This window comes from Brienomyrus brachyistius, chromosome 7, assembly GCF_023856365.1.
Source record: "Brienomyrus brachyistius isolate T26 chromosome 7, BBRACH_0.4, whole genome shotgun sequence".
NCBI lineage: Eukaryota > Metazoa > Chordata > Actinopteri > Osteoglossiformes > Mormyridae > Brienomyrus > Brienomyrus brachyistius.
The window spans coordinates 2468830-2533304 of record NC_064539.1 but is presented as its reverse complement, the minus strand read 5'-3'; the positions used below and the strand labels follow the sequence as shown (position 1 = coordinate 2533304).

The 64475-nt window shown below is 41.1% G+C and overlaps 1 long non-coding RNA gene across 1 annotated transcript; it reads right to left on the bottom strand.

Moving 5' to 3' along the window:
* Positions 1-6797: 6797 nt before the first annotated feature.
* Positions 6798-31224, bottom strand: LOC125746160 (uncharacterized). The gene is made up of 3 exons (XR_007398867.1): positions 31115-31224; positions 21840-21906; positions 6798-8809 (listed from the first exon to the last, which is right to left on the bottom strand). It is a non-coding gene; the product is annotated as an uncharacterized LOC125746160 (long non-coding RNA).
* Between the last annotated feature and the right edge of the window lie 33251 nt (positions 31225-64475).

Here is a 64475-nt window from a genome sequence, read left to right as displayed (position 1 = left end):
GTATGTGTGCATTTGTGTGTATGCATTTGTGTTTTGAATGGATGAAATTGTCTCTCCTGAATTCATGGATGGATATTCAGAGTTAATGTAATGTGTCACGCCCGGCTCGTACGATCCTCGTGTGTGCCACGCCCCCCTGATTATCCACGTGTGCTTCCCTGATTGTACCCAGCTGTACCCTGTTGTTTGGTTTATTTCAGTCCGTGTCTTACCTCAGTTCCTCGTCTGTCATTGATGTTAAGTCGATGTTCGTGCTTTTGTCCCGTCCTGCCCTGCCCGTCCTTATTAAACCCCCAGTTTAGCCCGATTTGTGGCTCCTTGCCTGCTTTCTGCCTGTCTGCGCTTTACCCATGCTCACCGATCGTGACATAATGGCTGTAGTCTACTATTTGCTAAGGGCAAATTACAAATGTACAATGCTATTTAGAGTTTTGCGTGCCGTAGAAGCATATACAAAATGTAGATAAGCTTCCCAGAAAATGGGCTTTAATACTTCTGCCTGCCCAAGACATCTGTAAACTATTGCAAGAAGACTATTCTCCAAGGCTCCTGCTCCATTTAGCATGCATGTAAATTTCACATTAATTTATATTTCTGTGGATGACGTCCAAACCAACTGTGCAAAGACTGAAGAACATATTCAGTAATGCACAAATCTGCCAGTTAGAAGAGGATTGTAGTTTTGCTGTATTTGAATATGGACGGCATGAGAATTTGTGTCCAAAATGCAGAAATAATACAATGTGGAGAAAGGATTGCACGGCAGTCACGGCTAGAAAATACAAATATTGCAACCAATTGCCTAGGAATTAACATTCACAGTGCAAGAGGAGAAATTTTAAATTATATATATAATTATATTATGTAACTGCTTCTGCTTGTTCTCAAAGGAAGAGGACAAATAAGGTACACACAGTGCAGACATGCAATCACTTTTTTTATTCTTGCAAAAACAATAGGCTGTGCATATTTCTCCAAGAAGTCCAGTAAAGACACAACAAAACGCAGAACAACCCTTATGGCTGAAAAAAACACACATAGGAAAACAAAACATTCCCCCTGCATATGCAAATGTATGTAACTGTGATCATGGTTTTCTATTTCGTTACATTTTACTGTTCCATTATTTATGGTAAAAATACTCTGTCTCTCATACTATGCATCTCTGAGTACCTTTTTGATGTTGTAATGTATTACTTTACACAGTTTTTTTTTTCAAAGTAAAGTTATAATACTGTTCCACATTCATATGAATTATTTGCTTATTAGGTACATTAAAATCAGATGTATTCTTGTTAATTCCCAGAAAACCGCTTGCTTTCTTGGTATGTAAATCTAAGGAAAGAGCAGGAATCAGTCTGTATGTCTATCCATTAAGAGCCCTTAGCTATTATTGATATAGAAACAGTGGAGGAAAGGTTACTTATCCATCGAAACGGTTGAAACGAAAGTCCTGTGAAGGCGCGTCAAGCAACTGCTGCTTTTTCTCACTGTAACAGCCTCCCGCCTCCAGGATACTGGAGTGAGACATTTCTCATTGCAGCAGCGCACAATTAAAACGAACGCTGTAATGTTAACAGGCTACAGGTAACAAAGGCGATAGCAGCGCAGTGACCTAGAAAGAGCTCTGTTTCTAGGAAAGATCTGTCAGCTACAATAAAAATTCTTGCTGGAAAAGGAATGTTAGGGATTTGGAAGGTGTCTGAGGGGAAATTCATTTGTGTTGCAGGCTCCTCTGGTTGAAGCGCTGTCTTTAGTGAAGCTATAGCCATTATCGTGCAATGGTACGAATATGAAGAGTAAAATGTAAGGCTAAAAGGAAAGCTGAAAGTGCAGGACAGCATTCTGTGGTTTACTATGAAAAGCATAAAATAAACCTACTTCAATTTAGAAGAGGAAACATGTAGTCCCCAAAAACCCATATAAAAAATCCAATAAACAGCATTACTTTTGACAAGCATTTCTGCAATATGCCATCATCAGTCAATCAGTCTATAAGTAATCTTCAGAAAATTACAGATTCAGAGTCATATAAACCTGCAATTACTGTTTTATCTTCAGTCACCTCACGCTGATAACAACATAAAGACTATGGAAATAAAGCACAGGTTTAAATACAGAAAAAATAAGAGCAATGCAATGGTGATCAGAAATAAAAATGAACAGAGAGAAAATATCAACTTTTCCTCAGATAATCAATCAATCAATCAATCAATCAATCAAACGGACAGACAGACAGACAGACAGACAGACAGACAGACAGACAGACAGACAGACAGACAGATAGATAGATAGATAGATAGATAGATAGATAGATAGATAGATAGATAGATAGATAGATAGATAGATAGATAGATGAAAAAGCCACATCCTACATATCAGTTTACCTTAAATTTCCTACCCCAGATATAGTCGACAGAGGAGAGGATGGATTACATTTCTTAAATTTCCAAAGTGTAATTGCGAACAGTATCTCCCTATAGGTGGTTACAGCCTGTTATTCTGCTGCTGTAAATAACTGTATGCATCCATTTAAAGCTTATGAAGTAATTGTGTGTCGCTGGCTGCTCTTGCTGGCGTTGGCATCCCCCGACCGTTCCGCAATGAACTTTCCAGCATTAAGCAGGGGGAACTGAGCTGTGAAGGTCCACGTCCACCTCCAGAGCAGAAGTCTTTGGACCAGACACAGTGTTAGAAGCAGCTCATTTTGCCCATTAGAGTGTATTTTTCCTCCAGAATCCAAGAAATATACTGTCCTATCAACATGCATCACAGCCACCCTAGCATTAGATGTGAAGTTTATGGAAATATGATTGTTTCATACTTATTTATCACACTTAAGAGAATTTAAGACAATAGTTCTTATGTCAGCATGTGATTAATAAAATTACCGCTGCACTGTTTCGTTTTCTGGTGAGTGCGTGAAAGTCGATATTTGACTGATAACTATAACTCGCAAAGGTCATTTAAGCACCATCCTGTCTGCTCTGTACCTTTCCAGGGGACCAAGGATGAATGTTTAATTAGAAATAAGTCGAGTCAAGTCAGGTCAAGTGGGCCTTATTGTCATTCAATTCGCTTGCAGGTAGAAAGCAGCACAAAATAATGCTACCCCAGGGCCATGGTGTAACATACAGACAGCGGGTGATAAGAAAAGGGATTTCACAGGACGTAAAGTGCACAAAACACAGGACAGTGTGAAATGGGGGCTGCACGTAAGGTTTATATTCATAGTGCGATGTGTATTTCAGCTATAAATAATACAGGAACATTTTAACAGGGTCAAATAAACACAATTACTAACTAACAATATAAATATCACACCAAAAGTAAGAGATGCTTTTCTTTAAAATCAACCATAACAAAAGATAGATCATACATGCACAGAGTGCTGTGCTCACATTGATGGCAGAACAACCCTGATGATGTGCAGAGTGTTGGCAGCCAAAACAAATTGGAAGAGAAATGTCTGCTTCTCACGTCTGTGTGTGAAGGTTTTCCGGCCTCCCTGCGCACACACTTTGCTTTGGACATGTATGCAATCATGCAGGAATGAAAACACCCCATTGTCTCTTGCACCTCCCTCATAAGAGTGGCCACCAACACAGGCACCACCCGATCAGCAGGGGCTGAAGATGCTTCATACAAGGTGCAAAAAATCACTACGTGACAGAGGACCTCCAGGCCAACCTGACCAACCAAACCCACTCACTCACCCTCTCACTAACCCATCTAAATGCTGAGAACTGCTTTTAATTTTGATTCTTTAATGACTCAGTTGGGACAATATTTACTATTATCTTAACTCCAAGTATATAGATAACATATCTCCCCTGGGTGGGGGAGGGGGGGTTCGTAGGTCATGTGACAGGTTTTCCTTGTTTTGATTCTCTCCCACTGCATCTTAATCATGACTAAAAGTAACTACCAGCAATGATTTCTTCCTCTGCCTACCTATCCAGAAGCTGAAAAGTGTCCTTTACTGCTTATTTCTTCAGCAGAGTCACCAATTAAACCGCGAATCATTAGGATAAAAGCCTTAACAAAGGCAGGGAAAACAGAGCTCCCATGATGACCTTTTTTTAAATGGGGAGGGGTATTATACATTCAGCCAGATGGCCAGTCCACCGCTGCACACACGTCTATACTTGTTTCCTAGTCCCTAAGGTCTAAAATTTGCAAACAGCACTGGCACCCCGTCAACATACCTCAAAGTAGTTACACCTAATTAATGGTATTAAAAAATATATCTATGTTTTTTTTGTGCAGGAAAGCAAAATGTGTCAGTTTTGAAGGGGTACCCAGAAAAACATATTGACATCTGGAAAGTATTTAATATTTCTTTGGTTCCACTGTTCAGCTGTAAACACATAGCATTATTAATAACGATACACCTCAGAATGCCTGTGTTAAGTATTGTAAATGGCAGACTTGCTCTTTGTTGCATACACCCTATTGCAATTTTATTAGATGTTATTATTATTAGAGAACCAATTTGGCACGTGCAATCTGATTTAGAGTGCTTTTTAAAACACTAGTTAGTTTTATAAATGTCGTTACACTCAGTCCCAGGAGTAAGTTGTCTTGTAATCCTTCAGCTGCAGACAGTTGCTTTCAGTCAGCTTGTTTTGTACGTAGACATGAATTAATGCGTTATTTAAAAATATAATTATTATCATTATGAATAATTAGCATCAAAACGGCAAAAGCAGGTTAAAACAATTGCATATTTCTACAGCCTAGAAAAGTAGAAAGCAGAAATGTCGATATTGCCTTAATAAACTTTGTGCGTTTTTTATATGTTTCCAGATATGCAGGTTTCTGAACTGTCTATTAGTGTATTTTTGTAAAGGCATTCTTTCGCTGCTCCTGGCCGCGCCGCGTACGGCTGTGAGATAAGCGGGCACCCACCGCCTTCCGCTGCTACACAAACACAGACGGGCGCAAGAACGCGGCTCCTGTCCAAAGACTCAAAGCAGAAAAGGCGATGTCTGGCGATCGCTAATCTGGATAAAGGAAAAATGTGAGGGAGAAAAAAAACCCTTAAATAAATGTGAATGGAAAGAGAGACCTCTTTTGGTGTCACAACATTATCGAAATTCATTAGAATTCATTATCGAAAAAAGTCAGATAAACGCGTTTAACTGATTGAGTTTTCTGTGATCTCAACGTAATGTAGCTGCAATCGTTTAGCTAGTTTATGACATAACAAAACTTCAGAATAGGCCTATTAAAATTAAGTAAATGCACTTTAAATAAATCTATGCAATAACCTGAAAAGCATAACATACCCGAGAAAAGGAACCTGCGATAATGTTCCACTGGAAAATCTGTTGAAAATGAACTGACTTTTCTCCAATTTTTGTTATGTGGACTAATAATTTAAAGTTGCATTCATAACGTTACCAATGGTATATAATGCTCATCAAATGTTAACTGTTAACTGTCATCTTGAGAACCAAGGAAATTGGGCACGTTAGCCCTTAATGGCCAGGGTCTTAAATATATCTGTTTTCCAACAATGATGGGATTTAAACCAGTGAACTTCCAATCACAGGCGCAGAGGTCTAACCCATGGATACACACACCGCCTGTGAAAAAGATTAGATAGACAGATAGATAGATAGACAGATAGATAGACAAATAGATAGACAGACAGACAGACAGACAGACAGATAGACAGATAGATAGATAGAGCATATTTAAAAATAGCATATAGAGTGTTTATACTTTTTATGTAGCCTATCGGTAATGTGAAAAGATCTATGAATAGGGTACCATTTTCTGTCAGAACTGATTGTCAGACATGCGGAGAATTATTAAATATGCATGAATTTATGTCTCAACAAGGTTGCATGAACCTGAGAACTGAGAAGTGTGACACACAAAAATAGCCTGATGGTATCGCACAGACGTTTATGATGTGTTCATACCGATCTGCCTGGTATCAGCTAGTGGTTATACGACGGGAATGATGCCGGCAGCATAGCGTTATACAGAACAGCTTATACACACAGACAGTTTACTGTTATGTATGTTTTCATGTTGTGTATGTTATTTAGCAAAGTGCTCCAAGTATTTCCAAATAATATTTAACAAATGAAAATTAAACATCTGGAGTGTTTTGTGACATTTAGGCCTATAATCAGGGTTGCCAACTCTCACGCATCTGGCATGACACTCACGCTTTCAGACTCTCACACTCATGCAAGAAATCTTACAGCAAATGTGTTATTCCATTATAAACCTATAATTAGCTACAACCCCAAAGCAGAAAAACCTGGGACGGTATGTAAAATGAAAATCAAACTGAAAACATCCATCCATCCATCCATCCATTTTCCAAACCGCTTATCCTACTGGGTCGCGGGGGCTCCAGAGCCTATCCCGGAATCAATGGGCACGAGGCAGGGAACAACCCAGGATGGGGGGCCAGCCCATCGCAGGGCACACTCACACACCATTCATTCACACATGCACTCCTACGGGCAATTTTAGCAACTCCAATTAGCCTCAGCATGTTTTTGGACTGTGGGGGGAATCCGGAGTACCCGGAGGAAACCCCACGACGACATGGGGAGAACATGCAAACTCCACACACATGTGACTCAGGCGGAGACTGGAACCCGGGTCCCAGAGGTATGAGGCAACAGTGCTAACCACTGCACCACCATGCCGCCCCCAAACTGAAAACAGTACTTTGTTAAATTATCTTTGACCTGTATTACATTGAAAACAATACAACAGCACATTATTTAATGTGTTCCTCGTGAATTTTATTGTTTTTCTCAAAATAAACACGTATTCCAATTTTGGTTCTTGCAACACATTTCAAAAAAAGTTGGGACAGTAAAGCATTCACCACTTTGTAATGTTGCCATTCCTTTTCACAACACTTAAAAGACTTTATTTTGTCCCATTCTTCCTGCAAACAAGACTTAAGGTGGGCAACAGTACAGGGTTTTCGTTGATGCATATTGTGCTTCAAAATACGCCACACATTCTGTATTGGAGACAGGTCGGGACTGCAGGCAAGCCAGTCAAGTACCCGTACCCTCTTCATCTGTAGCCAGGACTTTGTAATGTGTGCAGAATGTGGTTTTGCATTGTCTTGTTGAAATATGCATGGGCGTCCCAGGAAGATGTCTTCTTGAAGGCAGCATTTTGTGCTCCAAAATCTCTATGTACTTTTCAGCATTAATGGTGCCATCACAGAAGTACAAGTTACCTTTGCAAAGGGCACTGACACAACCCCATACCATGACAGACCCTGGCTTTTGGACTTATTGCTGGTAACAGTCTGGGTGATCCTTTTCTTCTTTGGTCCTTAACACATGGCATCCATTTCTCACAAAAAATACCTGAAATACTGATTCATCTGACCACAGTACACGTTTCCACTGTGTGATGGATCAACCCAGATGCCTCCGAGCCCAGAGAAGTCGACGGTGCTTCTGGACATTGTTAATATAGAGCTTCCTTTTGGCACAATAGAGTTTTAACTGGCATTTGTGGATGTAACTATGTATTGTGGTACTTGACAAAGGTTTGCCAAAGTAGTCCTGTGGTAATATCGCTTATAGACAAATGATGATTCTTGATGCAGTGCCGCCTGAGGGATCGGAGATCACGGTTGTTCAGCTTAGGCTTGCACCCTTTTCTTTTACGCACTGAAATTCCTCCAGATTCCTTGAATCTTTTAATTATGTTATGCACTGTTGAAGGTGAAATATCCAAATCTCTTCCCATCTTTCTTTGAGGAACTGTGATACCGGCTGAATGAAGGGAACAGGGATCCAGACGTGCATGCAACTGAAGCTTTTATTGGCAGCACGAGAGCAAAAGGACAAATGGGGCAAGTCAAGGAGAATGGTCGAGGTCCAAGAGCTGAGGTCCAAAGCCGAAAGGTCCGTCCGACGTAGAAACACAGGACACGAAAACACGGGGAGAGAGGAACAGGAGAAGCCGGTCTCAGCAGGAGAGGTAGGTTAGGTTCGGGAGCGAGTCTGGGGAGAGGAAGAGGAACAGGTAAGGTAAGTACACCAGGTAGACGGAACAGGTAGGAAGCAATAGGTAGACGTAAGACGAAAGAGTGCTCGGTAAGGCTCATTCGCATGGCTCAATACTTCGCACCGATCTGCTGGTGCTCAGTGCTTAAGACTGTTCCTCCTTCAAGCGTAATGCGGAACCCCCGGTGGATTCCGCCTGTATGGGCATGGCTGACGAGGAGCACTCAGCGGGCTCCGCCTGCATGGGCGTGACAGTAACATTGTTTTTAAACATTTCAAAAATTTTCTCAAGGATTTGTTGGCAAACTGGCAATCCTCGGCCCATCTTTGCTCCTAAAGGATAAAGACCTTTCGGGGATGCTGCTTTTGTACCAAATCATAATTACAATCACTTGTTGACATCACCTGCTTCAAATCCCATCATTAATTAACCAATTTATCTCATTACTAACCCCAAATTGCTCCTGTCCCAACTTTTTTTGAAATGTGTTGCAAGAACCAAAATTGGAATACGTGTTTATTTTGAGAAAAACAATAAAATTCACAAGGAACACATTAAATAATGTGCTGTTGTATTGTTTTCAATGTAACATAGGTAAAAGATAATTTAACAAAGTACTGTTTTCAGTTTGATTTTCATTTTAAATACCATCCCAACCTTTTCTGATTTGGGGTAGTTTGCAAACTACATTTGTACATTTACAAGGTAATAAAAGTGTTACATACATGTGAATGCGTGGGTAGACTTGCCTATATTGACAATCTCACTCCCGCCAGCTGTCCAAAGTTGGCAATCCTGCCTATAACACATACACACATGAATGTGTGTAATACAAACACATATGACTAAACAGCATGACTAAATTTATATGCTAATATACCATGACTAACTAACATTTAACACCCAGTGAAAATAACACTAATGATTTTGCTATTTAGTCATGCTATATTAGCATATGAACTGGTGATTTGCATATCATGGACTATTTTGTCACTGAACTATATGAAATATCTTGTGTCCCAAAGCCCTTTCGTTTACTGCTGCACAAAATCAATACCAAGATAAAATGGTGGCAAATCCTTAACTATTAGCATTGTTTTTGTAATGGTTCACATTTTGATACCCTTGATAGTCCCAGGGCTGGCTGCATGTGTCAGATCCAGTAGCAAATAACTATCCTTTCTGTGCCAAAATAGCTTTAAGCAGCCCTGTTACCTGAGCGAAAATGCACAAAGTACTGTATTTAAAAAGCCACTTTGCTAACATGCTCCTTTGTCCCTGATACAGCCACTGTAGCACCTGCCTGACTTTTCGGGCGGATGGGAGGTGTTTGGTGGTAAGGTGGGAGGGGTACTATATCATGGACCTTAGTTGACAAAATATTGTCCTAGCAATTATGCGCACATAACGTATTAATTATGTAATTTGGGCAATGAGCCCCTTCCGTGGTACAACAGCAAAATATCTGATCTGTTCAATGCCTTCCCCACACCCACTGCTTTGAGCGTGGGGGTTGATTACTCTAAAACTTCCTGTGCACACCAAAACAAATCGCTTTGGTTTCCTCCAGGACTGGAGACAGAGCCAGGCGATCACCTTCAGAGCAGTGTTTCAGGTTTGGCCAAGGGCAGGGCCGTAGCCAGTATTTGAAAAATAGTGAGGTCCGGGGGTGCGGGGGGGGGGATTGGGTATCGTCAATCACATCATTGGTACCTTCGCCTTCATAAGCTTTATTATTAATTATTTATTATTAATATGTTTTATTGTAAATTAAAACTTAACCAGGGAGGATTCTGGAGAAGGTGACTGCCTGGAAAAATCTGAAAAAAATCTGTTGTTGTAAGTGTGTATAAGAGAAGGAACGCCCCATTGGAGAAGCTTGATGACTTTGTCAGAAAGTGCTCCCAAATGACTGAAGCATTGATTAACAAAGAAGCAGAACCTTTCACCAGTTTAAGACTTCATGTCTTTAACTTCCACATCCATGACCTTCCTGCACAGCCAAGTATGGCATCATGAGGCCTATTGCCCAAGGTCATAACCACAGATGACCATCCTATGATATTTTACAAAAACCGACCACTCTACTGACCATTTCTGACTTCTGAACATTCACATTTTACAAATCCCTTTTGCAGTACTGCTGAGTAATATGGTGTTACTCTTAGGCTTGGATATGTTCCAAAACCTTTTAAAATGGCTGTTATTAGACCCGTCCTAAAGAAACCAAATCTTGAACCCAGCGTTTTAGGAAACTATAGACCTATCTCAAATCTTCCTTTCATTTCAAAGATCATGGAAAAGGTTGTAGTTCGTCAGTTGGCCTCTTTCCTACAAAAAAATAATACCAATGAATTATATCAGTCTGGCTTTAGACCAAACCATAGCACAGAAACTGCTCTAGTCAAGGTAATGAATGATTTACTTGTGGCTTCTGACCGTGGCTGTGTATCTCTGTTGGTATTGCTAGATTTAACTGCAGCGTTCGATACCGTGGACCATAATATCCTCTTGGACTGGTTAGAAGGTGTAGTTGGCATTACAGGGACAGCACTTTCTTGGTTCCGCTCATATTTAACTGATCGCTATCAGTATGCCCATGTGAACAATGAATCATCCAAGGCCACAAAAGTTGAATATGGTGTCCCACAGGGATCAGTCCTGGGCCCGCTACTGTTTACCCTATACATGCTACCTCTTGGTAACATTATTAGAAATCATGGTATTGGGTTTCATTGTTATGCAGATGATACACAGTTGTACATATCTGTTAACCTTGATGATACATCACTGCTATCTCAATTAAAAGACTGTCTATTAGATATTTTTGCTGGATGGCAAAAAAATTTCCTTATGTTAAACACAGAAAAAACAGAAGTTCTGGTAATTGGTCCCAAGGCTGCAAGAAATAAGTTTCACCACCTCAATGTTAGTAGCCTTCCTACACAACCTAACACGGTGGTTAGAAATCTTGGCGTTCTTGTTGATTCAGATCTATGTTTTGATGCTCACATAAGAAGTATTACTAGAACTGCGTTTTATCATCTATGGAACATAGCCAAGCTTCGTAAGATGCTCTCATTTAATGATGCAGAAAAACTAATACATGCCTTCGTAAGCTCCAGACTGGATTACTGTAATGCCCTCCTATCCTATGGTGTTACATATGAATATAATTTATTTGCTGCCATACTGAATTCTGCCTAACTCAGTTCCTATTGATGAATCGTTGTACATCATATCCCATAACAAAATAATTAAAAATGATGTAGATGTTGCAAAAGGCAAAGCTACATGTGCAGGGATGGACATAACTGATACGGAAGTACGCATTCACCTTTAAAAACGATACATGCGATAATCGATTGTTTGTAAAATCGCAAATGCATACGTATTTTATGTACATTTGCGCTGTTATGACAAGAAAATACCTTGCATTTTAACCTGTATACTGCAAATGAAGTAGAGTTGGCATATAAAGATTAAAATGCATTATATTTTGTTTTAATATCAGCGCAAATGCACATAAAATAAGCATGGCAGGGTAGACACTCCCAAAATAAAAGGAATGCTTTGTTACTCTCACAGGCCTCAGGACAGGAGCATATGGGGAGGCTGCTTGTAAACCCTGTGAGCTGTTCGCCTCCCGCTTCCTGGGTACAGGGGAATGCACACTCCTGTAAAACACAGACAGCAGACTTGCCAAGCTTCATATTACGTCACGTTTGCTAAGATCAAAATCAGATCCCTACAAATAAATATAGAAATATGTGCTACGCTTAGAATTACTCAGCAGTACTGCAAAGTGTGCATATTTCCTGACCATGTGTTGAATTTTTGATTCAGATATTTTCCCAGGTTTGTTGACATGCATCTCAGGAACAGCCCCGATAGCCACCGTGGCCAATCAGAGCTGAACCGAGCACCGTTTTATGAGGACTTTGAGATTAATTTGCTCTCAGCACTAACAAAGTGAAAGGTGCTATGAAAAAATACCTCTAGCTCTTCAGTTCATAAGGTTGAGGTTATACAAAAAGATCATTTTGATCCATTTCACAGGCCCATAGCTGCAAACGACAGCTGCAATTCCCAATGATGCATCAATGCAGTATGCACAACGTACTAAAATGCACATTGCATTTCGTCATGGCAAAGAGCCGCTCCCTAACCAGGGTAAGTGTTGTGGAGGCGTTACTGAGTCAGACAATATATCGTGAGTCCGTACGTAGACTCACAACAAGTAACAATGCCGTGACTGGAGAACCCAGGACAGACAGGAAAATAGAAACACTGTTAGCAAGGAGTACATGAGGGGCAGGTGTGGGCCATAACAATAAATTCATAACAATAGATGAGAAACAACTGGTACAGATGCTAACAAAAGGGCACAGGATCGCCAGCAGTGACATCTGCTGGCAAAACAGGAACAGGGCAGGGCTGACAGAGATGGATCATGACAGTACCCTGCATTTGGTACAGCCCACCAATGGTTGTTCTGCACATGATTAACATGACTCAGGCAATGGGTGTTCATCAAAATGCATACTTAACCATTCTTGTGTTACCCATTTAACATCATCCATTACCGAAGTACAGTTTCAATACTCAAGGACAAAACTATGAAGGATGGTCAAAATACCTATAGATCTTTCTTACCCAGCCCCAGATATCAAGGATGCATTGACTGCATCCTCACCAACAAGAACAAACCCATGATTCATTGCATCCCAAGTTTGTTCTGGGGAGGCAAGTTAGCAAGACTGCTCTTGCTAAGAACACAAGTATGATCCTTGTGTTCTTGATATTGATGAACACCCAATTTAAAAAGGCAGCTTCTCTTAGCACTCTTAGACCCCCAGCACAGAAGCACTGTCAGAAGACACCTGGCAATAAAAGATTAACCTGGCAAGAGAAGATTAATTATTGGAAAACTACACATTCAAGAAATGCAACAGATAAGTACAATACCTTGAAATAAACAAAACAAATTAACTGTACTGTATGTATGTGTGTTATAGAGGTATATCATAGAAATGTTTTATGGATATTAAAGAAGTGACCATCTGAGTAATTCCTGCCTTGGGATAAGCTCTGGACCCCAGCAAAGGCCAACTGCGTTCCCTATGTGTATCCAGGTGCCCAAATTATCGCACAGAAGTAGTGGCTAGATGAATGGTAATGATTATCACCAGTGCGTTAAACTGGGACAGCATCCATCTACTGATACAGTAAGTAAACATCCCATTGAATGAAATCTTGATGAAAATTAAGCATCTATTAACATTTAAGATGTACTAATTTTGTGAATTAGTAAATAAGTACTAAATTAGTTCTGCTCTTAGTATATGACTGTATAAGACTGAACCTGTTCATACCTGAATAGTTATACTGTTTCATACTAAATTATGATCATTCCCACTCCTCAGGACTGTGTACAAAACAGTTCTGGTCAGAAATAGCGGCCCACAGACTTTGGCACCGAAACACTATATCTCATGTAAAGGCTCATTCTAACAGCCAAATGTGTACGTTTTTCTCAGCAGCCAAACCAAGACATACTTAATGTGAAAACTTTATTCCCAGGATCATTTACTTGGAATGAACAGTTTTAACCCTCAGAAAAATATTTTTACACTTTCAAAATGGAGTTTGCATGCATCCCCTTGAATTCGTGAAGCCGTTTGATGATTTAGATCATATTGCACAGCAACACATTCAGCCTGAAGGTTTTTTTTTTATCTTGACTAACATCTACTCAAAATAAGAACAGAAACCATGGCACTAAATATCAGCCTATCAGCAATTTCAGACAGTACACCATTGGAAGGTTTATCTGAAAACATGTTTAACATAAGATTGACAGAAGCCTAAATGTGTACAAATAGTGTTTAAACTGCATTCATAGGTAGGGTTTGAAGGGAAGTTCACCGCACTGAACACCACACTGTACTCCATACTAAACAAGATTCAAGATTTTGTCACATGTACAGTTATACACGTACAACATGCAGTGAAATGTAGCTCTGAATCACTCCTGAGACTCCATAGATTTAAATAAAATAGATAAAACCAGATTTGAGAGACTAAACTAAAACTAAAAATGAAGTCTAACAACTAAATAGCAAATAAGTTATATGAACACTCAAGTAATTAGGATTTAAAGTGGCATTGTGCTTGTCCAGTGCGGGTACTAGTGAAAGTGAGGCATGTCTTGGTTGAGGAGCCAGATGACCTGAGGGTAAAAGCTCCTTCTGAGTCTCTCCATTCTTGTCATGAAGCTGCAGAACCATTTGCCTAAGTTCAGCAGACGGAACAGACCATTGCAGGGGTGGGAGGGGTCTTTAATGATTTTGATCATGCAGTGCCTGGTGTAGATGTCCTACAGATCAGACCTACAACAGTGCTCTGCTGCTTTGATCACTCTCTGCAGGGCCTTTGCGGTCGTGGATGGAGCAGTTACCAAACCACGCTATGATGCGCATGATCAGGATGCTCTCAACAGCACCTGTGCAGAAGGTCCTGAGGATCGTAGAAGAAACCTTAATTTGCTAATAATGAAGTCAACCATATAATGTGAGATAATCTGGGTATACGGCATCAAAGCACTGGCTGTACGTGGGTTCCAGAGGACCGGCGATCTTCACCATGCAACAGGTTCTCATTATTTTCCCTCCTCTGATGAAAAAAGAAGATCCAGTAATTAAAAGTGAAATTCAGCAGCTACAAATTTAATGTGGCTTTCGGCATGGACTCAACTAAAGTATGAAGTGTATAACTCATTCTGGTTACAGTGGGTTAAGGTGCCATGACTATGGTCAGAAGGTGGTTCATTCAAATCCAAGGGTCACCAGAATTAATGCCCGTAACTCCCAATTGCTCCAGAGCAGAGGTCACCAACCTTTTTGAAACTGAGAGCTACTTCACGGGTACTGAGCCATATGAAAGGCTACCAGTTTGAAACTTATCTAAACTTCCATCCATCCATCCATTTTCCAAACCGCTTATCCTACTGGGTCGCGGGGGGTCCGGAGCCTATCCCGGAAGCAATGGGCATGAGGCAGGGAACAACCCAGGATGGGTGGCCAGCCCATCGCAGGGCACACTCACACACCATTCACTCACACACGCATACCTACGGACAATTTAGCAACTCCAATTAGCTTCAGCATGTTTTTGGACTGTGGGAGGAAACCGGAGTACCCGGAGGAAACCCCACGATGACATGGGGAGAACATGCAAACTCCACACAGATGTGACCCAGGCGGAGACTCGAACCCGGGTCCCAGAGGTGTGAGGCAACAGTGCTTATCTAAACTTCATGCTTTAAATGCTTTTTTTTAGATATTGTCATTTTCAAGTCTATATAAATGCAAATGTGATTAAAGAAGAATAGTGTCACGCCCAGCTCGTACGATCCTCGTGTGTGCCATGCCCCCCTGATTATCCACGTGTGCTTCCCTGATCGTACCCAGCTGTGTCTAGTTATTTTGATATGTCCTGTCTATTTAAGTCCAAGTCTTGCCTGTGTCCCTTGTCCGTCATTGATGTTTGTCAATGCCCGTGTTCCGTTTTGCCCTACCTGTTCCGGTTCCTTTAATAAATCCCCGTTTTCCCCGACTATCGGCTGTGTGCCTGCTTCCTGCCCGCTCGCTTTCCACGGCGATCATGACAAATAGCAACAGGATAAAATAAAATTTTAGATGCTGCTCACTGGTGAATTGTGCTATTTTTAGAACAGGTCCGCGGGCGACTCATGTGGTCCTTGGGGGCATCATGTTGGTGACCCCTGTTCCAGAGCCTGTCTGACCTGTATATTACTTTAAATAAAAGCATCTGGTAAATAAATGCACATGTATCAGCCATTAAAAGTGAACGCACATACAAAGCAGCATTCACCAAGAAATCGAGATTTTCATGTTCTCAAGGAAAAGCCAGATTTTGCTTTTAAAAAGTGGGAGAATAGCAGGAAGCCATGTAAACTGTGTCTCAAAATAAACCCAGCTGGTTTTAGGCCCTGCAGCTGGGCGGGGGGGGGGGGGGGGGGTTGTGGAGTTGCTGGCACACTGCTGGTATTTTCTTGGCGTGACGACCAAAGATCATATGTTGATTTTCCATGGCGTGTCCGGTGTGTACACCTTCCCTGGTCCTTCCCAGAAACGGACGAAATACCAGCCAGCAAAAAGTCCTGAATACACAGTGATCATCCCTCTTATACATAAATCATCTTCATATTCCCTCTGTTTGGGGATATGTAGGGGATTTTATAAATTCATGAAAACATAAAACAGAAACAAAAATCCCTGGGTCAGTGTTTCCCATATGTGAGCACATGAGCACCGGTCTTCGAAGATTTTAAAGGAATGCAGCCTTACTCTTCTGTTAGTTTTGGGGCATCAACATGAAGCACATTTTGCCTCCCCCGTCCATTATTTCCATTGAGGAACAAAGAAAACTGCAACATTACGATGCCTATTACCGTTTATGGATGATGTAAGTATTTTAAAAAAACGCATATTAAGTACGTGAATTCACATCCATTCAAAGCTATATACTTCTTGATATGTACTTGAATGCTTGCTTTTTATTAGAGCTTTGTGTAAAAATAAGCACTTACAGTTAATATGTGTGGTGGGATATTGCTGAGTGAAAAAGACGGTGAGGGTCATGCTGCTGTTAGAAAGATCCCTGGAAGCAAAGGCAGTATGGGCAACTGGATCAACGTTTGGGCCAGGAGATGGGCTTCCATCGATAGCTTGGGGTTTTCAGGGAGCCTGAGCCAGCTGTGAGTTCATGTAGGCCAAATAAGAGAGTAGGATCCCCAGCTAGTACTTAACTGATGGTCCAATTTGATTGGTTTTCATTTCAAAGGCAGGGCTTAAGATTTGGAAATGTCTGCCTTGTGGGTCTCCAGTGTCACACCTTACCAATGCCCCCTCAAAAAACCTCAGTGCTCGTGGTACCACCTAGTGGACTGCCGGCAACACCGTAAGCCTGAAGCCGATCACATTGCTGTCGCACGCTCGCCGCTGGTTCAATCAGAAGGTCCCAGGGGACAGAACCCTGGCTCCACAAGGTTGTGTGACATCATTATTGCACTCCCCTAATGGAGGGCTCGCCTGTCAAGGGACTTGTGAATTATTGAAGAGAGCCTGGGCACCTTATTACCCAGCGTGCGGTACGGAAATGCCCCCAGTGCATTAGTATAATATCAGTGGAAACAAGCTGTTATTGACAAGATAGATCGATATGGCCGTTTCAGGCTGGCAAGAAGTGCAGGAGACAGCGGCTGGCTTTAAGACATGGAGAATGGCGGCCACCACTGAATGCTGCCTCTAAAGCCGCTCTCAATTCCCATTGCGAGCACGTTGGTCATTAATGTCGTTAGTAATTTCTTCCTCAAATGATCTGGCATGTCATGGTAAAGATATGATCCATACATTCGTTTGCTGTTAATACATTTCACTCGTTTGCATATTAATATTCTCGATGGATGTCCCGGGTAAATAAAGGCCCTCATTAGCTGAGGGGCCAGAACCTGACAAATGGCCCCATCTGTAGCACTGATACGCAGAGAGATGCGAGACCCCGGGCAATGATTTGACCTCCACACGACCCCATCTGCAGCACGGACATGCAGAAAGATGTGGGACCCCCGATAATACGTGGGGCGTCTACGTTACGTAAGTGTGAAAAAACGGAATTACGAATAGTGGTGGAGGAAGGTGCTTTAAATGCTTGCACAGGTGCTATGAGCCAGAACAGAAAGAGCAGTCCATCGAAGAAGGAAATCCTAAAGGTGAGAATGTTCTGGTATATTCAGGCTGACCTGAAAGCACATTAATATTAAATAATTTGAATTCAAAATTATGTTACTCCATTGAATGACTAAATGGCGACTAAATGGACTGTTAATAAGTAACAGCTGCTGGAATCTAATATCTGAATGACACACAGGTATGAAATATCACTGCCATTAGCACTATGACTACTAAAAATATTCACAGCACCAGTACTCTGACTGGAATAAATATAGTTAGCTTATGAGGTAGTTAACCTCATAAACAACAACACTACAATTCTGCAATATAACTACTTAAGAGCTTTACCAAAATGTACAATTATCTTACAATAAGCAACATGTATTTTTAATGGTAATATCTATTTTGTGTCTATAAAGGAAACTGTAATAAGTATGTCAAATGGAAAGTCATAGCTTGTTTTTTTAGACATATCCTGATGCCTGTCCCTGTAATTTTACTGCAGCAGTTGCAGTAAACCAGTTGGGTTCAAATGCATCACCACATTATCCATCCATTTTCCAAACCGCTTATCCTACTGGGTCGTGGGGGGTCCGGAGCCTATCCCAGAAGCAATGGGCATGAGGCAGGAAACAACCCAGGATGGGGGGCCAGCCCATCACAGGGCACACTCACACACCATGCACTCACACATGCACACCTACGGACAATTTAGCAACTCCAATTAGCCTCAGCATGTTTTTGGACTGTGGGGGGAAACCGGAGTACCCGGAGGAAACCCCACAACGACATGGGGAGAATATGCAAACTCCACAACCTCGAACCCGGGTCCCAGAGGTGTGAGGCAACAGTGCTAACCGCTGCACCACCATGCCGCGTGTCACATTATAACAGCTGTAATTATAATGGATGGCATTCTCCCATAGCAGATGCACCTATGGACACACTTCACAGAGACCTCCACTCAGTCCCATTAGTTACAGCCTTTAATGGCTTCCTGGCTCTGGGGCCGCCAGTCGTTTTTGCATGCGACCCATTAATCACGGTTTAACTGACGATGTTCAAGGCAGGGATGTGGGGGGGCTTAAGTGTCTCACAGCCTGAATGGATACTGAGGGCTACCTCTGAGAGGCCCTCCAACCATGTATCCATGGCTGTTCATTGATCATGTTGGATCCATTTCACTCTTCCCTTTTTCAACACAGTACAAGAAAGGAAACCCATAATCATTCATATCTAATGTTTAAATGAACACATGCTCATCTTCACATGGGTGAAATTGCTTGCTACATTTGTATAGTTATTTAACAGATACTTTTATCTAAAGGCATACACCTTGTTCTAGAAGTCCAACAGTGAAATCACTCTGTTGACCCTGGGATTTGGACCGGCAACCTTCTGATCACAGAGTCCCAATCAACTGAGCCTCATACTGCCTCCTATATTCATGCAGAATGGTTGGAAATGGTCCAGTAATGTCTTTATATCATTTACTGCATGGCCGTCTCAGTCACTGAATATCTGGCCTGCAAAGCGGTTATGGACCTTTCTGGAGTGCAGCCTAGCATCACACTAAAAGGAAAGGCAACTGGAGCGAGCAGACTCTGCAACACTGCGAAAAGTTTGCCTCTCTATATCAAAGTATTTTCACAAAACAAGCCTCGCAAAACATCAAAGCGGTAATACTCTCCAATCCCTTGGGGAGAGCTAAGCATATAAAGCAACTCCCTGATGATAGCTGAAGACTATCACTGTCAGTGCAAGAGGGCAGCGTGTCCTGCCCCGAATCCCGAAATTAACTACAACCTAAACAAATGACATCATCCACATAGGCCTACAAATTTCTCCAATAAATCTTCAACAGTATTTGTTTAGAAAACAGCGATGGATCTTTAGTGCAGGCCAAAGTAACAACAATGTTCATAAATAAAAGTTCAGAATATCAAAACACTAAGGAGACTGAGTCATTTCCACCCATAGTTGGGCTCTTAGAGGGATCTGGACTTCCAGGAACTGAGATCAACACCACCACCACCCCAAAGCGGACATAAAACTATTGTTTATATAGCAGTGACATTTTCCATGAAACACATACACTCTAATTCAGCACCCGCGTCCGGATTCAAAAGATATGAGAAGATGCTTTGTCATCCACATACTGTAAGCACATTGGGAATTCTTTAGTTTTGATGTATATACACAGGTGAGAGTGAAGTTTGGGGTCCAATTGCAAGGTCACCCGGCATCCCTGGAGCCAAGGGCATCATCGTGTTTTCACTATTATGGGGGCAGGGACAGATCCATTAAATCAAATCTGTGCTCTGACATAATCCTGTATGACCTTGCATGCATACCCATGTATAGGCTGCCTGTCCATTTCAACACTGACTGTATGTATGTATGTTTATGCATATGCAACTGAAATCGTCACTACATGTTTATCTCCCTTGGTCAATGGGTTAGATGGGACCCGAATTCTCCTGACACGTTTCTTCATATTTTTAAAAAGAAAATATTAGGTGGGACAATATTTGTTGGGATTTGACCCACCCATCCCCCCATGCATAACGCCTACGATTATATAATTTCACGGGATTAAAGGCTTTGCTGAAAGGCCCAAAAGTCATGTGGCTTTTCCAGTAAGCATGGGATTTAAACCAGTGAACTTCCAATCACAGTGCACAGGTCTAACCCATGGATACATACACCGCCTATGAAGGATGGATGGATGGATAGATGGATAGATAATGCATCTGTAATAGGAGACTAATGTGCTTGTACAATGGCAAAAAAGTATTATTGCTGGATAAAAATTATTTTAAACTAAGTACATAAGAATCCAAGATTACACCAATATTTAGAACACATCACAGGCAAAACCAGCTCATAAAAAAATCATTTTCTGACCCCAAAATCCCCTGCAAGCATTAAAATGCTTGTTCGGAGGTCTACCACAGGGCAGCGAGCAGACAAAAGCACAAAAAAAAAGAAAATGGGAATTAGGCATTTAAAACAATGCTGACAAACAAAACAGCTGAAAGAATCAACTTTAAAGCCATCAAACTACAATATAGCTCCAGAGAAGCATATTGCAGACTCCGCCCCCAAACAGAATCCTGTACCACCCCGCCCCTGAGACTCTACCCAATCATCTTAACAGAAGGTTAATTACTTGAGTTGTTAACAGTCAATGAGCAATTGATCAATTGTAATAACAACACAAGAGGTTGTCTAATCCCAGGCTTTGCCATCTACAATCATCCTCTGAACTCAAAACTAGTGCTGTAGTTCTTAAGACCAATCTTGGTCTCGAGAACTACTTGAGACCAGTTTTTTTGTTGTTTTGGTCTTGTCTTGGTCTCGGACATAGCGGACTCGATGGGATGGGGAAAAAAAGAGAAAACAGCGCATCCTCACAGAACAGTATCATTATTTATTACGCGCCTCAATTCAAATGCAATCAGTCAGATGCATCCATTTTAAAAATGTTACATTGTATACGTTTTCTCAACGGACACTGCCAGCGCTTCATAGTCCACACACATCATACATATCGCATCATAGCGAAGTCGGCAAAGAAATGTCCAAAAATGTCCACGAAGTCGGCACTAATTAACTTTGGCTTTACAGAGCACAATGAGTATATTTGCAAAATGTCCCAGAAAAAGAAACATTCTGCTGTATGCCAATTTTGTCTAACCACCTTGACAGAAACTGCTGTGGAGGTATATTGTTTAACTATTACAGTGGTGTCATTTGGCATAATAAATCACCATTGATTTTATATAGCATTTGTCTATGGGCATTGTGTTGAGCAAGCATTCGTTCTATGTTATATGGTAAGTAATTTTAGTGATGTTGATATCGAAGTGTAAAGATTACAGTGGGACAATTCCAGTTTATTTATTAATGGATACAACATAGTCTACAGTACAGTTATAATTCAAATAAATTAGGTATTTTACATTCATTAGAAAGAACGGTTTTGGAGGTGCGAATCAATCTGGAGGCTAATTCTCTTCAATTCAAATCAAGGGATCATTACATACTGTAGCCATATTCATAGCTTACCTGAGGCCTCTGTCCCTGGTATAAGAGACTTAATATGGTACATCCCATCTCTTTCCCTTGATGAGGTCTGAAAAAAAGAGTTATAGAAGAGGATTGATAAGAATACTATTTTCCATCAGGCCTCGTAACTATGACAAATGAGGGAGATTTTAAATGAGAGACATATGGACAATATAATTGATAACAAGATAAATGAAATTCATGTTATCTTGTTAACAAGTAAAGACACTTTACAGCAATGTCTTTTTTCTCTACGTCTATTCTAGCCCTAGTCTGTTTTCGGTCTTGGTCTCGACCAGCTTTGGTCTTGATCTCGCCTTAGTGTGTCTTGGTCTTGATCTTGGTCTTCGTACCCTCAAGTCTTGGCAGTGTCTTGGTCTTATTACCCTCTGGTCTCAGCAATGTCCTGGTCTCCGTTTAGGCAGTCTTGACTACTCAAAACATCCATCGAGTAGCATTTTGGCAGTTTAACAATATTTTCATTGTTAAACTCAGTGTGGTGAAGAGCAGTGCAATTAAAGTGAAACATCATATATCCTGTTCCTGTATCTCTTTAGATAATTTATACTTATTTGTATATGTGAAAATCCATCCATCCATCCATCATCTTCCACTTATCCGAGGTGGGGTCGCGGGGGCAGCAGTCTCAGCAGGGAAACCCAGACTTCCCTCTCCCTCTTTTGTTCACTACCCATAGCTCATGACTATAGGTGAGGGTAGGAATGTAGATCAACTTGTAAATTGAGAGCTTTGCCTTTTGGCTCAGCTCTTTCTTCACCACAACAGACTGATGTAGCGCCTGCAGCACAGTTGACGCCGCACCGATCCGCTTGTCGATCTCCCGTTCCAACGTCCCTCACTAGTGAACAAAACCCCGAGATACTTAAACTCCTCCATTTTGGGAAGGACCCCCTCCCCGACCTGGAGAGAGCATTCCACCCTTTTTCGGCTGAGGACCAAGGTCTCGGAATTGGAGGTGCTGGTTCTCATCCTAGCCGCTTCACACTCGGCTGCGAACTGCTCCAGTGAGAGCCGAAGGTCACGGTCCGATGAGGCCAGCAGAACCACATCATCTGCAAAAAGCCGAGACCTAATCCAGAGGTCACCAAACTGGACACCCTAGAAATTCTGTCCATAAAAGCTATGAACAGAATCGGTGACAAAGGGAAGCCCTAGCGGAGTCCAACCCTCACCGAGAACGAGTCCGGCTTACTGCCAACAATGCAGACCAAGCTCTGGCACCGGCCGTACAGGGACCAAACAGCCCTTATAAGGAAGCCCGGCACCCCATACTCCCGGAGCACTCCCCACAGGACTCCCCAAGGGACACGGTCAAATGCCTTCTCTAAGTCCACAAAACACATGCAGACTGGTTGGGCAGACTCCCATCAACCCTCCAAGACCCTGCTGAGAGTATACAGCTGGTTCACTATTCCACGGCCAGGGCGAAAACCACACTGCTCCTCCTGAATCCGAGGATCGACTATCCAACGGACCCTCCTCTCCAGCACCCCCGAATAGACCTTATCAGGGAGGCTGAGTAGTGTGATCCCTCTATAGTTGGAACACACCCTCTGGTCTCCCTTCTTGAAGAGGAGGACCACCACCCCGGTCTGCATATCCCAATGTTCATGTAATGCCGCAGATGCGTGTCAACCAAGACAGCCCCGCAACCTCCAGAGCCTTGAGGAACTCCGGGCGGATCTCATCCACCCCCGGGGCCGGGCCACCAAGGAGCTTTTTAACCACCTCAGTGACCTCTGCCCCAGAGATAGGAGAGTCCACCCCCAAGTCCCCAGACTTTGCTTCCTCATTGGAAGGCGTGTCGGTGGGATTGAGGTCTTCGAATTATTCCTTCCACCACAACATCCTGAGCTGAGGTCGGCAGCGCACCATCCCCACTATAAACAGTGTTGAGGCTACACCGCTTTCCCGCCCTAAGACGCCGGATGGTGGACCAGAATCTCCTCGAAGCCGTCCAGAAGTCGTTCTCCATGGCCTCGCCAAACTCCTCCCATATCCTCTCCTCACCCAAGTGTCCAAGCATGCGGCTGCAAGTCCGATGACATGACTACAATGTCGATCATCGAACTGCGGCCTAGAGTGTCCTGGTGCCAAGTGCACATATGGACACCCTTATGCTTGAACATAAGTTCATTATGGACAATCTGTGACAACACAGAAGTCCAATAACAAAACACCGCTTGGGTTCAAATCGGGGGGGCCATTCGTCCCAATCACACCACTCCAGGTTTCACTGTCATTGCCCACGTGAGCATTGAAGTCCCCCAGCAGAACAAGAGAGTCCCCAGGAAATAACATACACTAAAACGATAAGCTTTTCCTAGACATTCTAATATTTATATAAAAAGCAGGATTTGAAGGAAAGAGGCATATCTGGATGGGGTGCTGTGAAGGTGGGGGATTGTGACATCTGCAGGATGTACCACTTACTCTGTGACGTTTAGCCACTATAAATGAACCAGCGGCAGTGGGAAGAAGTCCAGCCTCAGAATGACTGCTTAAGCAGCTTCCTCGAACCCCAAACCAGGGCGCACGGCCTCATAGTCATATTGGGCTCTTTAACTAACCTCCTCTTCTGCTCAAAATGTCAGAAGGAAATTTGACACTGCATGTCTAATAGTGGGGGGTAGCCTATCATAGGCAGCACAGGGGTTAAGGTAGGAGGGCATCCTGGAAGCAGTGCCAGTCCATCACAAGACACGCCCACACACACACAGACGCCAGTTCTCCTAACTGTAATCTTGCAGGAATCCTGGACTGCATGCTGGAGAGCATGCACACTCTGCAGAAAATGCGCATTCCAATAATTGTCAGTGTTGTTTATGTGCCACTTTATTTCGATTGAACCTCCTGAGCAGGTGCTTTTGATCCCAGCAACTCAATAATGAGGGTATCTGGTTACTGATGCACCTCTCACAGAGCACAACTTATTACCAGTGCAGTAATGGTGCAGGAAAGTGGGGATCGACGCAACTTTGGTAACTCATTGGATATACGTATATATGAATATATATGGGGCGGCATGGTGATGCAGTGTTTAGCACTGTTGCCTCACACCTCTGCGTCCAGGTTCGAGTCTCCGCCTGGGTCACATGTGTGTGGAGTTTGCATGTTCTCCCCATGTCGTCGTGGGGTTTCCTCCGGGTACTCCGGTTTCCCCCCACAGTCCAAAAGCATGCTGAGGCTAATTGGAGTTGCTAAATTGCCCGTAGGTGTGCATGTGTGAGTGAATGGTGTGTGAGTGTGCCCTGCGATGGGTTTGCCCCCCATCCTGGGTTGTTCCCTGCCTCGTGCCCATTGCTTTCAGGATAGGCTGGACCCCCCGCAACCGGTTTTGATAAGTGCTTTGGAAAATGGATGGATATATATATATATATATATATATATATATATATATATATATATATATATATGGTTATAATTTATGGAATACATATATATGTGTGTGTGTGGGTGACCATGACTACTGAGCTCAGAAATGCTAAATTTCAGTTAATGTGTCACAGCAAAGGTCTCTCTGGTTTACAGATCCTGAAAGATGAAATGCCTGTACTTGTTTATTGCCTGGCTGATTGTCTGATTGATTGATTGATTGACTGAACCATTTGGTTGATTAACTGCTTGATCAATTCTCCTAGTAGCTTACTTTATTGAAAATTGATTGAAAGACTCAATGGCCATTTACTGATAATATATCACAAAATAACACAGATGCTGTACTGATATTTCTTCGGATTTAATTACATGGTATACGTATTCTTAAAAGTCATTACGACTCATCTTTGACCTGTCGCAATCTGATCTGGCGGATGGTGGTTGACTTAGTTACAGTAATTGTATTAATGTGAACTGGAAGGATACAACAGTTATCAGGAGCTGTGTATGACTCAGCAGCTTAGGATGCAATTGGATAGTCACTGGTTCAAATTCTAGGGTCAGCAGAGTGATGTCACCACTGGGCTTGTGAGCAAGATCCTCACTCCCAACTACTCCAGGGACTGGCTGACCCTGCACAAGAAATATGTTTCTTTGGATTAAAGCATCTGTTAAATAAAAAGGAATCGAGTAATGGTGAATATGAGGACATTTACTGCAATATACTGACACAAACTGAGCAGACTTTGGTCATGATCCCAGGTGGATTCTTGGAACAGAATACCCTAAATTCTGGAATATCTGAAGATGACTGCAAAGATAATAAGACTGCATCATGGACTGTATTAGAAGAACTGTAAAAGTGATAAGCCAGGGCATAAATGTTGAGTCCAGCACGCACACTATGCAGAGGGAGCATTCTAGGTTCCGATGGCTGCTATGAGAACTTGGAGAGGTTTTCATAAGGAAAAAGGTTGTCTGACCAGAAAAGTGAGTTAAAAAGGGAATGAGAACCAGAGTAGGTGCAAAATACTGATATGTGCTGTTGTGGGCCTCTTCCTCTTTGACCCTCAAATATCCTTGCCCTCCTCCCTAACTTCTTGCTTTCACTTCTTCATTGTGGGTAAAAGACTATAGCACCTATGTAATTTCATTAATACTACAGTTTTCTTTAGTAATATGCAAAAATGGCATTGTTTGTTCCTTTTACCATTTGTGAGAGTGAGATTTTTTGTCTGCATTCCGATGGGGTACAATGAGTGCCCAGTTGTTTGTATTATAAAAGTCCGATCACTGGCCCTGCATAGAATCATGGAGTTCTTCAAGGAAAAGCTGTTCCCACTGGGATTATCACAGAGTAAATGAACCTTACCATTGCATTCAATAAGACCCCGCAATACAGGAAAAGGACTGTGAGCGTCGGGGCGGGCTACTCTATATGGTGCACCGTTTCAAAAATAGTGCGATCAGTTCCAAGGGTGTTTACCAAGTGTGACATTACTGACTTCACAGAATATTAATTTGATAGAATTGTCTCTTTGGGTAATTTCACTATGCAAACGATATATATACAGACGCATGACTCAAACGTGCACTACTGGTTATCCTTTTTTACAGAAAGGGTGAAAAAATGGAGCTTACACAGAAACAGAACAGGCTTGCATTTTAGAAATAGCACAGATGATAGAACTCCTATTTGTAGCAATATACATGACGCAGTTTAGTCATTTATTCTAACAACATTCATAAACAAGACTTTTAAACAGTGGCACAATAATAAGATAACATATTTTTGAGATATTTGTGGGTATTTTTAATGGTTTAGGGGGAGCCTATTAGAGTGAGTACCAAACGAGACTACTCTGTCATAAGTGCTGAAAATCAGGAAGGGAGGTACAGATGGAGCATTAAAAAAAAAAGACCTTCAGCTCAATTGTATGTTTCCAGCTGTATGAAGCTACGGTTTGGAAAGTGAAGTACGCAAGAAATAAAATATTAAGAACCTTGCAAACAAAAGAGGTTACCCTGCACTGCAGTCCCCCTGCCTTTCACCTGGCCACTGAGGTGTCCCATCATCGCAGATTGGCAAGAAACAGAAGTTAAGAACAATATATTCCATATTACTGGATGATTACTGTCTCATGTCTATTGTGTAGTGATTAATGTCCTTAGCTTTCTTTGCTATTAAATGTAAATAAACTAAATTGGAGTTTTATTCCTAAAAGAAACAATCATGGAAATGTAAAATAGCATGTTGAGTTGATTAAATCAGATTGCCCTACTTTTATACTCATGCAAGTACCTGATTCCTCTTACACCCCACCATGCCATTAGGCCAAATTATGACTTCCAAGGTATCTGATATAATTCAACATGAATTTCCTATTTCATGAATTGAGATGTCACACAGAATGATTTCAGCTAAAGAAACGAAAATGAGTAATATTCACTCACATCTTATCTGCAGCTGCACTGTCGTTAGTCATTCAGTCATTTCCTTCCCTTGCGAGCCCAGATGGGTCGCTGATTTCATGTTTGCCAGAAACTGGACAGTGGCTCTTGGAGAATTTTGTTTGACAGGCTGGCTATGACGTAACATTATGTATCATGAGAGAAGATGATACAGGGGGTGGCAGATTTGGGGTCATGTAAAGAAATGTATTATGAGTGGTGCTACCCCACCCTCCAGACACCGGAACTCACCCAACATGAACTTTGACCTTTAATCATCTTTTATCCAGGTTTCTTTTAAGCAGGACATTAGCTCACTTCATTATAACAGTATACCTCTGACATACCCCTTTTGTACACCCACTGTTACAGATTATCACAAGATCTTTCTGTTCCTATGAGTGCATACCAGCCGCTAAAGTTCTATACATAGTGTCACGCCCAGCTCGTACGATCCTCGTGTGTGTCACGCCCTCCTGATTATCCACGTGTGCTTCCCTGATCGTACCCAGCTGTGTCTAGTTATTTTGATCAGTCCTGTCTATTTCAGTCCATGTCTTACCTCAGTTCCTCATCTGTCATTGATGTTCGTCGATGTCAGTGCTTGCCCGTTACTTCCGTTTGTCTTGTCCCTCAATAAATCCCCAGTTTACCCCGTATTCCGCTGCTCGCTTATTTCCTGCCCGCTTGCCTACCAGAGCGATCACCCGGTCACCGCTGATCGTCACACATAGCTTGCGCCAAATTTTTATTTATTTATTTTAATCTCAGTATCTTTAATGGTTAAAATACTTTGGTTAGCAATCAAAATCTACCTTTAATTTCTTATGATCTCAAGTAGGACTTCTGGTAATGGTCAGTAAATTGTTTGAAATAACGTGACACTGAGTCCTAATAACAGTCTAATGCCATTTCACAAATGCCGCCACACTTATTCAACCTGTGTGCCGCTGAGGTGCCTGAAATCCATGTACATATAAACTATAGTTCTATTCATTACTGTCACGAACGGTGGGGAACAGGTAAGGCGAACGGGCAGGCAGGACCAGGCAGGAAGGCGGAATACGGGGCAAACTAGGGGTTTATTCGGGGTAAGGGCAGGACGTAACACGGGCATCGACAAACATCAATGACGGACAAGGGACACAGGCAAGACTTGGACTTAAATAGACAGGACTGATCAAAATAACTAGACACAGCTGGGTACGATCAGGGAAGCACACGTGGATAATCAGGGGGGTGTGGCACACAAGAGGATCGTACGAGCCGGGTATGACAATTACTGTAAGAGGCACTGAGCTCTTCATTACTAAATTCACTGCTGTGAAACATGCTACCGCATCTTCATCACTTTGATAAGTATACAGATAACATGGGCAGCAAATGGCAGCTCATTAAAACAAACTGTGAGATGTACCTCCTGACTTTGAGGTTTCTATAGCTTCCATTTCCATTTATCATTACGGTTATGTTGTCCTGGAAATAAAGGAAACCTTTTAGAAGGGATTAAATGACCGGAAAAAGTCCAACATTCAAAATAGGTCTCGATATTGGGAAGATCATCTCATCTTACACCTTAATGAAATATCAATATTAACTGCATAGTCTTGTCTTTGGCTCTGCTTTTGATAACCATAATCATCGAATCAATTCTTCCCAAAACAATATTTGAGCACACCATCTAACTTGCAAAGGACACATTCTGTTTTACTGAGAGTACTTTCAGTACTGATATTTAGCAAAATAACACAAAGTAATGATACTACAATGACATGCAGGTCTCATTAGTGGCACTAAATAGTAATCCCCAGTTACAGAGTTCATGTTTTATTAACCTGTGCCTTAAACTAATATGTCAAATGAAATTAGACAATGAATTGCATGACCCCTACTGAATACATGCATGCTAATACAAACACTGAAAAAGAAACTAACTAAATGAAGCTCTCAGTCATTCATATATTTTTTTTACAGCAACATAATAAAAACACAGGACAGTGTCCTGGATCAGCTCTATGCCAAGTGCACCATCAGAAGCTGGCAGTGAGGGCCAGGCTCTCCAAACTGCTACAGACTACAAAAAAACAACTTTAAACTATTTGCTGACCGATCGCCTGCTGAATACTTAAAATGCTTAAAATGATCTTTTCTAACAGAATTTAATTGCTAATCATAGTGGTTGGTGTGTCTCAAGTAATACAAAATACAATACAAAAACAATACAAAAAACCAAAAAATAAATAATAATATAATAGTCGCACTGCTGTGAAGTTCTGAAAAATCAGGCTTAGCAAATTTAATAGCTGCAAACTTTAAACAGGAATAAGTATCTAAGATGAAAAATACAGGTTTCCAGGTATTTCCACTAAGGGCTGAAAAGCAGTGTAACCTGTGACCTTCAAGGAGCATGGCTACACAGCAGTTATTTATCATATTTTTGACTTTAAGAGGATTTCCACACATAATGTATAAGCATTACACCAAATTCAGCCCCACAATTTTGGCTTTTCTGATCCAGGCAAGTAAGCTGGTTTCACCTAAGTTGATTGGTTCTGGCCAGTTTCAATATGTTTCATAGCGCTTAGACCAGTCAAATTTGGTTTTAAGCAATTAATATATTTTGATCCAGTTCAATATGGCTGAAACTTTTGAAACCAATTTAAAACACCAATTAAAGGTACAAAAGTTCTAATTATATTTACTACTGTCAAGCCCTGCTCATCTGCTCCTCTTGTGTGCCATGCCCCCTCGTTAACCTCGTGTGGAATCCCGCTTATCAGCTGTTTCCTGTTTTTTCAGAGTCCTGTGTATTTTAGTCCGCGGTCGAATCTGTTTCCCTAGGTTTGTCATTCAAGTGTCATGATGTTGTGCTGCCTGTTTGTGCCTGCTTCATGTCCCTGTCTCCATTAATTCCCGTATTCCCCAATAAGATATAATATGACCCTTGGGTAACATTATTTTGTATAATCGCAATGTTCTAGAAAAGCTGCGATTAGCAGAGTTAGCATGAATGGACAGCAGAAATAGCGCTTTTTCACACCTGGGGCAAACACAGAGCTTTTGTTTTCCCTTGCGCCACTGAGCTGTTAGACCCGTCAACTCCATAAATTGCGAAAGCGAATGCGGTCGTGTTTATTTATGCTGTAGTCCAGAGCCAGAAAAGCTCCGCATCGCGGACAGCTGTACACCTCTGCGCCCCAACCCCCCCCCCAGACAGCGGAACACTGGCATTTGTCCGGATTCTCCTCAGCAAATTTGGCAACTCTTTACCGAGCGATAATTACTCCAACCTCATACAGCGTACTTTCCTGGATAAATCGACGTGCATATAAATTTATATAATATATAATTTTCATATTTTAATACTTATCGAATGTTTCCTGTTTCTGCCAGTCTTATTTCATATTCATCGTATAAATACATACCTGTGAAGCACACTGATATATCTACTTTTATGTTTCGTTTGTTCTTCTGTTTTGTGCTATCTAATTCCCTTTTATGTTAAGCTGTCTTTTGGGGCGTGGGTAAAACTTCTTATGCATGCAAATACAGAAAACAGGATCGGTTGTGATCGGGCTCAGGCGCAGGGAGGGTGTGGCCACGATCGGGGATTTTCGCCGGGACACGCCCACTGCGTTCCTCCCCTAAAAAGGCCATATTGTTTGCATGAATGGGAAATTGACTAGAGTGTTTTCGGCTGATGAATGGATACTCTAGAAAATGAGATTGGGGTACTATGTGTTACAGTATACCGCTGTCCTTGGAAAAAGGCCATTGTATTGTACTACCGGATATTATTTTATAATAATCAACCTATATTCCTCTACTAGAGGAATTTCTTTTTCTCATATTTGTATTTTATTGATATATTTTGTGTATTTATTTACTGCACTATATGTTTATTTTGTGTTTGATCTGTTTTAACTGTGCCACATAGGACACGCAAAGTAATTTTTTTATTGTATGGTGTACCTGACTGTTTTACTGTGCTTATGACAAACTTCTTAACTCTCTCTTAACTTACACTGCCTTTTGAAAAAGATTTAAATTATCCAGTATCACCAATGCACATTATAATAAGCCTGATTTCAGATATGCAACACTGAGTATGATTAATATTGTACCAGAACACAGAGCTGTAAGTGAGAGCAAATTAAAATAATACTCTCCTCTCAACTCGAATTAATGTTTAGCGAATAAAAGCTTGTCATTTAAATAATGGCATTTATCTTAACTCTTATGCTGAATTAAAAGTTTAAACGGACAAATTAAGTTTCTTTTTTTTAAGGAAAAAAAAAGTTCCCTCCTTCAACAGGTTTTTATCTCCGGTTGGTATTTAGTTGTTTTTAACAAGATTTCAAAGAATAAAGGGCTCGTTTTTAAATAATTTGCAATCGTCATAATTTGCATGGTATTTTCATTACCCAAGTCCTGTCAGTGTAACTTTACTATAATTGTGAGTTTCAGCTAAGCTTCAGGTCGCATTGGGAACTTGAGGTTCTTCCGTTTTTTTCTTTTTCATAAGAAGAATCTGTCCTGTAAACTGATATCCCTGCCGAGTCATGACCTCACCCATCAAGCATGTGTTTTCAGCCAGGGCCTAGTTTTAAACGAGGCCCAGCTCTCCGAAGTAACCGAGCCTAATTATGATAGGCCCCTGAGGACGGCAGCCAAGGGAGGAGTTGAGTAGATAAGCCACCTTCTAAGAGCAAAGTCCTGCTGCACACAGAGTCAATATTTATACACGTATATCCTATGGTACCGTCCAGGATTTTTCGCTTATCCGTTTCTACGTGGTTTTTGTTTTTTGGACCACGTTCCTTTCTCAGTTTCTGCACCATCCCTCTGTGCATGTTTAGGTCTGTTTCCCATTTAAATACTATCCCAAAAGATTTGTGATGGGGTATTTTTCCCAAAGCACCTTAATTCAGAACAAATTTGTCACTCAGCTGAAGTAATGTTTTATTTTATTTACAGTAAGACGTAGCATCTGATATATGCACTGACAGGCCTGTTTGCTTAAGATTCTGGCAAAATCTAGGTCAACACTATTGCGATAGCTAAATAATTTGTTTTTAACATTCCCCTGCAGACATCTCTTCACATTTTATCATCACAGATCATTTTCTAACATTTTATCGTCATAAATACTGTTGTCCAACTGCCCTTTGTGTTTCTGAATAAACACTTAAAATCCTGTAGTTTATATATCATGATACAAAGTTTTAAGAATTAATGCTAATTAATTAACGATTAACACGTTTATATTATGTGAACACCTGGGTAAAAGTTAATGAGACCATATCCCCAGGTAGATATTTTGCCATTTAATCTTTGTAATTTCCTGGACAGTTAATTATGTGAATTCTCATCAACTCCCCGGCGGGCTTGGTTATAGACTTAGCGTTACTATATGCAGTCAGCCGCACGATTTTCGCAATTTGATCGAGATGAACACATTCTGGCTGTTACTGCTCACCGTCATCACAGACATGCTGTGAGAGAAGCTGGTAAGAAGGGTCGAACAGCTTGAAGAGCATGTGTTCCAACGACTCCCACAGGAATGAGGTGCCCGAGCTCCCCTGAAGGCTACCCAGCTCCAGGATATGAAAGGCTGCAGACAGACGGTGTGATCACTCCCCCACCCTCTGTTCCTTCCATTGCTGCGTCCATTAGCCTGCGATACTTATGGCTTGTTGTAAATATTGATTTATATACTGCGAGTACCACTGAGTGGGGTGGGGGTATAGCTTTAGCGGCTTTTCTCATCTGCTGCATCCTTTTTCAATTAGATTAGCTAAACTGCACAGTTTTTTCAAGGCTATAGTGTTGTGGGTTTAAGAAATGTTATAGGAACACAGCACAAATGAACTTGCCTACTTCATAAATTAAAGGCCCATCCCCATAATGAGATTGTAGCCAGCCAATGCAGGCAATAGCAGGAGAAAAACTAACCCTTACAAAAAAGAAGTACATAACTAAAAATTAGTAAGTATACTCTCAATAAACGTCTTATGCACTTAGCAGAGATATACCAAAGTCTGACTTATGTATACCTGGCTTAAACTGACATGTATTGAGAAAAGTCTAGCTTATATGTAAAATGTATTTTATCTTTAATTTTGGCATTGTAAACAATATTTGTTCATTCTGAAGTTTTGCAAATTTTTATTAGTGTAATTAACATGTAGCCATATCACTACTGTGCTGTTTGTTGCAGTTTCAGGTATAAAATTACAAATAACTATTACTAAATAAATACATTTAAAATACATACTTTAATAAACTAAAAGTGGGCCAATTTAGTCCCATAAAGTATACTTAATAAAATTTACTTTAATTATACTTTGTTTTAGTAAGGGAATAATCAATTGCTGACCCCTATAGGTACCACCTGAAATGTCATCCAATGAGTGAAGTTATATTTAATTTTGTTCTGATTTTTAAATATATTTAATAGATTTACCTAAAATGATAAAACACGAACGTTAATTTAGAAGTAGCACGTATTTTGACACCAAGCTAGTACCAAAGGGTTTGTGTAACAATATGGTAACTGCTTAAAACAAGCGTTTTGTAAAGCTTATTCATAACTTTTCACATAAAGGAATGTGGTGAAATCTGTCCTTTCACCTGAATAATTCCTTTGCAGATGTTTCCTGTCGGCTACAGTGAGAAAGGGCTTCTAGCTGTACACCGCTTGCTTTCGCAGTTTCTTGGCACGCGTGTAAAGGCCATTTTTGCTGCTCTGAGGTTTCCATTAACATACTCGACTCACGAAGCACTTTACACTTCGAACCGATCATGACATTTATATAGGACCGAGATGGATTTGTATTTCATTACAGAAAGTTATTTTAAAGTTTATTAACATGTAGGCCATTCATCCATTTAAAATTAAACCTTTTCTCATATACAAGATTAATTCTCTCTCAATATATATCGATGTACAAAAAGATGTTTGTTTCACTTGTCAAAACAATCATACTTGCAGGGGCAATGGAACATAAAACAGCTTTACATTGTGTACACATTTGGAATAGAAAGTAACACATTTCAATATTTATGTTTTACTGACATCTGGTGGGCAAATGAAGCGGCGAAAAATCGCCAGACCGTACATAAGCCGGGACTTATTCAGGAAACAGATAAATATCGTTTTAAAAATCAATGAAACTCCATTATTTGTAGTTGTAAGCAAATGAATTGCCTAATTTAGAAAGATCTGAAAATACAAATACTGAACAAAATTAAGAAGGTCCAATACCACTGCAGCCAAGAAAAGCAGGCAGGCTTGTTGGCAACGTATTGCCTACCGAGTAAATGCATAATTTAGTTTAACCTAAATTAACCTTTTAATTACAGAATTGTGATGTCCAGTACACAGACAACGATGTACACCAATTATTTTTGCGCTTCAAACCATTTCGTGATTTGTGCAAAATCGTATTTATAGATAATATAATCTATTGTAATGTCAGCTGTAATGACATCGTGGTTTAGCATTTTGGGTTCATGGCGACTGTTGCACACCCATTTGTTTCTCATATTGGTTTACGTATTTTTTAATGTTCGAATGTATCCGTATAATGCGCAATGGGACAATGCATGAATGGGTTAACACGTCATCAAGTTACTCGCAAAGTTACCCCGATAAGCCAGTTACCCCGCTTCGTAGTACAGGCCACAGTTTATACACACGTAATAAACATTTAAACAATGCAAAAGTTCTTAGAAGTTTTTAGAAACTTAGAAGTTTCTGCTGTGTTTGGAAAACAGTCTACAGTCTAAGGAGCTGCAGTACCGCCTGATAATGGCAAGTTATGTAATAGATGGGTTTAAAAATATGTAAAAATTAAATCAAGAGTCCATTCAATGTTCGTTTGCTTAAAAATCCAACTTTCTCAGTGGAAATCGAAAAGACAACTAAAACCTACTTAACGATGCACTGCCAACTGCGATTAGGGTGGCTCGCGAAACTCGCACAATGTTTTCCATCCAGGACATCACTCGTAGCGATCAAGCATGTGCTATAAATACGCAACCATTTGTCTGGGTTATTTACCTGTAATAATACATCACACCGGTAACACTGACAGCTGGTCAGAACACGACGCCGAACCTCGGCACCGACAAAGGAAATACATGAATCATTAGACTATGGAGGCCATTCTAAATTTTTGGTCAAGAACTTCGCCCCCACACATGTAACTGTAGCGACACGAGACCACTCGATCTTCAGAAGTATGCTAAATGATCTAGACAACACATTAAATGAAATCGCCAAGAACAACCAAACGCCAGAAGCATTGCTACACGGCTTCACTACGCCGATCTCCGGTCTGAGCACTGGGGTCTATTCAATCAATGAATGAAATATTTGACTCTTAAAAGAATCCAATAGAAGATAACCTCACCTCTGTTTCAAGGGGCGAACCCAAACACAAACTTTGACAGCTGATTCGGCTGCTGTTTCAAACTACAGCACCCATAATTAAAAGTGAGGTGCAGCACTAGCAGTAAAACGCTCCGCAAAACCTTCTTCCTACTTTTAAATTTTCACAGCAATGCTCATGTGGCCTGTACTACGAAGAGGGTTTAACCCAATCGGTAATTTGTGAACGCGAGGTTGACAAAATCAGGTTGAATCAATCGGAGCTAATCAGTACTACGACGCCAGTTAAGAAGTTGATTTGTTCAATCGGTGTTAAATTAATCGGTGCTGTGCGCATTCACATAAATGGAGTATGATCGGCAGCACAAAGCACTTTTTGAGTCATGGCGCGAGCGCCATATTTTACTGAGGCAGAGTGCATGATAATTATGCAGGGTTATGAGGAGTTTAAATCAATGCTGCAAATGTTACAAAAATTATTTGACCATAACGTGTGCAGAAATACAAAATTTGACTTTTGCATTAACCTTCATTACTGTGACTTTCAGTAACTGGTATTTCAGCTAATCTGTCTCTGCTTTGAGTTATAATGGGGTCATCTTAAAATATTGACTACAGCAGAGTTTGATCCGTTGAAGGACTTGTTTAAGCACTTGTAAAGTATTTTCCTTTTTTCTTGCATTCGTCCATAAAAATGTTATTTTAGTGAGCCGAGCTGATATGACTTTCTCGTGGGGGTCGTTTAGGACGTATTACTAATTGTCAGGGGAACCTAATCGTATACAATTTTACAAACGTTTGGATTATACATCCTTTCCCAGCCATTGGAAGCAATTAATGCTGATTGTACTCTGTAGCGGGTTCTGTAGTTGCTCAGAGTTCCAAGGGCAGATGTGCTTTTATTTTGAAGGTACGTTTTTCTTCCGGCCAGAGTTTTTGCGCTTTAGCGGCAACCGGATATCCTCCTTTTTTATTATTAATTTAAGTTTTCGTCCTCCTTCATGGGAAGAAGCTGTCTCCTGTCTTTTCTTCTCTCGCCACACTGGTGACCCCGACATCTCTTCGTACGTTTCCGAGGAGATCTATTTTCTCAGCATGACAACTAACGCTGTGGCTTTAAAGCTCCCGGAGTCCTGGCGTACCAATGCTACTGTGTGGTTCGAGCAGGCTGTAGCTACGGGTGCTGAGTTTCCTCCAAGATCACCCGGCGGACGGCAAGTACTAGGCTTTTAAGTCGCTGCTGTTTGCTACTTTTAAATTGTCAGAGCCAGATCGGACCCTCCTTGGGAGACCAGAAGCCATCGGAGCTCATGTACCACATGCTGTCTTTACAGGACAGACATCAGCCCTGCTTTATTTTTCGCAAGTAGTTTTTGCAGCAGATGTCGGCTTTAGGGGACTCCCCGATCCGTGAGTTTGCGAGAGTAGCAGACAGGGTTTACATTGCCAGGCGGCAGTGTTGGACAGCGGACACCACGCCGATTTTACTTTTTATGTAAAGTTTATTCATAACTTTTTCACATAAAGGAATGTAATAAAATCTGTCCTTTCACCTGAATGATTCCTTTGCAGATGTTTCCTGTCGGCTACAGTGAAGACTAATTTGATGTAAAGAATCAAATAGCAGTAACTCAACTTAATGAGCCAACAACTCAAATGAAAGGAAGGATGAGAGTGACTGCTTTTTTCCAACTGCTATTTATGTGCACCTTTTGTGCTTTGCCCATACATCAGACAAAACACAGAAATGTCTGGCAGGGGAGGTAACAGGAAGCGGTTCTGGAATTATGTCCTGATGGTAGTACCAGACCCTTTCTCCCGGATATCTGATGCTTGGGACAAAGAAGCGGTTTTCCCCTGCACAATTCATGGTGTCGACTTTATATTGCCCATCAGCAATCTGTTTCCAGGTAACAATGTTCCCTATAGTCAAAGGATCCAGTGTTGTTGGAAAACCCTTGCCTTTGCAATTTGGATATCTGCCATACATGCAGCACATATTGTTAGTGTCATACACACTGGACTGTACAACATCTCCCGTGCTTGATGTTTCTACATTTACATTTACAGCATTTGGCAGATGCCCTTAGCCAGAGTGACTTACATAAGTGCTTAAGACTCTACAATGAATGTTTTCGGATACTAGCTCAAAGACCCAGGCTATGAATACCATCTATCTGAGTACTCTGTTGGGAAAGTGCAATTTTTTAAAATATTTTTTTTTTTTAAATAAAAAGAGCTCAGAGTAAGATGCTAGAAGTACTACTTCAGATATTTCTGAAAAAGGAATGTTTTAAGTTGTCACTTGAAGACATTCAAGGATTCAGCTGTTCGGACATCTAGGGGGCGTTCATTCCACCAACTAGGTGCCAGGGCAGAGAAGAGCTCAGATGTGTGTCTGTCTTGTGCCTTGAGGGGTGGTGGGACCAGTCGAGCAGTGCTGGAGGATCGGAGTGATCGTGGTGCAGTGCGGAATGTGATGAGGTCTTTTACTGTAGGTAGGATGGTGCCAGACCATTTTTGGCTTTGTATACGAGCATCAGTGTTTTGAATCTGATGCAGGCAGCTACAGGAAGCCAGGGGAGAGAGCGCAGCAAAGGAGTGGTGTGGGAGAACTTGGAAAGGTTGAAAACAAGATGAGCAGCTGCATTCTGAATCAGTTGGAGGGGACAGATGGCGCTCAGTGGTAAACCCGCTAGAAGCGAATTGCAGTAGTCAAGGCGTGAGATGACGAGGGACTGGACGAGTATCTGGGTAGCCTGAGTGGAAAGAAATGGACGTATCCTCCTGATATTAAAGAGGAAAAACCAACAAGAGTGAGAAAGACTGGCGATATGTGAGGAAAAGGACAAACGATCATCCATGGTAACCCCAAGGTTGCAAGCAGAAACCGAAGGACGGATCAGGGAGTTGTCAAAGGAGATCGCAAGGTCCTGGAGGGGGGATGAGTCAGCTGGGATGTAAAGCAGTTCGGTTTTACTAGTGTTGAGTTTTAGTTGGTGAGCGGTCATCCAAGATGTGATGTCTGCAAGCATGCAGAGATCATAGTGGAGACATGAGTGTTGGAGGGAGGGAAGGAGAGGATGAGTTGAGTGTCATCAGCATAGCAGTGGTAAGAGAAGCCAAGTGAGGATATGACCTCACCAAGAGATTTAGTAAAGAGATGTATACTAAGCTACTGTGACTTTTTTTTTTATTTTTAGGCTGAAGTTTTCATGAATTTTGCAAGCACGTATCTCTGCCTGTGACTTTGAGCCTAACTATCCAAAATGGCGTCAATCTGAAGAATTGAGCTTTTGAGACATTCTCTTCTGGGTTTTCATGGCAGAATCTCTTATGGAGATTAGTCAGGGTGTCAGACAGGGCCTGTTTTCTATAAATTAGTCCCTTTCGCTGTATTTCCCCAGATTTACCATTGACAACAGTAGAAACATCATCCTGATGCAGGAATGAGCTCACAGTCTAACATTTGCTTCCTCTTGCTACTGTTTTGGATTCTCTTCTTGGGTTTCCTAACCTTTCGTGAAACATTTCCAGGCTGCCTGTTCACCATCTTCTTCAACCTTTGAGCCTGGAGTCTTTTAATTTTTCTGTTCATATTATGTAGTTCTTTAGTCTTTTCTTTTGGTTTTTCCTCAGAATACTTCAGTTTGGCTCTCAAATTGCTTGTAAGTTTTGATGTCCCCACTTTTTTAATTGCTGGATGTGATCTCTTTGGGGTGGATTCTTCTACTGGCCCTGTCAGGTCTATCCTTTCATCTGCTGGTGACTGGAGTTCTTCATGGCAATTTTCTGGCTCACTTAGTGAGGATGCTGGATTCAAATCGAGAAGAAGTTGCTCTTTTTTTTTTTCTTTTGATAGTATTTTGCTGAATTTTTCCTCCATTGCAGTTTCTTTTTCACATGCTATCTTTTAGTTAGATCCTGAACTCTTTATTCTACCATTCTCCTTACTTTTTTGATACCTGAAAATGGAAAAAAAAGAATTGAAGGTAAAATGCATTTTTGAACATAGACATAGTAATGAAAGTAATGTTTGAACTAGTACAAAATTTTATACTATCTCCATGTTTGAAACGTGTGTGTCTGCCTGTCTGTGTGAGGTGAGAAATTTTCCCTGGTATTACCCTGTTCCCTAACCTTTCTCTCTCTCTTCTTCTGTACTCCTCAAGTAGTTCTGGCTTGCTGTAAATTTTCTCCCTGAACTTTGACAGTCTAGCCTTTGCCGCTGCCTTTTTTTCCCCCCCCAACATATCCGTGTCTGAAAAATACATGGCATATCACAGTTGAATATAACATTTCATTAAAAAATATAGTCCTTCAATTGTTGCGGTGAGTGATAATGCTGTTGCGGTGTATGAGTGACCGTAAATTTTTATGTCCTCTGCAGACACCATGAGGCCTAGCTGGACTTTCACTGTTTATATTTAGACCTTAATGACGTTAATAAAAAAAAATAATAATAATAATAATAATAATTAAATTTTTTAAGTGTTAAAAACTTTGCATATCAGTAATGAGAAACTGTCGTGTAGGCACTCTGATGAGCAAACTTTTAACTTTTATCAGGAAAGATAAAAAATTAGCTGCTTACCTGGTAGCCATCTTGAGTGTCACAGCCAGTAGTGCCCCGTTCTTCAAAATTCCTTGTGGACTTAAACAATGATTGAAAATTATTGTGGTGGATGAGAATTTGTCATGGGCAAATTTATTTTCCCTAATATTTTCACTTCTTATCGATGAATTGCAAATGCAACATGTTTATTTACTGTGACTGTTTTACTTGCACTGAAGCTTTTTCCTTTTTATTTATTTTAAACATTAAAATTTCTATTTCAAAGAACCCAAACTCATTAATGGACACGTTGCAGTTATGAGAATTTTGCTCTTAAATGTGAAAAAAACAACAGAAAATATGTTTATGATGTTCACTTTAAAACATATGCAAGATAGCCTATGATGAGATGTTTATAACAGTATTCTTCTCATTTTGATAGCATTTACTTTTTCATCAAAATGCTTCATGCCACCTCCTAAATCTGATTTCACGAGAATCACCCATTCGGTCCCGGAGCCAGCCCCGGTTGTGCCTGCTCCTGCAGGAGATACTGTGAGCAGGTCCAGGCGGGTGATCCGACCCTTAAGAGGTGGTTTCCTCTGCCCCTGTGAATTCTGGGGGGACCTGTGTAGCGGGTTCTTAATTGCTCAGAATTCCAAGGGCAGATGTGCTTTTATTTTGAAGGTACGTTTTTCTTCCAGACAGAGTTTTTGTGCTTTATATCCTCCTTTTTCCTTTTTTTATTAATAAAGTTTTCATCCTCCTCCATGGCAAGAAGCTGTCAACTGTCTTTTCACATTGTAGTGAAAGATTAATAACGTTAGTAAAAACTGCAAATGCAAACAAAGACATTTATAAATACAAGGTGGTTTGGGGCAGTGCTTCATGTACTCGGTACACGATGGCAAAGTACCATTGTTTTTGTCTTCAGAATACCGGCACTGCTAAATATCTGCTGATGCTGAATAGCAAGGGGAGTACTGGAACCAGGTACTGAGTAATGTTCAAGGAGTAGGCTTGTTTCCCTCCACTACAAGCACTGGTTTGGAGCAAACCACCATGAGCGTCATATTCATACTACAAGTTTTAAGCTAATCTTTAGGATACAGATTTCAAAATGTGCCACGTTACCTTTTTTGCATTCTTTTCTCTCTTAATAATGTATTTTTCCCAGATACATAATACCAGTCGAGTTAAAATGGATTAATAATAATAATAATAATAATAATAATTAAATGCAGACTGTGCAAAAGAATGACTTTCACACGATTTGGGGAAGAATAAAATAAAAAACAATAATCAGCACAAAAATAATAGGAATCCTGCACCTAACACTGCTTGGATCCTTAAAAATAAATCTATTAATTACATTGGCGGACTGGCCAGGCGCCGGTGCATGAGGGATGATCGTGCTTTATTCACTGTGTTTCTCAGTAACTCCTTTTTTCGTAAACCTTGGTTTTGTCTGTGTGATACTATGAGCTTTAAATGCCAGATCCCCTGATGTCCTCGAATTCTGGTAAGTTTTCCCTCATTTCTAAACCAGTGAGAATCATTTCTGGGGACTCCTGGACATTCCTGGATTCCAAGAGCTGTCTGTAGCATATGTTAGCATTTCTGGTTTCAGCATTACTGGTGTGAAAAAAAGAGTACCAGGCGTTTTTTTCCCTTAAACTGAGAAGAGGAGTGTACACTCACCTGCGGATCAGATGTGTGTGCTGGGTTCTGCTGATTTCAGAGCCCTCACCGTTTACTGAAGTATTTCTGGGGCAGGGGAAGCAAATCATCACATTTGCGATTTGTCATGCATCATATACTACTGGCCAAAAAAAAGAGCAACAAAACAAGAGCCAAATCCAAATTGCACAACATAAAAGCTGTGGTCCATTTTTTTTGGCCAGGAATTCATACCAATCAACCGTGACATTAAATCCAATTACAGGTGAAGTGAAAAACATTGGTTATCTCATTAGAATGGCACCTGTTAAGGGTGCCATTATACAGCTCTGGAAAAAATTAAGTTTCTCGCTAATGAAGGGCTTCTGCCTTGCTTTATGAGACTTCCCCCTGTCCTTGCTTTACTGGCTTTTCGCACTGGCGGGACATGTTTGCATGAATAATGTTGAGAGCTATGCCGTCAAAAGAGCATTCTGCCAGAAGGGCCACCAAAGGCAGACAGGTCTCAATTTCTGGTGCCAGGCCAAGAGTACAGCACAATGTTGGCAGCAGGGTATTGCAGCATTGAAGGCGGATGATTCACAATGGTGGAAATGTCAGTTTAGTGAGGTACAGGCATTACATGACTGCGCGGAAGAAAGGGCCTTCAGTCTACTTCCATATAATGCCAAGAAAACTTGGACATGACAACTACGAAATTTCCATATAGTGCTGGAAGATGCGTCCTAAGGTCAGAAGGTACTCAACGAGTTACTGGTGAAGAGCCAATGGTCAACTTGAGTATGATCAATGTTTATGATGTGTCAGGATCATTGTCATTTTGACACTTTTGTTGCCAGCTCAGAACTAAAGATCAGAAGCTGTAGAGATACTATCAAACATGGAACACTGAATGCCAGAACAATGAGTCAAGGCAAGTTGGATATAGTCAAGGCTGAACTGGACAGAGAAAATATCAGTTTACTCAGAATTCTCAGGTTGAGGTGAACACAATAAGGGCATGTCAAATCAAGCGAACACTGGGTCTACCCTGGCAATGCCAGCCAAAGATGGAATGGAGTAGCAGTTATACTCAATAAGAAACTCTCAAATACTGTACTGAAGTACAATGTCATCAGCGACAGCGTGATCGCGATATGCATGAAAGTGTCACTATCAATGTTGCAGTCATTGAGGTGTATGCATTAGCAGCAGATGCTGATGAGGAAGATGTTGATCAATTCTACAACTAGGTTCAACCAGAAATAGACCGGACACCTAGACAAGATCTGCTCATCCTTATGGGAGAACTGAATGCTAAAGTGAGTTAAGGCAGACTGGGAAATGTTGACTTGGTCTCAGAGAACGAAATTAAGCCAGAGAAAGACTTGTACAGCAAATCGGCTGTCAAACATGAACATTTTCTTCTAGATTCTTAAGCGAAGGCTTTACCCATGGGCATCACCAAATAGCAATTACAGGAATCAAAATTATTACATTTGCTTTTGTCAATGATGCATTTGTCATCAATCATATGAGTAAAAATAAAACGTGAAGTCGATCGTGGAACTGACCATGAACTCTTGCCATGCAAGATTAGGGTTAAACTTCATAAAAAGAGACAAGAAAGAGTGATACCAAAATTTGACTTAGTCAATATCCCCCAAACAGTTCGGAACAACCTCTTTCTCACTACTGGACATGGATGAGTGTGCTGGAAGAATTTTGAACAGTTATAAAGATCATAATTATCAAAAAAGTAGAAAAGTCACTGAACAAAAAGAAGAAAAAGCCATCGCAGCCTTGGATATCTGAAGAAATATTGAAAACTTTTGAAAAGAGAAGAATAGTCAAAGGCAATAGGCAAGTTGTAAATGACATCAATAGAGCGTTAGAGAGTACTTTGGATAAAGAAGTGTATTACCAGAGAATATGTACCAGAATTGGAACATGTAAAAGGCAATTCCATAGTAGAGTAGCCTACACAAAAATCAGAGATAAGAAAAAAATTCCAACCAATGATTGGCACACACAATGGGAACAGATTGAATAAACCGGAACAGATCAAGGACAGATGGAAAGAGTACCAGAATAGCTTTTACAAGAACAGCAAAATAAGAAGAGAGAACTCCTATCTTTGACCACAAACTGAACATCCTGGAAGATGAAGTCATTGCTGCAATCAAGCTTTTATCAAACGGCAAGGCACCTGGATGTGACAACATTCAAATAAAGATCATAATGTCTTCAGAAGCAGCTGTAGAAACAATCACTAAGTTATGCCAGCAGATATGGAAAACTGGGAAGTGGCCAAAGAACTGGACAAAATCAGAATTTATTCCTTTTCTCAAGAAAGGAGACATCACTGACTGCAGTAACTATTGAACTATTACTATTACCAGCAAGATTCTACTGAAGATCATACAAAGACGATTACAACTTTTGAAATGTAAGGGAACTACTGGAAAGAACATGCAGGCTTCAGGATTGGAAGAAGAATTAGAAATATTAGAGCTGATATTAGATGGATCATGGAAAATACTAAGGAATACCAGAAAAGCCTATACCTATGTGTAGCGCCCCTAACAAACCTATTATAGTGCTCCCTGAGTTCTTTTAATACTTCACAAATATATATGTTTAATTCTAGGTTGCAAGGATGTATAGTCCCTCAGTATATTTTACCTAAATGTTTACCAAATTGATAATTTGCAAATCCCTCACAATACAGTCAACAATCACAATTTAAATATAACAGAATTTAATATAAATCAGTCCCGTACCCCACAAACTCATTAAACATTGGATAAGCATAAACCACAGAAAAGATAGAAAATAAATTGAGAATAACATTAAATCGATTTCACATGAAATTAAATAAATAGGGTACCCATTAACTCAACGGTGCAGGCCTGGTACTTGGGTAGAAAGAGTAGCTGGTATCCTCACCACAAGGCGAACATATGTCCAAGAGTCCCTTCAAGTGCACGGCCGGTTCTCACAAGGTGGTGCGGTAGCGAGCCACACCACGCTAAATCCACCACTGCCCCTCTCTCGGTCCTCCGGATGGACGTTAGTCCCCTCGGTTGTTCCACTCTGCAGCAGTCAAACTTCGCTGGGCTAATGACTGTTCAGCCTCTATGATGGCGTCGGCTCCCCGCGTTGGCAAGCTAAGATTAGCCTACTCTTCCGAATGGGCATGAACATAGGCATGAACTTGAACTATTTATTAACTGGGCTACATATGTTTCATTGACTATAGCCAGGCCATTGCATAGATCAGAAACATTGGGCAACATTAAAGACTATGGGTGTGCCTGAGAAACCTTTATGTTGACCAAGAAGCTACAGTTTGGACAGAGTATAGAAATACCCATCGGTTTATAGTGACAATTGGCAAAAATGACCAAGATACGTTTGAACTGGATGATGACAAAATAGAAGTGGTCAAGGATTTTACCCTACTCACATCACTGGTAAGCACAGATACGACATCAACTCAAAAAAATCGCCATGGGAAAGTCAACAATGAAGTTACTGGATAAGGTCTTCAAATCAAAGGACATTTCAATGTTGATGAAAATACGACTTACACATAGTTAGATCTATCTTGTGGTCACGTATGGATGTGAGAGCTGGACAATGAAGAGACAGGACAGAAGATAGATTGATGCAAAATGTGGTGCTGGAGACAAATTCTGTCAATATCATGGATAGCTAGAAGGACAAACAGATATTGGAACAGATCAAGGCGACAATGTCACATGAAGCAAGGATTCCAAAATTGTACCTTGCTTACTTAGGAGGGAATGAACACTGGAGAAGGACATCGTGATTGGACAGATTGATGGAACGAGACAGCAATGCAGTAGCTCAACACAATCACAACAGCAACTATGACACTGGTTTGGCTCAGTCAACTTGCACAAGATTGATCTTCCTATAGATTGTTCATCCATTACGTTACTATAGCGCAGACCTCAAGCTGGCAGCCCTTAACCAACTGTAAATGATGTTATCCTCCAATTAATGAGAAACTTGGATAAGCCATCTCTGCCATTAATGTCGCTTCCGCCCTATACCTTTCTGGTGTTTGGTCGTTCACAGTGTCTTCTGTTTCACCTTGTTCTTATATACTGTAGTCTGAGAAATTTTTAGCCTGGAAGCAACCAGCAGAACCAGAATTAAATCAGAATTTAAAAATGCAGACTAAAGCTATGTACATATATGGAGCAGTGTCAATTTTTTCCAGAGTTTTGTATTAGGCAAGTGAACAATCAGTTCTTGAAGTTGAAATGTTGGAAGCTGGAAAATGGACGAGGATCTGAGCACTTTCGACAAGGGCCAAATTGTGATGGCTAGATGACTGGGTCATCTCCAAAATGGCAGGTCTTGTGGGGTGTTCCCAGTATGCAGTGGTCAGTACCTACCAAAAGTGGTCAAAGGAAGGCCAACTGCCGAACCAGCGATGAGGTCATGGGTGTACAAGACTCATTATGGACCAAAGAATAGCTCAATATTGATTTTGTTGTATATCTTCTTGATGACATTAAATAAAAAAAGCATCCCATCCAGTCTGATCCTGCAGTACACAGCTGTGTATTGTAAACTCTGCTGAGAACTAGGGACAACTAATTTCACCCCCTGAAGCATTGCCATCAAGCAAAAGATACAAAATGTGCTTACAGTTACTGACACCAGCAATTAGGGCTTCCACGTTCAATCTGAAGAAACATGGGACAGATCAATCGACTGGGCAAGATTGATCTGTTATGACTTAATACCTGGATACATTGCAACCCAGGATACAAGTTTTCCCATGGAGTTTGATGGGTGACTGACAACTTTAATGGTTACTAATATAATTTAAATTGTCATTTAAGCAATCATTTAAACAATTGAAATGATTAAACATTCATTTGACAATTCAATTGACATTCACAAAACACTCCATAAGTGAAAATTTGTGGTTATTTTCAGACAAATTTTGCATGAGGCAGAACAGTCAGTTGTAATGTTCCTACACAAAGACATTTATTAACTAGAGAAACACTGGTCAGCTGGCCTGCTCAAAATAAAAGCACACTCTGGAGGGTCAAAGTGATCCCACATATGAATTAGTGCTATGTCGATAAAATCGATTCTCTGATTCTTAATCGATTCTCATAATTCCTAAAGATCGATTTGTACATCCAAAGATCAATTTTACCCTTTAACTTTCTCTGCCCTTTTTACAGCTAAAATAGGAAAAAAAACTCCAGACGGGCATTTTGAGGCTTAGGTGTTAAAGGGTTAATATCTTCACACGTAGCGCGCATCGTGAATTCAAATGACGCGACAGTATGTGATGTTAAAGTTCACCAGGGAAAACTATTAATAACATGGCGTTGGACACTAGCGGTGCTTTGAAAACGCCCGTAACTTTAAAAGCTGCAATCTGGCAGCATTTCGGTTTCAAAACGGACAAACAGTCAGATGAGCTTGACAAAAGCAAAGCGATTTGCAAGGCATGCCAAATGGAGGTGAAGTATTCCGGAAATAGTTTAAAATGTCCAGTCTACATCTTCACATTTTAAACTGTGTTTTTCATATTGTAACTGAAATAAAATAGCATTTGTCTTCAACAGCAACAGCTTTTGGGTGAATTCTCAATGTGATATTTTTAGTAATGCCCTAGGTTAGTGTCCCAATAGCAGTCCATTTATGAAGATATACAGTAGACACCGTTGGTGTCCTCTGTTGGTTGTCCTGGATCTGTTCGGTAATTCTGCCCAACAGCATGTTTGTGAATGCAGTTGTATCAACATTCTGGGAGGGGGGTTGGTCCTTACAGCCATCTTTAACTATGAATACTTCCTTAATTTGTCATTGAATGTCAATATAATATTAGTATTAATATGTTGCACAGCTACACAGTCATGTAATTTAGGTAACAGCTAAAAAAAACCAAAAAAACTTTTAAAAACACTGACCCAGGGGGGGCGCGCAAGAGCAGTCAATGGAGTAGGTCGCAAATCGACTAGCTCTATTGGAAATTTCTATTTAAATTTATTGGTTGCCGCTATATACTCACCAAATACTTAAAAATATATATTTTTTGATATTTAATTGTTAAACTGTACCGCATGAACTCTGACAAAGCTGAGAAAATGGCGAGTAGTATTTGAAAATACAAGTATACCAGAGGAAATGTATCCTCTAAGGTTAGCACCTCCAGCTCTGCTACTCCACCACGCGAAAACAGTGACCCAGAGATTATGGACATTACGACGGATTTCAAAAATTAGATCCCTGCATTGTTGAAAACGGACATCGCAGCACTTCTCAGATCAGAACTGAAGACTGGAACTGGGATGTATAAAATTGGAACTACAGGCTGTGAAATCCGAGATCCTAAAAAATGCTATAGCGATGCATGCTGATATGGACATGATGAAATCTACGATACACGGAACGTGGCCCATCATTGTGCTCAGATGATGTGACCGCGCTGCAAACAAAAGTACAAAAACTGGAGAAGGAGCTATCTAGTGTGGTGGAAAAATGTTTAGATATGGAAGGGAGGATGCGGAGAGTGACTATTCACATCTTGAATGTCCCGGAAGGTCCTGACTCTAGCTCACCAACGTCGGTCTCTAAACTTCTGAAAGAAGCGCTGAACATAGATAAGGACATCCTAATTGACCGTTCACACAGGGGACTTCAACCTAAAAGACAGAATGGCAGACCCAGGGTGATTATGGCAAAGATCCACTACCAAGACTGTGTCATGGTGCTTCACAGAGCCAGAGTCGGCCGTCTTCACAGACACTCTGCCGTCTTCAGTACAAAAGTCAGCCAATCTCCATCTTCCCTGATTTCCCTCCAACTGTAGCGCGGGCTAAATCAGCCTTTAACGAGGTGAAGAAACTCCTTTGTGAGCAAGACGGGATGGCATCTCCTACCCAGCGCGATTTAGGATCTTACACAACGGAACCGAGAAATTCACTACTACGAAAGGATATTAATTTCTACCCGGTAACCTTTATTAGCTGGAATGTTAAGTCTCTAAATCATCCTATTAAATGTAAAAAAGTACTAAGACATCTGAAAAAACTTAATGTAGATATAACCTTTCTTCAGGAGACACATTTGCGCAAATCAGATCATGCTCGAATTCAGGGAGGCTGGATAGTCCAGATGTACCATTCCACATTTAACAGCAAATCCAGAGGAACTGCCATTTTTTTTATAAGAACATCCCATTTGTTACATCAACAGTAGAAACAGATCCTAATGGCCAATCCGTGATTGTAGTAGGTACTGTAGACTGTATAACACCCCATTAATGTTAGGTAATATTTACGCACATAATTGGGACAACATTATTTTTTTTACTAAAATCTTTAGTGAACTACTAAATTTAGATACACACCATGTTATCATGGGTGGAGATATAAATTGTGTTCCATTCCCAACTCTTGACCATAGTTCACTAAAACCCATGTCGAAAGCCGCTAACACAATCAATGCTTTTCTTAGAGCATATGGTGTCTCAGATGTTTGGCGTTTTAGAAACCCAACATCAAGGAGCTACTAGTGTTTCTCTCCCGTACACTCGACATACTATTTTTTATAGCATAGACTATTTTTAAATAGATAGGAAAGTTCTCTCATTAATTAGTGATTGTGACTACCATGCTATAGTTATTTCAGACCATGCACCTTTACGGATGAATTTGTACATCCCCACATCACATTATGTTTATCGTCCCTGGCGTCTTAACACATTATTACTTTCAAATGATTTTTTTTACTTTATCTCCAGCAATTACATAATTTATTCAGCATAATCAGACACCAGGAATGTCCCCTCTAATAATCTGAGAATCGATGAAAGCTTATCTTAGACGGCGGACTGTATCATACGGCGCACATATTAGACTTGGGCAACACGTCTTGACAAATTATCAAAGGATATTCTACAATTGGACAAAACGCAGGCTCTTGTCCCATCAGCTGATTTGGCTAAGCAACGAGGACTTATGTAAACAGAATTTAATTTACTAGCCACGCAAAATATAGAGAACCTTATTAATAAAATGCACCATCAGACATATTGTCATGCCCGGCTTGTCCACTCCTCGTGTGTGCCACGCCCCCTGATTACCCGCGTGTGCTTCCCTGATCGTCTCCAGCTGTGTCCGATTACTTTGCTCAGTCTTGTCCTATTTAAGTCTTAGTCTTGCTTGTCTCCCTTGTCCGTTGTGGCTAGGTGTCTGTATCTCCCGTCTAGTGTTTCCTGCTCCCTGATCCCATTAAAACCCTGAGTTTTGCCCCGACTTTGACCTGTTTGCCTGTTCCTTGCTCGCCTACCCTCACGATCGCCGCTTTGCTCGCGCTTGATCGTGACACATATGAATATGGTGAAAAAACCGGGAAACTCCTAGCTCACCAACTACGACAAATTGCTAGTCAAACTATCGCAGAGATAATTGATGATTCTGGTATTAAATATACAGATAACTTGGAAATAAATTCCTATTTTAACGATTATTATTCCAATTTATATATCTCAGAATCCTCTAATTCTGCTTCCATGTTGGATGCATTTTTCGAAAAGTTAGATGTTCCCAAAATAAACCAGGAAACAAAAAATAGTCAAAAATAGACAGACTAATCACTAAAGAGGAACTTATTGATGCAGTTAAGTCACTACAGACATGAAAAACTTCAGGGGCCTCATGTTTAAACGGTGCGTACGCACGAAAATGTTGCGTACGTCCATTTCCACGCTCACGTCGAGATGTATAAAAACTAAACTTGGCGTACCACTACGCACATTCTCACGGCAGCTCCATACATGGCGTATGCACGTTTCTGCTCGGTTTTGTATACGGACGGCTTCCAGTGGTAAGTCATTGCTACTGTGGTTTCCCTTTTTAAACTCACAGTCATGACGCTGACTTTATCCAATACACCGACATTACAATCCAATACAGCGTCCGGTGAAGCGAGGGTCAAAGAGCCCTGTTTCCTACCGTTCTTAGAGACATTATTACCTTCCTGTGAGGTTAGGGTCGACACCGACCCGTTTTTAAGTTTAAAATGCATAAACGCGGCACATAGATTTATGTACTGCATCAAGCCCTTTTGATTTTGTCAGGAACATCTATTTCAACAAAATAAATAAATTAAAACTAAATCAAGGCAAGGCATGTGTCACGATCAGTCGCGGGGAGAGCGGAATATCAGGGCAAACAACGGGTTTAATCAGGAACAGGGAACATCGATAGCCGACAAACCACACAATAAACTACAATGAAGGACAGGGGGGGACAAGCAAGACCAGGACTTAAATACACAGGACTGATCAAAGTAACTAGACACAGCTGGGTATAATCGGGGAAGCACACGTGGGTAAGCAGGGGGCGTGGCACACACGACGAGCGGACGAGCCGGGCATGACAGCATGCCAATATATTTATGCAAGATATTATTTATTTATTTCTCTTGAGGTTTATTTTATCTTTTTTTTTCATTGAAAACGAGAGATATGCTGTCAAAAGAAAGGTCCAGAAAGCCACACCAAAAATATTAAAACCAATCTTTTCATGGAGAAGGAAGCCTAACAAGATAACCAAGAGGTAAGAAACAAAATGGATGATAAATAATTGTTTTGGGGGTATTTTATGGTACCCACCCTTTTGACAGGGTCAAAAGGAACAGAAAGCTAACACAGGACGTGTTAGGCATGTTTAAGAGGGTTAAGCATGTTAAATGAAAGGCATCGGGATGATCGCCTATAATGACGCGCTATAACAAAATCAAACGTGACGTGAAAACGTTTCACTGTTTAATGGACCTCTTGGTGAAAAGGTCAGGGTCATTTACAACAAAAGCAGATTGTTGACTAGTGCGGAAACTACCGTTCTGTTAATGAAATGTAGAACTAGCAGCATCGCAGAAAGGGTGCTCTACGTCTTAAAAAAATACTTAATCGAATGTTTGTTAATGTAACATGAAATTTTTTTCAAAGATGTACAGATGTTTTAAAATGTTACATGAAAGTTTTTCAAAGTAAGATGTACAAATGTTTTAAAATGTAACATGAACTTTGCATGTGTCACACTTAATGAAACTTAGTCTTAATTCAACAGAACCAGTCGTCATCCACTTTGCAGTGAGATTTCTGAGCGAAAAGTGAGCAAAGTTTCATTTTCTTACTTTACCACCTATCGGTTAGTAAGGGAAATGGAGGCGGTAATATGTCGGACACGTCAATGGCACTGAGCGCGAGGGAGTGTGCGGTGTGGCACGAGCCAGTAGCTGATGTAACGCTGCGAACAGTGGGGCTCTTACGTTTTTAAGATACGGCTAACTATCCCCGAGACACTTTAGCCAGGTTCGTGTATATTTGCTCTTAATGCTGCGGTCAACGCCAGGAGGGAGCTGGCTAGCAATAACATCTTTAGCTGGTCTTAAAGCTTGCTGTATTTTTCATTCAGTACATACACGGTTTAGAAGAAAACCTAATCGACATTTAAATAAATAAAAAATAAACATACAAAACTATTGAAATCCACCAGAAGCATGTGTATATTTTTCTGGTTTGCATGTTATGTGTGGTTGTCTAAGCACCGTCGGGCCTAGTGTTTGATAGGTGATGGAGAAGCATACGGTCGTAAACTGCATGCGCTTATGCCAACAGGTGTTTAACATACAAACATAGACGCTTTCTTTAACGTGAAACATTTAACGGCTCATTCTGTTTTGTCGACATTCTTAATTTTATTCAAGTAGCCTCTAATCACCTTACACTTGTTCTATTTTACTGTAGAGTATTTTAAAACAATGTCACTGTAATGTCACCACATGTCAAAGCTAACAAGGTAACATGATTGTATCAGCGGAACAAAAAGCCGTCGCCTGGATATGTATAGACAGATCATGTATTGCTCAGCAAATTGACCGCATTATGAAATCTATTTGTATTTAGACAAATATATTGGGAATGAAGTGTCGCGTTTTAAGAGGCAGACATTGAGGCCGAATTTAAGTTGGTTACAAATGTATTTTTCTTCTGCAGCTAGAAGCGTCGTCTGAGCCAGATTTTAACTGGCATGTCGGTGTGGGATTCTTATAGTAGAAGTTATGTGAATTGCGGTACTCTGAAATTAAGTGATATGTGTATTAGAATCGTGAAGTGTCATCTTCCTTTTGTTTTAGGTTCCCCCTGGGCATTTTTATGAACTGTATTGCAATATCAGACAGTGTGTCATGAATTTCTGAAGGCATGTTATATATGACCGTTTCTTGGATACGTCTCTTGTACAGTAGTTGCAGTTTGTCAGGACAAGACTGTTTGCCTAATGTGACATGGTGAACAAGTCCTGTGATTAAAGCATGTCTGCTGCTTAAAACATTGTGTTGTATGCTGAAGGTTTCTTGCCGGTACACGTTGAATTACCGTTCCATTAGAATATTCAAGTGTTATTTTTAAATCATTTAATGAAATAGGTATTTATCTCATCATTGATGATGACTGTGGTCCACCTGTATGACAAGTAACCTGTCCCGGACAGAGGTTTCTTCAAGGCCTGTTGTAGGAACCCCATGGTGTAGCATTATGAGAAAGTATACAGGGAGTAGTACAAATGAGCAGTCGCCCTGCCCCTCTTTTACTCATTTTGGATGCTTAAATTACTAAATTGTGTCTTTAATGCTATTTAATGCCGAACATCGGGGTGGATGACGCTGTCATCTACCTGCTGCATCGGGCCTTCTCTCACCTAGAGACGGCTAGGAGCACTGTGAGAGTCATGTTCTTTGACTTCTCAAGTGCCTTCAATACAATCCGGCCCTCAGTGCTGAGGGGGAAGTTAGAGGGAGCGGGAGTGGACCATCAGTTGTCTGCGTGGATTACGGACTACCTCACCAGGAGACCCCAGTATGTGAGACTCCGGGACTGTGTGTCTGAGGTGGTAGTCTGTAGCACGGGGGCCCCACAAGGAACAGTACTCGCCCCTTTTCTCTTCACCCTATACACTGCGGACTTCAATTACAACACGGACACTTGCCATCTACAGAAGTTTTCAGACGACACTGCCATTGTTGGTCGGGTGTCAGAGGGGAACGAGCTGGAATACAGGGGGGTCATCGATCGCTTTGTCAGCTGGTGTGAACTGAACCATCTTCATATTAATGCCAGCAAGACGAAGGAACTGGTGATTGACTTCAGCAAGAAGTCTTCTCCTACTACACCGGTGAACATCCAGGGTCTGGACATTGAAACGGTGAAGGAGTACAAATTCCTGGGTGTTCACCTAAACAACAAACTGGACTGGTCTACAAACACTGAGGCAGTTTACAAAAAGGGTCTAAGTCGTCTTCACCTGCTTAGGCGGCTAAGATCCTTTGGGGTGAACAGGACTCTCTTAAGGTCCTTCTATGACACTGTGGTAGCATCTGCTATCTTTTATGCTGTGGTCTGCTGGTGTGGTGGAATTGCAGAGAGGAACAGGGGGAAATTGGACAAACTGGTGAAGAGGGCCAGCTCTGTCCTGGGCTGCCCACTGAAATCCATCGAGCAGGTTGGGGATGAGAGGATGCGGTCTAAGCTAACATCCATTATGGACAACACCTCCCACCCCCTGCATGAGACTGTACGAGCTCTGAGCAGCTCATTCAGCAATAGACTTCTACACCCACAGTGTAGGAAGGAGCGCTACCGCAGGTCATTCTTACCAGCGGCTGTCAGACATTATAACAGTTTAGCGTGAGTATTTTTTACTCATATATGTTTAACTGACATATCACATGCTGTAACCAGGATCATTCACACCCCACCCCACCCCCGCACTTGTGTACATATCTCTGTACATTTGTACATATCTCTGTACATCTTTATTTATTTCCAAAACTTTTGTACATTTGTATTTATATCTTTGTGTATCTACCTGCTCCTATTGTTCTATATTACGTTTTTGTGCAAGAGCTCTGTAACACCTAAATTTCTCATTCGTGGGATAATAAAGGTTTATTCTATTCTATTCTATTCTATTCTATTCTGTATGATTCTATGGTCTGAGTGAGTCTCCAGTACTACATGAATGGTAAACTTAAAAACTCTACTTCTCTTAGCTTAATAATATTTTCTTTCTTGAGTTGAATTAGTTTGTGTCTAATTTTCATTTTATTGATTTTCTGCACACTTGGATTATTTATTTGCCCCCCTTGTCTTAAAGGCTAGAGGGGGTCTGTGCTTGTGACCTGGCAATTATTTTCGGTGTTTGTCACTAAACTTGCAATATAAAATTTGAAGACAGGTCTGTGACCTGTGCTTGCAACAAAAAACGTCTAAGTGGTAGTAGGCGAAGCACAGCGCTGCCTATACTTTCTGAAAAGGCTAATCTTTTATGGCACAGGCAGGAAAAAGGTGATGATCCACTAGCAGCTCCAAGACGAAAATGGGGTTTATTAAAGAAAAACAGAGCACCCTGGGGTAAAATACTAAGCAAAAAGACCGCGAGGGGTCCGAAACAAGCTAGGAGAAATAAGAATGAACTAAAGAAATCATTAAGTAACACAACTAAGGAACTGGGCTAAACAGAGAGCATGACTAAAAAAACCAAGCACACAGTTCACAACTAACACTGACCACGGACAGACGGACGGACGAACGAATGAATGTGCACGCACGCGCACACATACATACATACAAACGCACACCCACTGCCACCCCAGTCTTGTCTCTTAACGCACGCGCTTAGGCCTTTTTGGAAAAAACATTAATCACTGCAACCAGATACTTTAACCAGATACTTTGTTGTTTATTTTTTATTTATTTAAATGTCGATTAGGTTTTCTTCTAAACCGTGTATGTACTGAATGAAAAATACAGCAAGCTTTAAGACCAGCTAAAGATGTTATTGCTAGCCAGCTCCCTCCTGGCGTTGACCGCAGCATTAAGAGCAAATATACACGAACCTGGCTAAAGTGTCTCGGGGATAGTTAGCCGCATCTTAAAAACGTAAGAGCCCCACTGTTCGCAGCGTTACATCAGCTAGCAGCTCGCGCCACACCGCACACTCCCTCGCGCTCAGTGCCATTGACGTGTCCGACATATTACCGTCTCCATTTCCCTTACTAACCGATAGGTGGTAAAGTAAGAAAATGAAACTTCGCTCACTTTTCGCTCAGAAATCTCACTGCAAAGTGGATGACGACTGGTTCTGTTGAATTAGGACTAAGTTTCATTAAGTGTGACACATGGTGCAGCTCAGTTACCGGTGTTAACATGACATCCTCAGTATGCATCTCAAATCAGGCACCCGGATGCTATAAGCATAGGCTTCAGGGGTCACCTTGTAGGAAAGCCAACATTTACTGAAAAGCCATCTTTATTAAAAAAATAACTAAGGCTTTATTCTTTAAAGTCTTTAACGTGTTTTAATGCGACTGCTAAATGCATTTTTCTAGCTCGTACTGTTATAAATTAAATGCTGTTAACCAGGTGCACTCGTAGTTACAGCTTTCTCTGGACCTGACCCTACACTGGGTACATGCATGGGGACCATTGCTGACATAAGGATCTAATGCCTAGGTGTCGAGTCTCACGGTTAAAACCCCCAGTCCCCGTGTGGCTCAGGGTTCATCAGCTGGTAAAGATTGGTAGATTCCATGAGAGGTACCCCTTTAAATACGCTTTATTCCCACCACCCCACAAAATTAGTACATTTTAAAAACACAACCGTGCTACATACATATAACAAAACATATGCACAACTTTTATTTTGAATAATAAAACACCCGGTCATGGTACATTTTAAAAACTCATTTGATAAATGTACACAAGCTTGAAAAATAAAACACACGTATACATGATACATTTTAAAACACTTGTGCAACTTTGAAAATAAAAAAACTTCATGTTACATTAACAAAAATCTCCTTTGATAAAATCCCTACAAACTTTTTACAACTTTGCTTTTGTAAAATAAAAGCCATGTTCATATTAGATTTCAAAACTAATTCACAAAATGAATGCATAAAACTTTGTACATTTTAAAAATACGTTTGGGCTGCAAACATATAACAAAATGTTTTTGTAAAACACCCAAACATCTTACATCTTAAAACATCTGTACATCTTACTTTGAAAAAGTTACGTCTTAAAACAGTTGTACATCTTACTTTGAAAAACTTTCATGTTACATTTTAAAACATCTGTTTATCTGAAAAAGTTTCATGTTACGTCTTAAAACATTTGTACATCTTTCTTTGAAAAACGTTCATGTTACGTTTTAAAACATTTGTACATCTTACTTTTAAAAACTTTCATGTCACATTTTAAAATATTTGTACATCTTACTTTGAAAAACGTTCATGTCACATTTTAAAACATTTGTACATCTTACTTTGAAAAACTTTCATGTTACGTCTTAAAATATTTGTGTAACTAAAAACTATGGTCAAGTTATATTACCATTCTTTAAAGTTTTAAAGTGTATTTGCATTTAATGTGTAAATGCAGCTTACTGGTTGCTATTAAATGTAATTAAATAATCATGTACACCTTCTTTAAAATAACAAGACTATATCCTAAATTCTTACACCCTTGCCTGATTCCACAGTTCCTACCCCCCCCCTCCCCCCCCACTTATATGGCCCCCCTCCCACCCTTCCATGACTTGTGAGACAAGGAAAGCACACTTCCCAACCTTTGGTTGTGCGCTTGTGCGCATGCTTGGGGTTTTGCTGTGTGTGTGTGTGTGTGTGTGTGTGTGTCTGTGTCTGTGTCTGTGTAGGTTGTTCATCTTGCGTCCAAAGTTAAGGTTATATTTTATACTACTTGAAAATAACACATTTTTGTTTGACTGTTTAACAAAACACATCTAAAGTTTTTATACATTTAAACATTAACAAAAAGCTGTTAATGTCTTTTCTTTAAAATTTACAAGTCTATTTTGTGTGGTTTTTCACAATAAGACTCATGAACGACTAAGTTAGTATGATTTGGGGTCTGTATACACATCGCGGTCCTATACTTTCACAGACCTAAAGCACTTATGTGGCCCCCCTCCCACCCTTCCATGACTTGTGAGATAAGAAAAGCAGACTTCTGCCTGCCTGGTCGGTCATTTCTAGCCGCTATTTAGGTTCTTCCTCAAATCCTGTTGCCTAAATGACTTATATCCCACTCATATTAATTTAAAATTTCGCTATAACAAAACAATCCTTATACATTTTAATAAAAAACGTGAACTATATATGTTTGGTGTTTTTTTGATCGAGCAAACTCTTTTGTGTTTTTGTGTGCGTGTCCGATACAACTGTAGTTTGTATCAACTTTTTTTATTTTTTTAGTTTGACCTCCGGGGTGTGTGTTTGTCCGCATGCGCGTGAATAAACATTTACTGAAAAACATATTTATTAAAATAACTAAGACTTTATTCTGTCAAAGTTTTTAAAAATGTGTTTTGATGCATGTCACTAAATGCTGCTTAATAGTACCTAAACCGGGGGTGCTCCCCCAGAGACAGTTGCTAGTCCATTTATTCTTTTAAAAGACTACTGATTCCAATTTGGTGCCATATGCTTTTATCTTGTAGGCCGTAGGATAGCTCCATTTCTACCAGCTATAGGCCATGGTACGTCTGGGCTATTATGCTTAAATTCTTTATTAATTAGCGTTGGCTATGTGCTTTATAACACTGCTGATTCAGGTCTCTTGTAGATTTTCTCTTGACCGGTCAGCGCAGTCTCTCTCTTGTACATAGAAAAAACAGAGAATACCTATTATTAGAATGTTAATTTAATTTGATTTAATTAATTAGCATTTTTATCACGCGAATAAAAGAAATAATATACTCACCGGGTAAGGCCTGGATGAAACTTGTGGCTCTTTGGCTGGCAGGAAGGGTAAGACCTCGAAGATACTTGTGCCTCTGCCCTAGGAGGAATAGGCCCCCCCCCCGCTCGCCGCAATATCAACCGGGTGCAGTCATATCGTTTCTCTATTAACCCATATCTGTACTGTCATGTATGAAAAACAGGATTTACTGGGAGACAAGGTATCCAACTTGATGTATGGCCCGAGTCATTAGAGACGACCTTCAAAAGTATGGCCCCATACGCTTGCGTGTCTTTACTAGATTATTTAATTGCAATTAACCAGGTGCACTCATATCTGTACTTGTGCGAGGTCATATATGGAAAACAAAGCTTCAAACTGATTTTACTGGGGGTGCATGTATGGCCCAAGTCGTTAGAGACGGCCTTCAAAAGTGTGGCACCATACGCTGATGTAATACAAACGCCTGCGTGAGGAAGAAACACACATACATTGTCAAAACTACCGCCAAGCGTTTTTATTGGACGACAGACCCTCCACCTCCTCCTCCTCTCATTCTTTGCTCCAACTTTATCATTTTCTCCCAGAGTCTCACTCTCTCAGAGTTTCTCACAGACTCGTGCAGCGGCACGGCTCTCAGCTCTCCGGCATCAGACTCGCGCCGCGGCACGGCTCTCAGCTCTCCGGCATCGCTCTCTCCGAGGATTATCCAAGGCCGTGGGGACCTTACCGCAGTACCGCACCAGACACAGGGTTCTAAGGCCTTTGCTGATTCTCCAAAGCCCGGGACCTTACCGCGGTACCGTAACACCAGACACGCCGTACGCTCACGCTCCATCAGGTAACCCACCCCCGCTCAGCCACGGCTGTGCCCGACAAAATAATAACTTATTAAAATAACACACACACTCATAAGCACTCTCCTCAATATAGCACTCTCCTCAATATAATTTAAAAATAAAATAATAATTAAATAAATAATTTAAAATAAATAATTTATAATAATAATAAATAATAATTTAAAATAATAAATAATTAAAAATAAATAATAAATAAATAATGAGATAAATAATAAATAAATAATAAATCCAACTCCCGTGACGTCACATCGTACCACCACAACCAAACCCCGCCTACACAAGCCCCGCCCACAAGTGACCTTTTGACCCGACCTGTCAATTTGATGGAAGCGGCATTCCCTCTCTCTCTCAGAGGTTCTGACCTCACGGCTTTGTTTCAGTCTTTAGTATTGTGATGACATTGTGATAGCCCAGTGATAACTATACTGGATGGGAGGTACCCCTTTAAAGAGCAAGGGGAGATGGGATACCATTGTGGTATGCAAGCAGGTCCTCAGGATTGTCACACATGTTTTTCTGAGGTGTACACTGCTGGTTGCTTGAGCCCCTGGATGAGACACTGGTCAGTGCCCTGCAGAATCGCTGTGGGCAGTGTGAGGACTTCTGCCCTCTCAGTTAAACAGTAGGTGCAGGGACTGAGTCAAATGAGTCTCTCTGCATCCTGCTTGATGATATCAAGGGGTTGTGTAGGCGTGTCTGTGCTCACATGGCTCTATCAGTACAGAGTGAACTGGCCAGGGATCAGTTTATCTAGACACTTAACCCCAGATAGCTCACATTCAGACACAGTCAACCCCTCTGCGTCCCTAGACGAGGCCCTGGAACTGGCTTTGGAGAGAGAAATTGTGGGCAGCGAGGTGGCGGGGAACGAGGCGGGAGAAATCAACCAAGCTGTAAACGCCAAAGGGCTTGGAGGACCCAGGCCCTCAGGTTTACTTCCTGGATGCAGACTGCCTGTAGGCTGACAGGCAGCAGCACCCCCCCCACCCCTCAATCCTCAGACAGTGTCCCAAGTTCACCGCCACCCAGGGTTCCGCCAAGGGCACGCATAGCCGGGAAGATGTGGGCCAACAAGGTTAATTTCCGGAACTTCCTTGGTGACACCGGGGAGGTGGCCCTGCTGCCACCTGCTGCAGAGGTGGTGACTACGGATTGGACTCACAGAGGCAACTTCTGTCACATACCCACCATAGTGATGTGAGTCGCATGTACTGCCCTAGTCCATACAGGTTCCACTGCAACCCTGGTGAGACCAGACACTGTCTAGAACTGACATTGGTGCAGGTGAGAACAATGACTGGTGACCTGGCCCCTTTAAGAGGGACGGGGTTGTTCCCTTTTGACATGGGGGGTTTAGTTGTGAATAGTAACTATGTGGATGGCTGACATGCTCGATCCCTCCATCCTGGGCCTGAATTTCCCCCGGAGCACGGCATGTGTGCTGGACTTTGGGCACAACATGCTGAGATTCCCTGCGGTCCATGTGTACAGTGGGGCCGCTGGCCCTGCAGCCTCTGCAGCTGACTGCCCACCCCTTACTGCCACTGGGCCTGTACCTCCACATCAGCTAGAGATCCCTTCCTCTGCTACAGTCACATGGGCCCCTGAGCCCACATGTGTCCCCTCCAGTGTAGCGCTGCAGCCTCACTCACTTCACTGGAGTCTAACGGGGTTTACCAGAGCGACTTACCTGAAGCTGCCATTGGAGGAGCCCATGATGACCACACGGTTGCCCTTCTGCCACTGCAATCCCACTGTCCTGGTCCTCTACCTCACACCATTGATCCCCTGCCCCACCCATACGGTTGTGTGCCTCTTCAGGTTTGCAGCCTCCTCCTGCACTGAGCGGCCATTTCAGAAGTTTAATTATTTAACTATACAGTAATACACACGTTTCCAACCATTAAAAACATTATCCAGACTTAAAGTCACTTGAATAAAAATATTTAAAAACTTGTTAGCATTTCAATATAGTATCTGGTTGGACTGTGTACCTCCTCTTTGTTTACATGGATAACATAACACTCACAGCACAAAGTATGCTGTCCTCAGCATTCGTATCTCTGCAACATTCCAAAGATCCATCATAGGCCTTTAGTCTAAAAACAAGCTAAAATGGTCACTGAGAACCTTTGCGTCCATTGATTTCCATCAGCTGTGTTTGGAAAGTTCGAAAGAATTTCTGAGGCTACTGAACAGAGCCAGGGTTGCCAGCTCTCACCCATCTGGTGTGACACTCACACCTTCAGACTCTCACGCTCACGCAAGAAATCTTATTAAATCATAGGGCAAATCTATATTATTTCATTATAAACCTAAAATTCGCTATATCAAAAGCACTGGGGTACTTTGAAAACCCTGCAAACTATTTACAAAGTAATAAAACTGTTACGTACATGTAAATCTGTGTGCATACTTGTTTCAAACTGAAAATCTTATGCCAGCCAGCTAAACAAATTAGACAACCCTGCTACAGGCCGCTCTGTTCAGTTTTCGCTGAATGCTAAGGGTTCCCAGGCAAGCTACTGACCCTCCAAATTTCACAGACCTCTCGGCCACCCAGTAATCTGTAACTTTAGTGCTGAAAGCTTGACAGTGAGTGTATCATGTGAGGCAGCTGTAGAAATACAGACTCTCCTCTGTGCCACAAAAAACCTTCTACAGCGGCAATGTGGGATCTGTGCTCTCCGGGAGCATAACTGCTCGGTACGGCAGCTCCAGCTCTGAGGGCCGCCGAGTCCCGCTGAGGGTGATACGATGCGCCCAGAGAATCACCAGGACAGAACTACCGCCCTGCATAAGTCCCCGGGGCCTTATGGCCGGGACTGAGAGGCCGAGAAGAAGCTTTTACCCCCAGGCCCGTAGGATCATTAACATCACAGATTAAAAGCTAAAATATGCTATAACTACAATCTGTACTTTAAACATTTCTACATATTTTTTATACATTTTCATCTTTACTTTTTATATACCTTTTATTGTTATATTTTCTTATTATTGTCACGATCGGTCAGGTGCAGACAGGCGATCGTGCATGCAGGCGGGTAAGGAATCAGGCAAACAGGACTGGAAGCCGAAAATCAGGGCAAACGAGGGTTTAATAAAAGACAAAGGCACGAACATCGACCAACATCAATGACGGACGAGGGAAACCGGGGAGACCAGGACTTAAATACACAGGACTAATCAAAGTAAGTAGACGAAGCTGGAGACGATCAGGGAAATACACGTGGGTAATCAGGGGGCGTGGCACACACGAGGAGTGGACGAGCCGGGCATGACAATTATCTTTCTGTATTTTCAATACTTCTTTTGTTAATTCACGTTGTTTAATTTTGATGTCCTTTTACTAGTGTGTTTATTTCACCGACTGGAGTAACGACAATTTCATTTCGCAGCCAGTGTACCACTACATTTGTATGACAAACAAATATCTTGAATTTATTGTGTTACCCCCACCACATTATTTAATGTGTTCCTCATGAATTTCATTGCTTTTCTCAAAATAAACACGTATTCCAATTTTGGTTCTTGCAACACATTTCCAAAAAAGTTGGGACAGGAGCAATTTAGGGCCAGTAGTGAGGTAAATTGGTTAAATAATGATGTGATTTGAAAGAGGTGATGTCAATAGGTGATTGTAATTATGATTTAGTACAAAAGCAGCACAAATACGTGAGAAAATTATTGAAATGTTTAAAAACAATGTTCTTCAAAGAACGACAGGAAGAGATTTGGATATTTCACCTTCAACAGTGCATAACATAATTAAAAGATTGAAGGAATCTGAAGGAATTTCAGTGCGTAAAGGACAAGGAGGCAAGCCTAAGTTGAACTACTGTGATCTCCGATCCCTCAGGCGGCACTGCATCAAGAATCGTCATTCATCTATAAGCGATATGACCACATATGACTACTTTGGCAAACCTTTGTCAAGTACCACAATACGTAGTTACATCCACAAATGCCAGTTAAAACTGTACTGTGCCAAAAGCAAGCCCCATCTTAACAGTGTCCAGAAGCGCCGTCGGCTTCTCTGGGCTCAGAACGCATCTGAGTTGGACCATCACACAGTGGAAACGTGTACTGTGGTCAGATGAATCAGTATTTCAGGTATTTTTTGTGAGAAATGGATGCCGTGTGCTCCAGACAAAAGAAGAAAAGGATCACCCAGACTGTTACCAGCAATAAGTCCAAAAGCCAGGGTCTGTCATGGTATGGGGTTGTGTCAGTGCCCTTGGCAAAGGTAACTTACAGTTCTGTGATGGCACCATTAATGCTGAAAAGTACATAGAGATTTTGGAGCACAATATGCTACCTTCAAGAAGACATTTTTTCCAGGGACGCCCATGCATTTTTCAACAAACAATGCGAAACCACATTCTGCACACATTACAAAGTCCTGGCTGCGGAGGAAGAGGGTATGGGTACTTGACTGCCTGCAGTCCCGACCTGTCTCCAATAGAGAATATGTGGTGCATTT